The following is a 68,746-nucleotide window of genomic DNA, read 5'->3' as shown; positions in this document are numbered from 1 at the left end:
GAATTTTAAAATTTATCTAATAATTGGACGTGAATGACTATGATTATTTTGTTTGCTAACAACACTAAGAAATTTAGTATATATGCATATAATCGTTTTTACAACTTAAAATTTTAAGAATTATTTAAAGAGTAATAAATAATTATACGCGGAATAATGATATTATTTCGTCAGATGATAACACTAGGAAATTAAATTAAATATATATGAAGTAGTCATTTTTCATAATAAGATATTAGAAATTATTTAATAATAAAGTAATTGGATGAAAAGGACTATGATTATTATGTTTAATGACCATTACTCTAAGAAGTTAAATATATATTCATGTAGTCGTTTATTTAATTTAGAATTTCAAAATTCATCTAATAATTGGATGTGAATGACTATGATTATTTCGTTTGATAGTAACACTAAGAAAATAATATATATGCATCTAGTCATTTTATATTCTAAAATTTTAAAAATTATTTAATAATAAAGCAATTGGATGTGAATGACTATAATTAAATTGTCGATGATAACACTAAGAAATAAAGTATATATGCATGTAACTCAACACCAAAATATATATATATATATATATATATATATATATATATATATATGTATAGGGGAGCATTAGGGTGCTTTTCCATCCTTAGTGTCTATTTCCTTCTTAATATCATCCATTGGATTAGATTAATGGACTGTCCAGATTATATTTCTGCAATTAATCCCGTGTTGCATTATTGGTTACATTTTGTGCATTATGAGGGTATAATAGTAATCATATAATGGTTGGAACACGTTTCAAAACGGAAGTTCCGATAATTAAGCGGGATTTTCATGGACCTTCTGTCTCCCTACACTCTCTCTCATTCCATCCCATCAAACCACGATCAAACAAATTCTCTTCTTTTTCAAAACATACTCAAACCCTAGCCGCCGCTGAAAAAGTTGAGACCAAGGCGTGACATCCGTTCTCGACGAGAAAAGCGACGTCGGTCGACGATTCGGAGTCTCCAATTTCGAGTTTCAGTTCGCGCGCACCGCCAGTCGATGATTCTGCTTTGATTTTCGAATACGGTGCGCTTCTAAAGTCACGATTTTTAGTTCGATTTAGTTCGATTTTGGGGGAAAAAGATGAAATTGTTAGCATTAGATTTATGGTTATGCTAATTTTGAAGTATATTGTTGGTTTCTGAGTTGTATTTGGTTTGAAGTCGTCCTGAATTCGTCGAATTTTTCTGTATACCTAAGAGTTTGGGTTTAGTGTTTCTGGTGGTTCCTATTGATGAATTAGCTGCGATGTTGGTGTAAAATCTAAAGTGGTTTCTATTTATGTTGTGTCTCTCAGTTTCGGGATGTCGAAAAGAGGACGCCCCTTCAAAAACCAGCCTATGCAGACCGAAGGTGAGAATGTTGTTCCTTTTTAAAAAGCTGAAAGTATCTTGTACCTTAGTTCGATGCATTATTTATTGGTTTTGGTACATTGTTGTTCTTTGTTTTTGCATTTGATCTCTATTCCATCTCTGTTTAATTGTTGGGTGAAGTGTTGTCCATGTCTGACACATTATTCTATTCATTTGCTGCATTATTTCGTTGGCGTTCAACATTATTGCTTATTTGTTTGGAATTGAGCATTATTGCTTAGTGGTTTATAAGGATTAGTAAATTGCTTGCGGTCATTATTGGTTAAATATTGGTTAAATCTTATGCATTATGTAAGCGTTGTTGTACATTATTGTTCATTTTTTTGGTTTGGAGGTGTGTTATTCCAATTAGCACACATGTTTGTGTTTTATTTTATGCATTATTTGATTTTTGCAGGTCATTATTGATGTATGTGGTAATGTATTAGTTGTACATTTATTGGATTATTAGGTTGAAATTATGCATTATTATATGCACTGTCAACATCATTATATAATCAGTTATGTACATTATACAGTTATTGTTATACATTACTGAAATTCACTGTTGTATTTTTTCTGGCCAGCATCCAAGCATCCACGGTTGGCTATTGACGAGGCAGTGGATGATGTTCTTCGCAGCATCACTTACGAAGTCCAAGGATCCAAAAATGGCGGCAAAGGTGAGAAAATGTAATGCGCATGTCGTGACAATGCCTTGGAGGAACAACAGCGGCACCGTGGACACAGGGTCTATGCGATGAGGCAAATGGAGACCTACTTAGGAGAGCGGGAAAAGAATTTGGAGTGCGGACTAAGTGCAAAAGGGACAAAGAGCCTTGAAATGTTGCGAATGAAGTTTGCAACGGCTCTGATTACTTCTCCATATAACTCAAAAACTGGAACAAACCAAACTCTAGCCACCAAGCATTGGATGGTTAAGCCGGCAAAGTTCAGCTTCGAAAGGTGGGTCGAGAATTATGGGATCGAGTGATATTCTGATGGCTGATTGGAAAGGATTTTTATTTTGATATGAACTATAAGTTTTTTTTTTTTTGATAACTCATGCTGGAAGGGGGAATAGCGGATTTGTGGCGTGGAATGTTTTGGAACAGTATACATTGTGCTGAAAAATGTTGCAAGATGTTAGATATTTTGTTACTACTGTGTTCTGCACCACACTTGTAATGACTCCAAAAAACTTAATAATGTCACTTTACTGCTTGATGATGTAAAATATTAAGGAAATAATGTAGAACAAAAGTAGTAAACTTTATAATATTTTACAACAAACTCAATATATAATCGATGTAAGTAAACAAATAATGAAAGTAATATGTTTAATAATGCACGTTCATGGGATGATAATGGATGATACTATTTGAGTAATGTACTACTTCTATAATAATAATGTATGATACCATTTCAGTAATGCATGATTATTAGTTTTAATTTAAATAGCGTTTCCACAAAAATAGTGTTTTCTACTAAGGGTGAAAAATAACTAAGTACTACAAATTAATAATGAAACATTTAAATATTAATAATGCACAAATACCAATTAAATGAGCAATCATTACCAAAAACAAGTTGACAGTGTTAAGACATCGAAAACAATAATAAGCCTAATCCCAAAACAAAAGCAATAATGTTGTGAGATTCAAAATACATCAACATTTCCTCTTTCTCTTACGCAGCTCTTTCTCCTTTTCCATCTCTTTAAGCATTGGACAATTTCGAGAGTCGTGATGGCCCAAAATCTAGTGATTTGAGAGTCGTGATTCCGAGAGTCGTGATTTGCGCGTATCAAAACCAACAGCACGGGCATACACATCATAGAACGCGAAACCAAAATCTAGTGATTTGAACTTCTGCCCAACCACAGGCTTCAAATCTGAATAACAATCAGGAACAACAACCACTGTATACAATAACAAAAAACAAGTCTCAGCTACACATACGCATTACGAAATATAAAACGTGCATTATATGTTTTAAAATTTAAATTACACAGTACTAAGTCTACATTAATTTTATCTACTAAAATAACACCCTGGCCGCCCGGATTTCTAAACCCTAGCCGAGACCATAACTAAACTCTTGCACCTAGTACACGATTGTGGTAGTAGCACCAATCAAAACTGATACAATTAGGAAACGATCACATTAAGCCCTATAGACTACATACAAGCCACAAGGATTGTGTCTCTCCTTGGGAATAAAGGAAACATGGAAAGAATATTCATAGACTTTTCTAAAAAGATTACCTTCTTCCATTGTTGAAGAATAATCTTCTTCCATTGGAGAAGAACAACCTTCTTGCATTGTAGAAGAAATTACAGTGACGCTCCGACAAAATATAATTATCAACGACTTCTCAAAATTATGCAAAAATCGTCAGATTATGGCTTGGACTTCTCAAAATTCGTCAGATTAATTACAGGGAAATTAATCGGTGAAGAAGAGAGATATATTTGAGTAAAATAACGGCAATATTTTGAGAAGGAGTAAATCTTGGACTTTCCATAACAGACGTGCATGTGAATCTCCTAAACACCCTTTTCTAATTTTTTAATGATTAAAAATTATTAAATTAGGCTCTAATTTCAGCCCTAAGATCTGGAAAATAAATGGTAGAGATTAAGAAGGAAAAAGTATTAAAGATGGAAAAAGTATTTGAATACATCCCTATATATATATATATATATATATATATATATATAGGGTTTTGATCTATGAAGACCAGATTTAAATACAGAAATGCAGAACACAGTCATACGTAAGACATTTTTAGGTCATAGTTAGTTTATTTTTAGGTCATGCTAACAAAGCATGACCTAAAATGATCTTAACATGACATAAATCCAAATCTTATAATATGACCTAAAACTACTTAATTATGACCTTCCGTGTTTTGGGTTAATTATTGACCATTAGATCATCTAATCCTAGGGCCAAGATTTGGGCTGCATTTCTTTATTTAAACATATACTTGTTTTGATCATCTCCATATATATATATATATATATATATATATATATATATATATATAGGAGAATGCTAAAATGACAACGGTATTTTGGGTGACAGTGTGCCACCAATCTGAGCCGTTAGATTTTGGTAGAGATGCGATTTTAATATGCCACTTGGCAGTTTTCAATTATTTTTAAAAATGAATTAAAAAATGCAAAAGGCTATAACTGGAAATCTCAATTCCAGCCGTTCCTCTCTAAACGTAAAACACGGTCTTTCCCCTTTCTCTCTTTCTTCTATTTTTTGATATTAATCTATCAAATCTTTAGCAAAGAACCGCAATCGGTATTTTCAGTCTCTGCAAATCTTTTAATCTCCAGCGCTATTTTCAATTTGTTCTCTATAATTCTTCCTTCAATCTACAGTCAGTAGTCAATCCATGAAGAATGATGTTCCCGATGACATCCATTTCACTGATTTTGTAGACGGTAAGAAGCAATTCTGATCGTGTAATCGTGTAATTGTGTTGTTACAGTTTGTTGGTTTTCGATATGTGATTCAATTTTATGTAATCGTGTAGTTGTAAATTTTGATATGTTAAATCAATTTCACGAATTTGATATGTGAACTACTGAATTTGTATCTTTCTAGTTAAATTCATAAATGAAGTTTTTGAATTTGTGATTAAATCTCACGGAGTTCATATTTGTATCTTCCTAGTTGAATTCATAAATGAGTTGTTCTATTACACCATAAAGAATTCGTAAGTCAGATTACTTAGTTAAATATGTTATGTTGCTTACGTATTGGCTGAAATTGCATATGTTAGTTGTTAAAATATCTCAGGTTGTTATCTCAAATTAATAATTGAACCAATTCTATCACTTTAAATATTGTGTGTGCTAGCATTGAAGTGCTTGTTGTGCTTTTATTTAACACTGATTTGCATATGTTAGTTGTTAAAATATCTCTGGTTGTTGTCTCAAATTAATAATCGACGACCAATTCTATCACTTTAAATACTGTGTGTGCTAGCATGAAAGTGCTTGCTGTTCTTTTATTTAACACTGATTTTGAATCTCATGTTTGCTTGATTTAGTACCTTGTATTGTTTTCCTCTTTTATAGAAATTATTTATGTTGTATCATATGTAGTTATGTTTGCTTGATTTAGTACCGTGTACTGCTTTCCTCTTTTATAGAAATTGTTTATTCTGTACCATATGCAGTTACTTGTGTGCCTGAATGCCCTAACAAAGTAAAATCATTCATTGGCAAGAAATTCAACGGCTTGGACGACTGAATTGCTTTCTACGACACTTATGCTCGTGAAGCTGGTTTCGACACAAGGAAACGTGGAACCAAATATTCTATACTTTATTTTTATTGCTGGCCACTGAATCGGCAGTTGCATATCATTGTGATAGATTGATTATTACATTAGTTTTCTGCTTTCTTATTCGACTTCGGTTGTAGAATATCAACGTGTTTGGTTAGATGTTTAATATTGCTTGATTCCTAGTTTAAAATTGCTTATTAGTGGCATGTATTCCGGATTCGTCAATAATGTTCAAAATGATTGATCAATTTAATGTAATCGTGGAATTGTGAATTTTGATATGTGAAATCAATTTCATGAATTTGATATATGAAGTATCGAATTTGTATCTTCCTAATTGAATTCGTAAATGAAGTTTATGAATTTGTGACTAAATCTCAGGGAGTTCATATTTGATGTGTTATAATAATTTAGAGCATGAACTGTTGTATTATACCATACAGAATTCGTAAGTCAGATTGCTTAGTTAAATATGTTATGTTGCTTACTAATGGGGCTGAAATTGCATGGCAATGTTTGTTGTTGAAACCATCGAAGAATTTTCAGCCGTAATGCAAGATTTTGGGAAAAGAATAAAGAGCAACTCCCCGTTTTCGCTTGTTACTGAGAAAAGGAAAAGAATTGAAGATTTCTATTTCATTGGAAGATCGAATGTAGTTGAAGTTCAGGCCACTGGATGTGGTGAGGACCAAAGGTTCGTGCAGCGACTATGACAACCGTCTTGTGTAGCAAAAAGATAAGTCTATTATGCTGCAAAGCAAACCAAAGCGTAGTTGTGTGAAATGTCGTGAATTATGTCACCACAACTCTAAGAATTGTGGCAAACAAAAAGAAAAAAAATAGTCAATAATTACCTGGAACTACGTATATCAGTTTGCTTAGTTACTTTATTTTTATTGCTGACCACTGAATCCACAATTGTATATCATTGTGATAGATTGCTTTCTTAATTTAGTTTTTTGTTTTCTTATTTGAATTCAGTTGTAGAATATTATCGTGCTTGGTTACATGTTTATTATTGCTTAATTAGTAGTTTAAAATTACTTATTAGTGGTCTGTATTCCGAATTTGTCAATAATATTCTAACCAAAATGATTAATCGCATATTGCATGACATTTTATACTGTATTAATTTTTACTAATGTTCTTTTACATACTATCAATACAATTCGACTACCCATTAATCTGGTTTAATACGGCTTTGCTTTATCTCGCTTTATGATTAACACAGAAAATTTGTGCGACAGATTACTTGTATTAGAAGGTGTTAGATATTTCTTATATCATATTGCTTGGTTACATTTATTTTGGTGCTTGCTTCTTCTTTTCTAATTGCTTAACATATATAACATGTCAATTTGTAATTAATTCTATTCGACTAGTGTTTGATGTACTTTATAATCTACATTGAATTCGTGTTATACAATGCTTGGTTTATAAGTTTATTTTGCTTGTCTGCGTTGTAGCATTTGCTTGGTTTGCAAATCATTAATACTTTATTTTGTTTGCCTATATTAAAGTGTTCTAGCATATTATTCTATGCATGTTATTATGCAAAAGGCACAACCAAAAAAGAAATTCTAAAGCCAACAATGACTGCACCAAAACAAACCAATATCCCTAATAAATTCAAAACATAACAGTTATTGTCATTTTTCCAAAACAAAATCATTCACCATTCAAGGTTTGGGGTACTCTGCCGCCATCTTTTCAACATCAGCGGGTCCCTTCTTTCGCGCCTCTTCAAGGTGGCTTGTTGTTGTCCTCGTCATGTAATCCACGAACTTGTTTTCATTACTATAAACCATAGCTGTGAGGAATTTTTCAAGGAGCAACTGGAATGATTTGGATGTCTTGTTAGTAAGGTCGCACTTCCAATCATTAACTTTAGTCCCATATACGTCTCCATATGTCGCATAGTGAACACTCCACAATCGTTGGTAATGCCTTTTGTTTTCCACTTGAATTCAAGGTGTTCAAGTATAGCTTTTCTCAGCATCCGTCCATAGCTCACACACTTGTTGTGCTCCAAAAACTGTATAAAAAAGGTTAACTCAACATGCAAATTGCAATATGCATTTTCATCCTTATTTTTTTGCATGGTGCATACCAGTTTTTCAACCACAATGTCATATTTAGTTACAAGAAGCCTCCACTCTGTGTACTGTCAAGCAAGCACACCTCACCAGATTTACAAATTGTACTGAATCTATTGCCAACCAAGCAAAAATCATAATAGAACAAAGCAATTACTAAGGCTCAATCAAGCGTCATAAGTTTGTTGGAGCAATTACTACGGCTCAATCAAGCAAACAATATATTAGAACAAAGCAATTGCTACAACTCTATCATGCAAACAATATAATAGCACCCAGCTTGATCAAGCAATTACACGGCTCGATCAAGCAATTACAAAGCAATTACTAAGGCTAACCAAGCAAACAATATATCAGAGCCAAGCAATTATTAAGGCTCAACCAAGCAAAAAACATAATAGAACAAAGCAATTACTAAGGCTCAACCAAGCAAAAATCATAATAGAACAAAGCAATTACTAAGGCTCAATCAAGCATCATAAGTTTGTTGGAGCAATTACTACAGCTCGATCAAGCAAACAATATATTAGAACCAAGCAATTACTAAGGCTCAATCAAGCGTCATAAGTTTGTTGGAGCAATTACTACAGCTCGATCAAGCAAACAATATATTAGAACCAAGCAATTACTACAGCTCTATCAAGCAAACAATATAATAGCACCCAGCTTGATCAAGCAATTACAAAGCAATTTCTAAGGCTCAACCAAGCAAACAATATAATAGAGCCAAGAATTACTACGGCTCGATCAAGCATAATTAGTTTGTAGGAACCGTACCCAACATCATCCTGACTTTCAAAACAAGAGACATATATCCGATAAGAAACCATACCAGATGAGATTCGCAACACAAGAATCTGACCCAATACGAATAAGTTCTAAATGTAGCAATCCTTTTTATCAAGCAATTACAAAGACATAACAAGCAAAAACCAAGTAATACAAATGCAATCCAGAAAGTGATACATCAATTATAGATTCTAGAATAAACAACCACAAACAAAGCAAATACTAGGTATGAATAAGCAATTTTGAATACATTAATATGAAAAACAACAACAATTTGCTCTGGCAAGTAGCAATTAACCTATAGAAGCAACAACCAATCAACAGAATCAATAAACAAACAGAATTTTCGAGGCATGGTGATGAATTCGAACATTTGGATTGCTTAAGCAGTCCGAAAATAAGGAATATAACAACAATCAACACTCAATAAAACCTAAATAATCACTAAGCAATAAGACTAAGCAATAATCAATAGGAAATCGAACTAAAGGATCATTCGCAGGCAGCAATGTCGGACGACGAATTTCACGCGACGGAAAAAAAACAACGCAGAGCTTCACCGCGATGGAAGTCAAACTAGTGATGGATATCCCATCGTGCTCATTCAGCGCAGCCAACAAAAAGTGCCGCAGTTGAGTGAAACAATCATCAACCTAGGGTTTATTGTTATTTAGGAATGAAATCGGTAGGTGATTAATGATGTGGAGAGAGAAAGGTCGATTGAGGAGAGAGAATGGCCGATTCAGTTTTCAAGTTAGTGGAGAGAGTTATTGCGGAGTGGATACCGGGATTTTCCATTCCCGTATCATTTTTAATTTCAGCTAAAAGACAGAATTACCCTTGTAAGCAACAATTTGTGAATAACCAAGCAATCCGTACTCTATTCCTGCAATTCAATCTCATCCGTCTATATAAGACATTGGATGGTTATAAATGGTGTTATATATATATATATTATAGAGTCTCATTATCCACAAATCCACTCTTAAAGACCGAACCACCGAACCCTACCAAATTAGGGCTTTTAGATCTAGTTTTTTATGGATAAGATACAGAAATTTATAAATTATTTTCGCCTTCATCACGTGCCTATTTTAATTCATCCGAAGGTAAATAAGTCATACTAACATGTTACGAAGATTTAACTTCGTTCCAGAATATATTACTTCATTCTACTAGGTTTTTACTTCATTCTAGTAGGTTTTTACTTCATTCCAGTACGTAAATGTGGTTTCGCCGTCGCGTGCCGTTCTTTCTCTCTACAATATCTATCACCACCGCCATGGCGCTAATATTGGTTTAATAAACACATGGAATAATGTAATAAATTATTGGAATGAATTACGTGTAGAAGCATTTGAAGTCCTACTGGAATGAAGTAAAAATCTTATCCAATGAAGTAATAACGTTCCTAAATGAAGTAATAAACTCACTTGAATAAATTTCATTTTTAAATGTTAATCAAGCAAAAACCCACGTCAATGAATTTGAATGAAACATATGTTGAATCATTTCAAAACCTACTGGAAGCAAGTAAAAACATATTGTAGTTTCAAGGTATTAGGTACAGAATGAAGTAATAAACCTATACAATAAAGTAAAATGAGCTAGTAATGAAGCAGAAAAATTTTTCGCAGCAGCACATCTCATCAAAAAAACTAGATCTAATGGCCCAGATTTGGTCTCTAGTTCGGTCTTTAAAATTGGTTCGACATTGATCACAACTCTATATATATATATATACACACACACACACACACACGCATGTAGTCGTTTTTATTATTTAGAATTTTTAGAATTATTTAATAATAGAATAATTGGATGTGAAATACTATTATTATTTCGTTGGATGAAAATACTAAGAAAATAAGTATATAATACGTAGTGATTTTTATAATTTGAAATTTTAAAATTTACTATTTAATAATGAAATAATTGAATGTGAATGACTGTGATTATTTCATTTGATGATATTATTGAGAAATTATGTATATACAAATATTTATAGTCCTTTATATAACTTGGAATGTTAACTGAATTAAATTGATTTATGATTATAGTATAGAAATTAGAATTTTAATTGAATTTAAGTTCAAATGACCACTTAGATATTTTTAATTAATACTAGTAGTATATAGTTGAGAATTAAATTGTTATTTCAATTGATTTGAACAATGGAAAATTCTTATTGATTTTAGATTCAATTGATCTTAGATAATTTGAGATTTAATTAGTCACTGGTTCAACTAATAATTGGAAATAACAGTTGAACAATTAAAGTATTAATTTTAAACTCTAAGTATCTAATAATAATAATAATAATAATAATAATAATAATAATAATAATAATAATAATTACTATTTTCATCGCAAGTAACACTGATTTTCTTCTTCAACGGTTTATCAGTTTCACAGTTCATACTGTAATACTCCATGTTACCAACTTATTTTACAATACTATCATAGATTGTCGAATAAAATAGCACTACTACTCCCTCCGTCCCAAAAAAGTTGAGTCGTATTCCTTTTTAGTTCGTCTCTACAAAATTGAGTCATTTCCTTTTTTATCAAAAGACAAAACATTTAATCACTCTTTTTTTATTCCATTATTTACTTTACTCTCTCTTATCTTTACTACTTTTTTCATTTCTTCTATTTATTTAATATAAATTCTTAACCTCCGTACCCAAAAGTTTTGTATCAATTTTTGTGGGACGGAGGGAGTTATAATATTTTAGTGTTATGTAGAGATTTATAATTCAATTAAAAACCTAATAATTAAATGAGTACTCCATATAAAATGTATAGATAAAAAAAGGAACTCAAAATTTGAAAATTAAAATGGGTTATCGTCTCCAACTGCATATCCCCGCTTTCTAGCGCATTCATTTTCCCGGGAAATCTGCAACTCACCGCTACCGTTCCTTCAACTACACCATCTTCCATTAACTGTCGGCCACCACCATGATTATCAATCATCTTATTTTCTTTTCTTTCATCAAAGTTTATTTGTTTTTTAAGATTCAGTGCTTGGATTTCACATTCACAAACTAAACAAAAATTCAAATTCCATTATTATTGATTAGGCATTAGGGCCGTCTATTCAATCGTGAGGGGATAAACAGCTGTGTTTGATTTTTAATTCTTTAATTTTGCACTGGACATTTTTTGCTTTTCTATCCAAGAAAAATGGAGGAGAGAATAGAGTGACCAGAGAAGAAGGATCGAGGAGGGGGAAACCTCATCGGAGATTAAAATAGAGAGTGGGCAGTGTAGGGAATCGAGCTCGATCTGGAATAAGTTTTCAACATTTGGTAAAGCCGAAAGAAGAGAGGAGGCAAGACAAATAATTTTTTTTTTGGTTCAACAAGACAATTTATTCTTAGTAAGTTAGCAGTTTATGTCAGTAAAGTAATCTCGATTACTGGAGTAATAGTTAATAAGGGTAGAGTTGTCATACAAAATTACAAACCGTAAGGTGAATCGATTTTAATCAAACCGGTCTGACTTTTTTTATAGAAAAACTGAACTAGGCCGACCATAATGGATAATGGGTTATTTAGCATCACTCTATAATCAATACTTAAAAGAATGGAATCTTTGGCAGAAATGAGGTGTTGGTATTGGTCAGAATTCACATACAAAAGCATCACTTTCCCTTTCCATTTCCCCCTTTCGCTTCAACCCACCTGTCGGCTGTCTCTGAGTCTCACTCTCTCATCCCAAAATGACCAATTCCACGACTCCACGAAGAATCCCTAGCTTCTCCGGACCAGACGACACCGTTTGGGACTGCGTCATCCCCTACGCGCTCCACCGCCACGCGCTCTCCCTCGTCTGCAAGCGCTGGTACCAGATCGACGCCATCACCCGCAAGCACGTCACCATCGCCCTCTGCTACACCGCCACTCCCGCCCAGCTCTCCCGCCGCTTCCCTCACCTCGAATCCCTCAAAATCAAGGGCAAGCCCCGCGCCGCCATGTTCAACCTCATCGGCGAGGACTGGGGCGGCTACGCTGCCCCCTGGGTCCACGAGGTCGCCAGATCTTTCTCCACCATGAAGGCGCTTCACTTCCGCCGCATGATTGTCTCCGATTCCGATCTCAAACTGCTCGCCTCCTCACCCGCCGCCGCTGGCCTCGAGGTTTTGAAGCTCGATAGGTGCTCCGGTTTCAGTACCGACGGCCTCTTACACATTGCCCGCGCCTGCAGGTTTAAATCACCGATTTCTTCTTTCTTTTTTTCGGTTTTTTTTATCAGTAATTGCTGGAGCTCAATTATTTCAATGTTGATTGATGTAATTTGTGGTCAATTTTTTTGCTAGATATGTTACTGAATCACGGGTAAGGATTTTTCATGTTTTTTCTCAGATCTTATCATGATTGAATCTGCAATACTCTTTCTGTATGTTACACTTTGTGCATCCCAAACTTAGAGGTGTGCTTTTCAATAGAAATCTGAGAACTTTTTGTAAAGAAGAGAGCATGATAACTCACTGAGCTTGATGGGGACGACATCAGTATACTGTCTTATTACACTTTCTGAAAAAAAAGTGGGACTTAGCTTTTTATCTCCTTAGTTTAATGTTGATTGATAGTAATTTGGGGTCAATTTTTCTATTCATTCCATATTCATATATGCTACAGTTTCTTAACACACTAGTTTCTTGAACTCGTAATCACGATTGAGATTGTTGAGATAATGAGGCTTATATTTGAGATCACGGAATTGCTATTTTCATATGTTAAACTTTGTGTGATCCCAAACTTAATGGTGTGCTTTTTAAATAGGAATCTGAGAACTTTATACATGGAAGAGAGCATGATAACTGAGCTTGATGGGGAGTGGCTGCATCAGCTTGCTTCAAACAATACTGTTCTTGAAAACCTAAACTTTTTCATGACTGATCTCAAGAGAGTTAGATCTGAAGACATTGACTTGCTAGCGAGGAAATGCCCATCTTTGACCTCTGTGAAAATCAGTGATTGTGATATTTCGAAGCTAGTTGAGTTTTTCAGAAATGCTCGTTCACTGGAAGACTTTGCTGGCGGCTCTGTAACTGAGCCTCCAGCTCAGAATGGTGAAGTTGATTCTTCGGAGCAATTGGAAAGGTATAGTTCAATTTCGTTCCCCCCAAAATTGTGTCGTTTGGGGCTTACTTATTTGGGAAGAGCAGAGCTTCCGATTGTGTATCCTATTGCTGCGAAGCTTAAAAAGTTGGATCTCCTTTATGCCATGCTCGACACTGAAGGCCACTGTCAGATATTGCAACTATGTCCAAATTTGGAAGTTCTTGAGGTAAACTTTTTGAGCTATCTATGTTAACAATTGGAAAGGTATAGTTCAATTTGGATTATTTATAAATTTATAATTTAAATTTCGTTTGATTTATATGCAACAGGCAAGAAATGTTCTTGGAGATAGGGGCTTGGAAGTTCTTGCTCGACACTGCAAAAACATGAAAAGGCTTAGAATAGAGCGGGGAGCTGATGAGCAAGATATGGAAGATGTTGAAGGTGTGGTCTCACAGAGAGGACTAATCGCTTTGGCTCAAGGATGCCTTGAACTGGAATACTTAGCGGTATATGTGTCCGATATTACAAATGCAGCATTGGAATGCCTGGGTACACACTCAAAAAATCTATGTGACTTCCGGCTGGTCTTACTCGAGAGAGAAGAACACATAACGGATTTACCTCTTGACGATGGAGTTCGATCTCTATTAATAGGTTGCGACAAACTCATAAGGTTTGCTTTGTATCTCCGCAAAGGGGGATTGACAGATGTAGGCCTCAGTTATATAGGGCAGTATAGTCCTAAAGTGACATGGATGCTTCTCGGTTATGTTGGGGAGTCTGATGAAGGTCTTTTGGAGTTCTCTAAAGGTTGCCCAAGCCTCCAAAAGCTTGAGATGAGAGGCTGTTGTTTCAGTGAACGCGCACTAGCTACAGCTGCTCTTCAGTTGTCTGCTCTTAGATACTTATGGGTGCAAGGGTACAATGCATCTAGTGATGGTCGAGATCTCTTAGCAATGGCAAGGCCATACTGGAATATCGAGTTGATACCAGCCACACGACACATTGTTCACGATGCAGAGAGACAACGGCTAGTAATTGTCGAGGACCCTGCTCATATTCTTGCTTATTATTCCCTTGCAGGTCAGAGAACTGACTTCCCGAGTACTGTCACTCCTCTCGACCCTAGAGCTTCCCGCGATCCGTAGATCTGTCACACAATGAGGCAATCGCACTAGCCTCTGCTCTTCCTAATCTTTATTAGCTCATCAAATACATACTTTAAAAGTGTTATATAGTTAGGAGTTGATGATTACTTTCCACGTTTCATTTTGTTGTGATAAATTTGGTTTTGATTTATGATCACATGCAGAATTCTGGTCGAGTTTGTGAGAATGTTAAGACTTAAGAGTGAGTTCTGAAACTCTCGCCAATTTTTTGTTTTATATACTCCATCAGTCCATGAAATAATGTTATTGACATTTTATATTTTACAAAACTCATAAAAATTAGAGTTTGATTTGCCTATTTTTTTTCTGTCAAGTTTTGATTTTTATGAATTTTATAAAATTAAATTTAAAATTTTCATATATTAGAATAAAACTATATATATAAAATAAAATAAACAACACTAGATAGTATTGGAGAGTGATTAATTACTAACTAATTAGTAATTCCAAACTAAGATTAAATCTTAACCATTAGATTAGAAGATCTAGTAGTTGAAATAATATCACATGGATTATATTTTTAATTAAGAAGATTAATAAATAAAATTAGAGGGTATTAATGTCAATTTTCTCTCATTAAAATCATCTTAAAACTTTAAATTTACGTAACTCTTTCGATTTAAATTATTTTTTCGCAAAAAATATATCAAATTAAAGATAATTTTATAAGGATTCCAACGAGATTTCAATTGCATATATTCCGACGACGTTCAGATGATGAAATTTGATATTTTTTATTTTAGTTTTCGTAAATGTTGATAACCAGATTTTTATCAACAAATACATCAAAAAATCTTAATAAATATGTGTTGATATTTTCTTGTACTAGTGTTGATATTCTTATGTCATATTATTGATATTTGTATTACACTATGTTGATATAAAAAACATTCACGAAAATTATCATATGATAACATAATGACGATATTACCCCTTTGTTGATATTTTGTCTACTATTTATTGAGATTCGTAAGATTTAATCTCATCCACCCATTTTAAAATCTAAGGGTGAAGATTTGGTCTTGATTTTGGATTAGGGTGCTATAAGAGCATCCACAATGGATGCCCGATCGCACGCCCGATCGGCCGAGATCGGGCTCGGGCGTGGTCGAGCATCCATTGCAGCCCTCGGTCACGCCCGAGCGCGATCGAAAGTTCAGTCGCGACCGATCCCGAGCCCGATCGATCGGGCGTGAGCTCGGGCGCCCATTGCAGAGGCGCGCCCGAGCCCGATCTAAAAAAAAATTATAAAAAAATCAATTTTTAATTATAAAAACCAATTTTTAATTCTAAAAATCGATTTTTAAATTAAAAAATCATTTTTTAACTTGAAATAAAAAAAACTATAATTTCACAACAATCCGTACTAAAAGACGGATCCGTGAATTAGTGAGCAAGTTTTGCATTTCTTGAGTAAACCTTTTATAGATAGGTTTTCAACTCTAACTTTCATTGTGACTTTGATGTGGGACAAATAGTAGTTTTATAGATAGGTTTTCAACTCCAAATTTCTTTGTGATTTCGATGTGGGACAATTAGTTTTACACTTAAAAGAGAGTTTTTTTTTTTGCTTTATGTAAAAATTTGTTTGATTTGATTACATAATCTAGGTTAGCCTAATGGTAAATGTATCTTGTTAAATTATAGAGTTTGTGTGTTCAAGCCCAAAACTCAACATATTTTTTTTATTATACTTTTCTCATTTTATTTGATTAATGTAAGTGTTTTATTTAAATTTATTGTGTTCTATAATAGTGTATTAATTTTTGCTATTTTTTATTTGATTAAAATTAAATATGAAATTTACAAATTCTTTTTTTATAATTAAGTAATGCATATTGTCATTTAATTTAGTATTTAATTTTTTTTATTTATAATATGTGAAAATATAAAAAAAATAATATTAAACTTGAAATGAGAAATGGATAAGAGATAGAGCATCCACTAGGGCTCCACCATTGTAGAAAGATAGGGCATGCTGATGTGGCAACCACTAGGGCTCTCACTAGGACTTTCACTAGGGCATTCATTGTGGATGCTCTAAACATTAGAATATGACCCATGTAGTACTATATCATTCTTATCGCTTAATATATACTCCTTCCATTCCCAAAGAATATAAACAATAGATTTATGTACGAGTTTTAATAAACAAGGGAAAAGTAAGAAAGAGAAAGAGAAAAGTTAATGGAAATAATATTAGTGGAAAGTGAAATCCACATTATTGTAATGATATAAGTTGTTAATGGTAATGGTATACGTTGTAAATAAAATGATGTGTAGGGGTAATATGTTGTTTGAATCTTCCAAAATTAAAAGTTCATACTTTTCAGGTACGAAAAAAAAGGAAATAGTTCATACTCTTTGGGGACGGAGAGAGAATATTTACTTAGATGGTAGAAATCATCCTATTAATTATGAAGACTTGGGTCTACGCATATCGATGTTTGATCAATTGCTAATTCATTTCTTAATTGCTAACTACAACTAATGTAAGAGTAAGACAATAGGATTTTAGAGATCTATTGGTCTATAAATTAACATGTGTAATTTTGCTTTTTATTTTTTAATTTTAAAAAGATAATAAGAATTATCAAATTTGGGATTTAGAAACACACTATTAATACAATGTACTCCCTCCGTCTCAACTAAGTTGAGATAAAAATTTTAGGCACGGAGATTAAGAAATTGGGTTGAAGAGTAGGAGAGAGAAATAAAGTAAGAAAAATAAAGAGAGAGTAAAGTAGATAATGAAATAAAGTAAGAGTGATTGAATGTTTTGATTTTTGTTAAAAAAGGAAATGACTCAACTTAGTTGGGACATTCCAAAGGAATACGACTCAACTTAGTTGGGACGGAGGAATATTAAATATATCAACGCAAAACATGACAATGTCAATATGAAATTAATTTCATATTGACATTGTATAAGTATTATATTTACATATTATGATAGCTATGTTGATTTTATCTGGTTGTTGAGAATTACGAAAATTCATGAATTTTTTTTCAAATCTTGACATCGAAACATATGCGATTGGGATCTCGTTGGAATCCTTATAAAATTATCTTTAATTTGATATATGTTATGCAGAAAAATAATTTGAATCAAGATAGTTATATGCATTTAATGTTTTGAGATATTTTTTAAAAGTTAGTTATAACTACTCCCTCCGTCCGCGAATAGGAGTCTCATTTCATTCCGACACAGGTTTTAATAAATGTTAAGAAAAGTGGGTGTAAGAAAGTTAGTAGGATATGAGTATCACTTGTATATATTAGTTTTAAATGATATGTGAGTGGAATGAATTGGTGAAATGTGAGGCCTCTTTACCATTTATGGTAATTATGAACTGGAACTCCTATTCAAGGACGGACCAAAATAGAAAAACAAGACTCTTATTCGCGGACGGAAGGAGTAATTTGTTGTTAATTGCCTTTTTTACTATATTGATACTCGTGGCTAGAATGATCTTGTATCTTGACTTAATGATCCAATGTCTGTAATTTAGTTATAGTTAGTAAGTTAAGGGTGAGTTAACAATATAACGCACCTGTACAAAGGTATGTATTATATGATAATCAAAATAGCACTCAAAATGACCAAACACTATTACTCCCTTCGTCCGTCACATTCTAAGTAACACAATTTTTTTAATATTATAAATGACACATTTCTAAATATAGAAACATCAGTTTATCTACTTTTTTTTTCTCTCTTTTATTTTATTTTCTCTGCTTACTCACAAAACAAATACGTACATATGCTGAATTAGAAATTTTCTATTTAGAGTGAAAGGAGGAAGTATTTTTTAAATTTATCAACACGAAAGCCACACACATTGTGACACCTTCCTCTTCTACAAACCCACACTGAAAACCTTGAAAATGGAACCCATGAAGATGTTCTCCTTTATAAAGACAGGAGAGCCTGACTGATGCATCAGTTAAGAATAGACCGACCGCATTAGAGCAGGAATAGCTGCATGATTAAGGTCTGTCCCAAGGACTCCATGCGTGCAAAATCACACGTGGAAGGATGAATCAATCATTACTTGCCACGTCACTCATCTATTTCATAAATTAAAAAAATTCAAAACTGAATTTAGTAATTCAATTCTTATCGCTGAAAATGTCTCTCTAATAATATTCGCATGCACATTATCACAACACCTCACACATAAATGTCTCTCTAATATTAAACGCTTGCAGTTAAATTTCTATCCCAGCAGGTGGTGGGGTTTGAACCCGTGACCTCAAGGTCACCACAGCTCCGCGCTGCCAACTGTGCTACAACCCGTTGGTTCATATCCGTGCACTTTAAATCTTAGCTCAAACACCAACAATTTTTACCACAAAATTTGAATCAGACATTTATTATTCATGATTCACCATTCACTACTTTTTAAATTCGGCATTATTTATTAATCTTCAATTTCATATATTTATCTAAATTGTCATGTTTTAAAATTAAAATAAATGAATTTCAAAAACTATATTATACTATATAATTTGAAATACAACAGAAAGATACTAATTCATGAGAGACAATCTTGAACTTTTATATTGTAAAAAACAATTCATTACGAATAATTGCGTACGGTAAATTTCATGTTTAGCTTTAATGATACCTCACTAAATTATTATTCTCAGCCTAAAAAGTACTAGTACTACTGTAACAACTTTCCTTTAATTATTTTCTTTGGAGGAAATAAAGGTAATAGAGAAAAGACAAGACAATCGATTAATTAATTTCGTCCCTTCTTTTTCGCAGGAAAGTAGACGAGAGAGAAATAAATAGCTTTATTCAATCGTAGATCTAGTTGATTTTAAGTTGGCAAAAGTGGTGCTTTTTAACATCCTCAATCGAAACAAATCAATCTAAGTGCAAGTTTAATGAAGTAACATCAGTTCCAGGCTGGCATGAGGTATGATAGAACCATTGGAAAGCTACCACCGCGAACTTTTCATTGATATATTTGAATTTTACATATTGCCTCAACATGTTCTATGTCTTAGATTGGTCTATTTCGGATGTAAGGAACAAAATTACTTTTCAAAATTACCAACCCAATTGAGAGAGAGAAAAGAAATGACTATTTTGGCAGATTAACACGTGGATTAAAGGGTGGTGTCAGAAATTTTTTTAACTTTCTTTTTCTCAAGGTCAGGTTAGTGAGGGCTTGAGGAATGCTTGAGAATGATCGACAAGGTTGTAGAACACACGTTAAGTTGATTAATCCGAGTAAGTTGATTCGATTTAGTAGTTGTGGCTTGTTGTATTGTTTTCTTGAGGCTCGATTTGAATTATCGCCTTGTGTACTGAGGTGTTTGTTGTTTGCTTGACTGTCTAGTAGTACCCATCTTTAGTGGTCTTGTTGTTCTTGCGTTTTGTTGTGTGTTGTCGGTTGTTGGGTTTTGTTTGAGGTTTTTGTCTTGTTTTGTTGGTCTTGGAGGACTTGCCATTTTGTGGCTAGTGTATTTTATTTTAATATAAAAAGGATTACTATTAAAGCTATTACTAAGACATGAAATATGGTTATTGATTCTCATTTTTAAGAGATACTAAAAATGTATTTTGAGCTGGAAAAAGGAGTAGTAAACTTCAAAACATATGTAAACAATCAAAAGTGATGAACATAATATTATACCTAGAGATAGTTATCCATTATTTCTTCATAAGTAATGGAGTAATAGCATACAACTTAAGCATGTGTAGATATATATATAATTCAAGAGTCTTGAAAGCCTAGTCACTTTTGAGTAGAGCATTTCAATACACGACCTAATTTAAAGTATGCACTATATATATAAGGAGTCTGTGTAGGGATATCCATGGCTATAACCGTGGTCGAAAAGCATCAAGTCCCCTTGGTTGTTGTCGTCATGAAAACATTGAGAATCTCCGGTGAGATGAATAGAGATGTCGTGGATGCTCGGCCTCCGTTTGTCTTTGTCTCCGTTGAGCTGCCTCATATAGTACTTCTGAGCATGGCTAGCCACTTGTGTTGGAGTTTTCGACACCACGAAGTTTCGTGATATATTTTTCCAGTCACCTTTTCCATGCTTTTCAAGCCCTAATAGGAAACGCCTGCAAAATTAGTGGAAAAAGAAGAAAACAAAATTAAATTGATCATACGTTAAAATTTATGTCACTAAATACATTAACTTCCAATTATTCTAATTTTTCATAGTATTATCAAATTTCAATGAATTAATGTCATCGTGACAAAATGGAGTAACATACTAAGGTCATCATCATTAGTTAACATTGTAGACTTCCAACTATATTAATAATTCAGTAAATCAGTTATTTAAGCTATGTAAATAATTCAACTCAAATTAACAAAAATGTGAAAGTCAAAACAATTAATAGTTTTAAGTTGATGTGGTAAATGAGAATTAGGTAAAAAAGAAAGTTCATGTATTTAGACGCAAATATATGTACCTGTGCTCGGGCTCGGTCCAAGGGAGGCCTTTCTTGCGGTGGGAAGGCGGGGATCTGTTTGGAGAGATATTGAAAGACAAGTATGCAGGAATGGGAACTAAACCGGCTTCGATATCACTCACATCCGAAACCAATTGTGTGTACTGATCTATTACATCGTACACGGATTTGGTCGGAATCATGGCCGCAATCTTGAACCATCTCTCGGGGCTCTCCTCCTCGAATAACGCAAGCGCGCTCTCGAATGTCTTGTTTTCCTCGTTTGTCCACCTTGACTTCATTGACATCATATTCTTCACAATGAGATGTTGTAGTAATTAATATAAATATCTATGCTAAATACATGAGAATCTTTTAATGGGAATCAAGAATCCCAACTTTTACAAGAGGAGAATCTTTAAAAGGAACAGAATCTTTGAAAAAACATGCATATAGATTAGGGAGAGATATTTCAGCAAAATTTGTATTCTTGTTCTCTTCCAAACTAGTTGTTAGTTTAGGGAGATAGAGAGAAACATAGATAGGTGGTTTTGGAGTTGCAAGGGAAATATATACCACTCTTTGTGTAAGCAAGCCATCAACAATCACAAGCTAGCTATATGGAGATATGCCATTCTACTTTTTTCTTTATGCCATTTCCATTAAAAGTAGAAATTAAATCAATAAAAAGGGGGAGATCAAGTTGGCCAAAAAAAGATACCGGAATATCTTATTCAAGTTGAGAATATAAAAGTGTAACCTAAATCACATTCAGCTGGATTCCATTTCCAAAAATAAAGTACTTACCCATGATATTTCAATTCATATAATTTATTTTAGTAGAAATCCTAAATTTGACATCACCTTCATAATTACTAGTATAATTTACATACACCCTCCGTCCCATTAAAATATGCCGAATTTTTTTTTTGTCCGTCGTAGTCCATATCCATTTATGACAACTTTTTCTACTTTGTTTTTACTTTATCATTTATGGATCTCATTATTCACCACATTATTTCAACTACTTTTTCTCCGTCCTCTTATTTTATCAGTCACGCATTAAAGCATCTGCGGTCCTCAATTAGCATATTTCTATGGGATGGAGTGAGTATATATTATGATTAACTAGACAAAGATTCGTTTGCCTTCAAAAAATGTAAGGGCGTAACTCAATTGGCATTATACTAACTATTCGAAACTACTATTTGTATACCAATTATATGGGACTAGAGCAAGATTCTACTATTACTAAGAGGGGTGAATATTCTTTTTCCGAAACGTTTTTTTTTTTTGCCACTGTTAATATCAGTTATGAAGCTATAGGGAAGACGGATGTAAAATAATTTTGGAGCAAGTATATAAATTCTGTGAATTGAATTATAGTATTTCAATGATTAACATGTATGTCAACATAATCATCATAATTATTATTACGCGGAGATTTTCATGGGAATTGTGTTATTTCGTTTGTCGACTTTTTTTTTTTTAATTTCTTGTTGATTCTATTTTGCATGGTTACAGACTTACAGCGTTAGGTTGTTGATTTGGTTATCAAAGAGATGAGTGGTGGTACTATAATTTGCTATTAATTATCTCATATTTTCGGCTAAATTCTATAAATAGGTCATTCTGAAAAAATGCTTCCATCAATAGGTGGTTTTTTTTTTTTTTTCTGTAAATGGGTGTTGCGCATTCTAAGAATGCGTGTTTATATACGCATTCGGCGGTCAAACTACAAGTTAGAATATTCAAACTAAAAACGCATTCTTAGAATGTGTATCTCACTTGAATAAAATCGCTCAGAACAGAACAGATCGCATTCTGTCAGATTTTCCCATCAAGGGTTCAGCCATAAAAGTGAGATTAATTTACCACAAATTAGATCTAAGTACATGACTGCAGAAGAGATTGAGAGCATTCTTAAGATGCAGCTTGCTGCTACCCAAGGGAGTGATCCGTATGTGGACGATTATTACCATCAAGCAAGTCTTGCTAAGAAATCTGCTGAAACAAGGTCAAGGTTTCGTTTTTTCCCATCTCACCAGAAAGAACAATCTTCTCGTTCCCGTAACAGTTCGGAACAGCAGCCACATCTCCATGTTGATGCTCTTGGAAGGGTTTGCTTCTCTTCAATTCGCAGGCCTCGTCCACTTCTTGAAGTTGACCCTCCTCCCTCTGCTTGTGGGGATGGTAATGCTGAACAGAATTTATCTGGGCGATTTTATTCAAGTGAGATACGCATTCTAAGAATGCGTTTTTAGTTTGAATTTTCTGACTCGTTGTTTGACCGCCGAAATCACCAAAGTTACGCATTCTAAGAATGCGTGTATAAATAAGCATTCTTAGAATGCGCAACACCCATTTACAGGAAAAAAAAAAAAAACCACCTATTGATGGAAGCATTTTCCCAGAATGGCCTATTTATAAAATTTAGCCTTTTCTTCTTTATGTCTATGAATAATTATCTTTTATTTTTTTATTTTTTTTAATAAATAGAAGGCACATTCCACTAACTCATTTCCTCGCATTTTATTACAACTCGTAACTCACTCGGGTGATGTGCGATCTATTGTATTTCTTTTAATATGAAGTATAATAGTAGTAGTATCAAATTTACGTCTGATACATAAATTTTCTTAAAATAACTATTTACTTCAATGAAAGTAAAAAGCGCCTGTAGCTCAGTGGATAGAGCGTCTGTTTCCTAAGCAGAAAGTCGTAGGTTCGACCCCTACCTGGCGCGATACTGTATTGTTTTAACTATGCATTTTTTGTCGACAGAAAATGTTAACACAACGATGTTACACATCATTTTTCTTCATCGCAAGCAAATTCTTGGTCGAAGCAGTTTGTAGATGCGATCTCAACAGCGCCTTCAATTCTATTGATACAAGACTTGTACAGATATCCCAAGTAGTCCATTATCTGCTCCTCGGAGACGCCTTCGAGTGGTTTGACCTCGAATTTCCACTCGACCAGAGTCGAGCCATAACCATAGTCTGTGAGGTTGAGTGAGTTTGAAGATCCATCAAGGCCTACATTGCTTGCTTCCAACTCATACGTGTAAGTGTGGGACTCGGAGTCCATGGCAACGAGCCTTTCCTTGATCCATGACCTGTCCTCGTCTTTCTGTGGGAACATGAACCCCGAGACTAGCCTTGTGTAGCCTGCAACGCCTTCCTGCCCGGATAGATCAGTGCACGTTTCCACCATCGGCATCCATTCCTGTAGTTTGCTGCTTGAGGAAACCATGTCCCACACCTTGTCTATTGGTGCATCAACAATTCCTCCTATTGATCTATGCCATTTCATCACCTCTTTTGCCTTTTCCATAGAATTTCTTGAAAGAAAACTATAGTTTCAAGCCAAGAAACCTGGCTTTCTTGGAAGTATCTATTAGGGCAGCTTGGTTTTGTAGTAATGATGCAAGGCACATCGTGTTTCCTTGTTCGTGAATACACGATTATATCTGAGATTGCAAGACGGTTCCTAGCACAAGAAATGCTTTGGAAACTACAAAGACAAAGTTCAAACTGGCATTTACAATGAATTTATGCATTATTTTCTTCTCCCTTTCTACTGAAAACAAACAAAGAAAACAGTTTGGCAGCAAAAAAAAAAAGATGCTGGTATTTGATAATTGGAATCAAGATATATTTGCATCTTCAATTTTCATCAACACATAGTTTTATGTAGAAAATTCGGAAGAACAGTAAAGCGCTAGTGACATCAAATGCAGTAGCTCGATTCGTTTCACTTGAGATTCGTTATCTCTGGAATTATAAAGCTGGTAAGCTAAAACTCAGCTGAGCAAAAGAACCAGCTAGTGGAGTACTATTCTACAACAATCACATTTCAAGGTAAAACATAATACTGTTTTCCATCACAAATTGTACACACTTCTTTTCTTATCTTCTCTCTCACCAGTGCTGTCCTGCCTGCAAAAATGAATGTAAACCAGTAAAGAAATTTGTAAGAGGTATATATATACATATATAGTGTGTGTGAGAGAGGGAGAGAGCAGGACCAGGCCATCCATGTTACCTTGAAAGCTTTAAGCATCCGGCTTATCTGTGCTGCTGTTGCTGGTATCACCATGCTTTTTACCTTGCAGATCAATTAAACATATCATTATTTGCAACTCACCATACTTGTTAGCATCATTCGCTGGTAGAAATTACCAGTGTCTTCTGCTCCTGGGCTTGTTAAAGCAGCGTCAAGGTCCATAGTTTGACGGTGATGAGAAGAGGACATAGAAGCTTGATCACCTTGCAGATCAATAAAACCTATCATTATATGCAACTCACCACTTCCCATAATTGTTCGCATCTTTAAAGCATAAGGTAGTAGAAATTACCAGTGTCTTCTGTTGCCAGGTTTCGTAAAGCTTGGTTAAGGTCCAGAGTTTGATCGAGAGAAGAAGAAGCTTGATCTCCATCAGGGCTTTCCTCAGTAGTTATTGGAACCGTAAAAGATTCACCTTGTGCCTGGCTACTGGATGGTTGATTCGCCACGGGAGCAAGTGTCAGTGAACTAGGTCCAGTAGTCATTTGGACAGGAACAACAGCATCCTGAGAACATGATGGGTTAGATATGCTGCCACTCCCACCAACGTCTGCATCGACATTGATCGTTGAAATAGGATTTGATGCTGCTGCAGAAGCTATTTCAGATTCATCATAGACAAGTATTAGAGAAATTATAATGAGAAACTTACCAAAGTATTTTATGCTGTCCCATATAAACAAAGTTATTGCAGAGACTTACTAGTACTCATCTGACGACGTCGCGCTAGGACTAGATTAATGGTCCGAGTAGAAGCCCTACGACCAGGAGAAAGTCTTGCACTTGCCCTTCTCCTCTTGATAGCAGCCCATTTCTGACAAGTTAATTGTATTTTAGTTAATTAACTGTGCAAAAAGATGTTATGAATACATAAATCCGTATGAGACAAGGGCAGCAACCTAATATAAAAATAATTGCAAATGTTCATTATTACCAACAATCATAGCACAAATCCTAAGCATAGTTGATAAGAAACAATATAAAGAAGTTGACAATTTACCAAGCAAGTAAGAACAAATATAACAATAGAATGACAAGATGAAATATGCTTTCCCAAAGCGGATGAATTGTATGCATCATCCATTTTTCATTGTGTGCCTATATACTTAAACAAATAGTGCCTACAAAAGCGTTAATGGTACCCACCCGAGATAGCTCATGTGCCGTTCTTTCATGTTTGAAATTTACACCTGAAATGAGATCCCAGTTTTCACCATATTTTCGCACTGAATTGGTGAGTCTCAAATCATCTACTGCAGTCCAAACCACCCTTGTTTTTCTTGGAGAGGGAGCATCAGCACTTGATGTCTCACTTGCAGATAATTCGTCGTTTGGTAAGGGAACAGTAATGGTAACAAGTTTCTCCTCTATAGTATCAGGAAGGGAACTATCAGAATGCCTCTTCCACTTTGCTACTTTCATTGTCAATGGAGCTTCTACAGTCGACGAGTTTGGCTCATGAATTATTGGATGTTCAGAAGTAGCTAAAACCTGCATTGAACCATCATTATGTTACAGTTGATCAAATTTGGTGACAAATATTGATGAGTACTAACATTTGTATCTACAAAATATCAAATAAATACTCAATATTTTCAACTCAAGAATATGGAAACCAAGAATTGAGATATAGTTAAGGAATCTAACATTGACACATGCTGCAGCCTCTGCTTTAGACTTAGGGCTAGCCTCTGGATCAGACTCAATTTCATGCTCTAAATCACTGTCATCGTCCTACATTCAAAAACAAGAAATCAAAAACAAGGCAGCAATCATAGTCAATTTAAATAGGGGAATTACAACTCACCAAAGGGTTTGAATCATCCAATTGATCGATTAGGTCGTGGCCATAGGCGAGATGGCGCCAAAGCATTTGATATTCCCTTGCGTTGGAAATTCCAGTCCTAGTGTTCTTCACCATTTCATGCCAGTCAATTTTCGGTGAAGCTGATTTATCTACTTCTTGTAGCAATTGAAGCACCGTCTGCTTCGAGTATCTATCAAACGACGAAGCAAAGAGATTTAGCGTCCATTTTTGGTAATCAAGAAAAGGGAATTGAAATGTCTCTCACCTTTCTAAGAGATTAGCGGTGTTTTCTTCTACTGCTTTCTCCGGCTCACTGCTTTCTTCAATCGTATTCCCTTTCTCCGCCTCGCTGCTTTCCTCTGTCGTAGACCCTTTCTCTGCCTCGTTGCTTTCTTCCGTCGTAGACCCTTTCTCCGGCTCATCGTCAGCCATTGCTATTAAACCAGAGAGAGAGAGATGATTTTTGAAAAGTTTGAGCGAATCTTGAAAATAAAAGTTTCAAGAAGATGATTTATATCTGAGATTGAAAAATTAGCGCAACTAAAAGAGACTGAATAACTGAATTTGTCGCATCTCTCTCTCTCTCTTTTTCAAACAGAAAATAACTGAATTTGGCGCCCCTGCTAACATACGCCGCAGAGGTGCACACGCATTAAACCTCACTTCAACAAAACAGAGACCCACACATGGCGAAAATGCCTTCTCTCCTCCTCCTCATCGCCTCCATCCTCCTCCACTCCGCCGCCGCCACCACCGTAGGCGTCACTTACAACCCCTCCCTCCCCAACCTCCCCCCGCCGGAGCGCGTGGTCTCCACGCTCCAATCCCTCTGCATCTCCGCCGTCCGGCTCCTCGATCCGTCGCCTGCCGCCGTCCGCGCCTTCGCCTACACCAACATCACACTCCTCCTCACCGCCCCCAACCACCTCATCCCCTCCTTCGCCGCCAACCGCTCCGCCGCGGCTCTCTGGCTCCACTCGCACGTCCTCCCCTACTACCCTCGCACACACATCTCCACGATCTCCGCCGGCGCCGACGTCATCACCACCACCTCCCCCGCCGTCGATCCAACCGTCGATCCCTCCGCCGTCCTCCTCCCTGCCATCCGCAACCTCCGCCTCGCCCTATTTGACCTCGGCATCCGCACAATCTCCGTCTCCACCACCTTCTCCTTCATCGACATCATGACGACGTCGTTTCCCCCCTCCGCAGCCGAATTCCAGGAACCGATCGGATCGCTCGTCGTTCGCCCCTTGCTCGAGTTCCTCGACGAAACCAACTCATCCTTCCTCATCAACCTCTACCCTTACAACATCTTCAGCATCAACTCCGAAATTCCGCTCGGATTCGTTCTATTTCAGGAGAATCCGTTCAATTTCCGCGATGACGTGGTCACCGGAGTGAGATACCGGAACTTGTTCGACATGATGGTCGACGCAATCATCGCGGCCATGGCGGTGTCAGGGCAGGAGAATGTGCCGGTAATCGTGACGGAGACTGGCTGGCCGAGCGAATCTGAGGCGCAGGAAGGAAACTACGCGGAGATGTACTTAGGAGGTCTGCTGAGGCATCTGCGATCTGGATTGGGAACGCCTCTGAGGAAGGAAGGGGCGGCGGAGGCGTATGTGTATGAGCTATTTGATGAGAAGAGTACCTTCAACAATACGAATGGTACAACCAGTGATGCAGCGATGGGCGGCCGCACCCTGGGAGTGGGAGGGAAACAATGGGGGATCATGTACCCTAACATGACCATGAAGTACAGGATCCATTTCTCCGATTCGTCACGGAATCTTGGCCCTAGCTTGGTTCGCCTGATTTTTCTGGTTTGCATTCTGCTCATTTTACTCAATTGGAAAATAGCTCTTGAGATTTTCGATATCCTATTCAAAAATTGAGATGATTCCTGTTTGTGATTGGAGCTCTGTATCATTTCATGTTTTTTTTTTTTTTTGTGAATTTTTTACTGTTGTTGGCTCTCATTGAGATTTCATTTACCAGTTTTTTTTGAGATTCTGATCACTGCCATTTTTTTTTAGAGTTTCTATATGCATTCAACACTAAATTGGAGTACTTTGTTGAAGTAATTTGGCGGGAACTAAGTTTTTATATCCAAAAATGGGGAATCAATCCTTTATGATATAACTGTTATTGTGAAATCACCTTATGCATAGATATTTAGGTAAATGTTTTAATACTCCCTTCGTCCCATAAAAATAGGTCATTTAGGGTTAGCAGCATGTAATTGATAAAATAAAAGAGAAGGAAAAAAGTAATTGATATTATATAATAAATGGTGGGACCCATAAATAATAAAGTAAAAGAGAAGAAGAAGGAGAAAAATATTGTAATAAATGGATATACAAGTATAGGACGGAGGAGGGAGTATTATTTTCGAATACCATAGGATTTTATACCACAAAACACAAGTGACACCATTTCAATCAGGTGCCACATTGCTCTTGTATATTCTTTTATCTTTATAAAAAATCTTGTCAATAACAAAGTGGTGCAGAATGGATAACATTGCTTGTGTTTTAGATACAATCCAAACAGAGACGTGATTAAAGGTAAATGTCAACTAACTCATAATGAGAAAGGGCATATCATTTTGAACCCCAATGAAAAATGTATGTATAACCACAACTTTAATTTCTTTTCACTAATTGATTGATGTAAAAAGAATTATAATAACATATAGTGTCTGAGTTGAGGAAAGAATAGAGTGATTAAAAAAAAGGATCTGATTTAGTAACCGAGATTGAATGCAATAAAAACTCCTACACAGCTAATGAGGTGTTTGGAGCCTTCACCCACCCGCGCCTTCCTGGCCAAAATTTCATACGCCCGAAGCACAGCATCGGTAATCAACGGTATCACCTTTTCATATCAAAACATAGACGGTTATGGCTCAAAGACTCAACGTGTTCCTTCATTTAGTACGCTTCTTGGCTTCACTGTACAGGATAACGCCCAATACTGTCAACGAATATCCAAGCATTCCAGTCACAGAGACGGGGTTCTTGAAAATTAATATGGAGACTACAACTGCCACTGCCCCTTTAGCATTTCCGAGGACCTGAAGGAACCCACAAGACATTATAGTTTAATGTGGAACTAACTGCTGTTCTCCACAACCCATCATACATAATATGATCAGGCTAACATTTCAAATTTACATCAAATGACCCTCAGAGTGTATATAGATGCGGAAAAAATGTTGCTGGCAGGATGTGCACGCATTTAACACAATCACAGTAAGTGCAAGGACGGATGTACTTAATTTTCATTGCATTCAACATATACACACATTTCACATTAGCCTTTTGGAAATAGGAGGCTAAAGGTTAGCTTGGATTTTACAGATATGCAATATTTGAAAACAAAGATCAGCCGATAAAAAAACAGAGGCTCAAAGCAACAAGTGTGAAAAAAATTCAATAGAAAATCAATACATATAACCCAACAAGAGTACTTTTACTGGTAAAGAAGTACCTGAAGAGTGAGGGCACTGGTGTGCTTCGTGACCAGGAAATTGGTCAAATTCACAAAATATGCAAGTGCAGAATTGAACAGCAATAACCATATGATTTTGATATCCTCTCTTGCTAGGGCCAATGTGATACCAACAACATTTTCTTCCATGAGGAGTGTTACAGGAAGTAGAAATACTACAGCTATAGGAGCCATGTAGAGGAGCAGATTCATTGAATTCAGTTTTTCCCTTCAAACAGAATGACGACTTTCAGAATCCAGATGTAATAATATAGCACATTGTCAACTTAGCCCTATGCATGAATATAGAATTATTACCCTTCAGAAGAAAGCAAAATACCCTGAACCACTGACTTGAGAGCCCTCGCAGCTGTTGCACCAATACACATGATAAACCCGAATAAATGGAAACTAGGTTCACCCTACACCAATTAAAGAGGTAGATAATCAGAACAAAATGTGTCACTGGCGCATAGTAAAACGAAAAAAAACTTTGGAGTACTGTGCTGAGGAAATAAGAATCAACATGACTCTTTAATATCAGGCAATCCTTATTTCAACGACCTCACTCGCAGAAAATGGTATCATGGAAACATCATCATCATAATGGCCCCAGAAAAATGATCTATCTGATCCAGACAAAGCAGCCTCCACCAGCAGAGAATATACGGCTTTAAATACACAAATTACTTACGTACTACCTAAATTGATCAACATCAGTTTGATGAGAACACAAAAGAAGCTCTTTTTCCCCTAATAAAAAACATGTCCTAAACTAGCAGAACAATTGTTCGGCAGGTTCATTGCAACACATAACAGGAGATCATTCTTTTGCTCATATTTTCACCATAGAAACCTCATCCAATGAACCTAAGTAGTCAAAACCAAGCTCAAGTACTACATTGAGAAAAGGAATCCGTACAAATAGAAATTAAAATGCCAAAACACAAATCAAATTCACCAAACCAAATTTGAATCAAAGGAAAGAGGCATACCCCACTGGCGATGACAACTCCAGTAACAACAGGAACCAACGTTAAATAAGTCAACCACGCTTCCCTCTTGAGCGTCATCAAGTAGGCGAACACCGCAGTGAAAAAAGGCGTGGTGGCGCCAATCGCCTGATTGAAGCTCACCGGCAAGTACTTGAGCGAGATGTTGCCGCTGACAACCGAAGCGCAGAAAATCAAGCTGAGCGCCGAGATCTTCATGAACTGAACCCTAGATCTTATCGTCTGCATCGGCACCATCTTCATCCACGCGATCGCGATGTAGCTGAGCAACGAGCACGCCGTCATGTGGCACATCGTCAGGAAAATCGGGTACTTGAATCCATAATTGCTCAGCAAATACTTGTTCAGCAGCAAAACCCCAATGTTCGACGAGTACCACGAGGCCACCAGCCCGATCGTGAACAGCCGCCCCTGGGATTTCACCGCCACCATCTTCAACCAAATTCAATTCACAAAACCTCGAAAATTATACAATCCCCAGATCCTATCGAATATCGAAGAATTTCTACGGCGATTTTACTGAGAATCCTGCACGGATCTACTAGGACGGACTAAATTGAAGAGATCTGAGTAGCATTGGTGGTTGAATCGTCGAATTCAACGGCTCAGATTCAGCAGAAAATCGTCAACATAAAAATAAAAATCAAAACTAACTCATAAAATCTTACATGAATGTTGAATTGCATAGACCTTACATGAATGTTGAATCGGTGAAATTATATATACACTGTGGAGGAGAAGGAGCAGAAGAAAAGGAGAGAAATATCGCGTGTTGTGTGTGTGTTTTCACTTTTTGGAGGTGTGAGAGACGACCGACGAAGAACTTGGTTTGCAGAGGGTTTATTAATTAGGAATAATTATTAAAATTAATCAATGAAATAGCATAGTTTTTTTTTTTTTTTTTATAAGTTCATATTTTTATTTGCATTTAGAATATAAAAATTAAAATTTCGATTGGGAAATTAATTTATTATGGAATTGGATGTGGACTTCACAACCTGCCTAACTGCCGTTAGGCCACGACTTTTGCACATTTATAATGTTTCTATTTTATCATCGGCTATATTTGGTGGATAATATAATTTGTACTGTCACCAATTTAAATATCGACTGTGTCATGTGACATTCTAAATAAATAACCAAGAACATATACTACAGTACTATATTTTCGGACATCTTCCAAAATACTAGTATAGATATTTACTTTCGTGAGACAAATGAAGTGTTATTGTTAAATAAATGTAAAATCAATAATTACCTAATTTGTGCTTTGATGTTTTTTTCTTTTGTGCTAAGGGCATCCATAATGGGACGCCTTAAGCGACATCTTATGCACCGTCACATCAGCATTTTACCCTCCTCCTATTCCATCTGCAATGGGGCGGACTATAGCCCGCCCTAAGCGACGTCCTAAGCATTTTATCTATTATTTGAATATTTAAATACTTCAAAATTTGGAAAACTAACTTCACTTCATTAAAATTCAAACATTACAATACGAAATAAAAAAACTACAATTTCTCAACGGCGACGGTTGCGGTTCCAAACTTCTTCAATCATGTCGGTCATGAGCTGAGTATGGTCTTGTTGGTTGCACATTGAGGTCTGTCGTTGTAGAACCGTACCGAAGCTAGTCGGTAATCCTCGAGTGACAAGCGAGGTCGTCGTGCTGGAGCTAGCCCCGGCTTCATCATCCACCCAATTGGTGACATGTCCACGTTCTTGTTCGACTATCATGTTATGCATGATGATGCACGCATACATGACGTCGGCGATGACTTCCTTGTACCAGAAACGCGTCGGACCTTTCACGATTGCCCACCGCGATTGGAGCACCCCAAAAGCCCGCTCCACATCCTTCCGCGCGGACTCCTGCTTTTCTGCAAACAAGACTCTCCTCTCACCAATTGGGCAGCTGATCGTCTTCAAAAAAACATGCCACCTTGGGTATATGCCATCGGCCAAGTAGTACCCCATATGATGTGTGCGGCCGTTGGCAGTGAACTGAATGGCCGGACCGCGACCCCTGCACTGATCGGCGAATAGGGTGGACGAGTTGAGGACGTTGATGTCGTTGTTCGACCCGACTACACCAAAGTAGGCATGCCAGATCCAGAGGCGGTGGTCAGCGACGGCTTCTAGGATCATCGTCGGGTGGCTGCCCTTGTAGCCGCTAGTAATTGGCCTCTCCAGGCCGTCGGACAATTCTTCCACTGCCAGTGCATACAGTCGATGCTCCCTAGCATCCTAGGGAAGCCGTGCACCGTCTCGTGCATCCGCATCAGGCTCTGGCAATCATCAGCAGTCGGGCGTCGCAAATATGTGTTGCCAAAAGCCTCCACAACTAACTTACAAAAAGTCTTGAGACATTCGCGGCCAGTTGTCTCCCTGACGTGGAGGTACTCGTCGAACATATCCGATGTTGTGCCGTAGGCCAATTGGCGGATCACAACCGTGCACTTCTGCAACGGCGTAATTCCGGGTCTGCCGATCCCGTCTTCCCGATACTGGAAGTACTCATCACGTCCCTCCAACGTGTGTACAGTGCGGAGAAAAAGATCTCGGCTCATTCTAAAACGTCGGTGAAAAACATTCGGGCCCCACCTTGGATTCTTGGCAAAATAATCTGCGAACAGACGTTCGTGCGCTACGTCGTGCTCGCGGGGGACAAACGTCCGACGTCGTATCGGGCGAGGGACCCGCGCCTCAGCCGCCGCCGCCTGCCCCCGCTGCATTTGTGCCAAGCATTCCGCCTTGGCTTCATTAACGACATCGAACAAGGCTCGAGTCAAGGCCTGTCTGCAGCCATCGATGTACTCAAATCGTAGTCGTCGGGATTCATTTTTGAGACGATGAGAGAGAATAATTGAAGAGAAATTGAAGAGATGTGAAATTGGAGTGTGTGAAATGGTAGAGAATAGTAGTGTTTAAATAAGAAAAAAATTCTGAAAAAATTTTTAAAAAAATGAAACGCGTTCCCATCGTCCGAGTCGTCCACAGTGGCGGACGATGCGACGGACGATGGGTATCCTTCGCGCATAATGTATGGGGCGCGGACGATGGTTAACCCATCGTCCGCGATGCTGCAGTGGCGGACGATGCGACGGACGATGCATCGTCCGCCCATTGCGGATGCCCTAACATAATACATGTGGTACAAGTTTAAGTTTTTAACAATACAAGCATAACCATAGCATTTTTAAGGGGATAAGGTATATTAAAATATGTAATATTTTTAAAAAGGGAAATATATCATTTAAAAAAGAAACAAATTTCAAAGAAAAAAAACATAGGAAAGATAAATTAATTTTTCATTAAAAAATATTACGAGATGTATTCCAAAACATAAAGGTAATATTTCTCAAATATCTTTCCTTGGCAAATGATTTTTCATGAAAATACAAATATCTTTCCTCTTCGATTTCCGGCAGCATATCAACGACGCCGCCCCTCTTTGTGCTTCAGACCTCACCCCACCCGCCGTCCTTCGTTTTTGTTTTCCTCCATTTTCACTTTCTCTTCTCTTTCCCTCCTCCCTCAGCTTTAAATTAGGGATCTAGGGTTTTTGAACCTCGCCGCCACCAACCATTCTGGTATGGTCCTCGACGTGGCGGAGTTTTGGCGGCGGAGAGAGGTTTCGTTACCTTCGACAGCCATTTTCAGACTTTAACTTTGTGGATGTGGGTTTGAAGATAGAATTGCATTTTGATTTTGGAATTTTTGAGTGGGAATTGTTTTTTTTTATTTTAGGCTGGAAATGGACCACCAAGTGGAAGATTGGGAAAGAGTATGATGTTGGAGAATGCAGATTTATGGGTGTTCTTCGACTTTGTTTGGATTTGTAGATTTGGGATTCTTTAATTTTTTAATTTATTGGAATTTTAATTGTGTTTGATGATATTGGTAGATGAATGATTTTTTATTTATAGAATTTGGATTAATAAAATGAATTCGAAAAATTAAGGGAGAATTGGATGAAGTTGATCTATTGATGAATCTAGTAAAATAATTGAAGGGCCATAGGATATATGACCCTTACACTGTATGATTTGACAAAGCTTTGTAAGTCAATGTAGAGTGGGTGAGCAGGATGACAGTTATTAGACAAAATTGTCCTTCAAGCTATTTGGGCAATTTTGTCCAAAAAATGGCAAAATATGCAAGGTTTGTGATTTTATATTTTGTCAAACCCCTATGGTGGGATTTTTTTTTGTTAGGGGTCAACGGTGCAACAAACCGAAAAGTTATGACCGTTTTATGCAGTTCACTCTAAAAAAAAGTAAATATGATAGTTATTAAACTTGACCTCTCCTTTTGAAAATGCTCTAAGTGAAGATCCGATGTTTGAAGATAGAGAATGAAAAATTGGAAATATATAAAATTATCCCCAAAAAGAAATATAGAAAATAGAATGGATCTGGAAAATTAAACAATTAAATATATCTACAATGTTATAATTAGAGATGAACAAAAATATCCAAAATCCTAAAAATCGATATGTGAATCAAATTAAAATCTAAATTTATCTTTGGATTTTTCAAAAAAATCTGATGTTTTGATTGGATCGTATTGGGTATTTCAAATTCAAAGTAATCCAAAGAATTTTTATACATATATTAATAAAATATATTAGTACAATAATAAACCTAATAAATATGAAACCTTTGTGTTGAACAATTATGAAGATAGTTGACAGTATGACATTTTACAATTTGGTATGAGATTTCAAAATTTTGGAACTTTGGTATTGGATATAAAATTTGTAAGTAGTTTCGAATTTTTCAAATCGGATTGGATTTCATAGTTAGAATTTTAGATTTTCAAATAATTCGGTTCCGATTAATTTTACATAAAATTTGATATTTTCGGATTGGATTGCAATATACAATATGCTTATTAAAAACTTGAGCATTTAATTTAAAACACAATCTAAATATAAAAAAATAACTATAAACTAACATGAATTAGAGAATTAATTAATAATCATTAAACTACTTCAAAACATAAAGGATTTATTAGTAATTAAAAACCGTAAGTGGTACAAATGGAACAAAGGATTTCAAGTGCACGACAAAATGCCATTTTTGTAAGAAATGATACGATGTACCATGATTTATTGTCACTTTTCATGTTATATTATGTACCACTTCGTTTTTTTCCTATTCGATGATTTGATTAGCCATTAAAATGAACTAGTTTGGTTTTCAAATGTGAATATTGAAAGTTTGATCTAGATTTGACAATTTACCTGAATTTATATGTGCACCAACGTAAGTTATTATAAGTGTAAAAATAGAGTTAACTAGGGTGGGTAGGTACGGTATATGTAACACCCTTTACTCGGTTAGTTTTAACCAAGTAAGTGGTGTCACATTCTGGTACGATCGATGAAGCCTATTTAACCTGCAAAATTTTTTTTTTTTTTTTCCTACACACACCCAACATACAACATTATTATATAAGTAACTAAACATGTCAAAACAACCATTTTCTACTCTACATGACAAAAGTAACATTAGCCGGTTTGATACTTATTTACAACCCTTTTAGCAAAAGAAGGCTACGTAACCTTACACCTCCAAACCAACTATATACAATCAAAAGTTAGCCTAAGCATGCCACGTGAAAACTCCAACTGTACCAGCAAAAAGGGGGTAGTGACTCGACACGTGCAGCTGCCAACAAGCGAGTCCACTCGCTACTATACTCTGCAAGAGGGAGAAGAAAAGGGGGGGGGGTGAGCTTCAACAAGCTCGTAGTGTAAACGCATTCCAGAAATCAATCTCGAAAGACTTCAATCGATATCACTTACACAAAAATCAAATTATCACTTGGAATGCTACTCAATACTTATTCATTTTTCATGTTCATAAACCCCTATAGTTTACCAACAATTTATATAATATCTCCCGAACTATTTAGATCAACTATGCCACAAACACCATATATTAGTCACATGATACTTTCAATAACAACCAATTACCACCTGTAATTCAAAACCATATGGCACAAACATAGCATATCATCATTTCAGCGGTCAAATTCTTTCATCAATCCACAACATATGCTTTAAGAAAAACTATTTAGATATCCAATGCATAAAACATCATTTCTCAATCAAATATCACATTCATATCACATTCAGCTCCCAAATTATGCTTAGCGATGGACACGGGTACACAGACACTATAAGCAACCCGATGAGGGCCTCTGTCATATCCACATCTGGGTGAGATACTATCAGATGTTGTACATCTTTCGTATAGCCTATTATAAGGCATCTGGGTGAGATACTATCAGATGCTATATATCTTTCGTATAGCCTATCATAAGGCATCAAACATGTGTGCAGTACTGCTGTCCTATGGCATGCCAATTATACCCTGTGATTCACTCAAGCAATGGGGCATAACAACTAGTCCAGATAGCTTTCACATTATTCAACACGTATAGCTATTTAAATCACTTTGCATATCATATATCACACCAATTCACAATTTCAAAACATAATTCTCACATCTTACCTTTCCATGTCTCGTTTATGTCATTGAGTTATACCATCCACACAATCATATATAATCTCTATTGCACAAGCAGATAAAACATATGAAAACGTAGCAATATGTCTCGAAGTTAAAGAGATTAAACTCTAGAACACGCGTACACTACCTGTACACGCCAACAAAACTCTTCTACTTGTTTACTTAACCCTGCATCGGCCCCTTTCCCCTATCACTTGAGCTCGCACTCGGTTCACCTAATTTTCAAACAATCATATATACAATTTATAAATAACACAAGTAAAATCAAATAATCACCTTTACCTATTTCACTTTCTATACTATTTCATTCAACTCACATCATTTTAAGTACATCCCAAATTCATAATCATCTCGCACCAATAGGTTACTCAAATAAAATTAACAAAAATCACTTTCCCTACTATCAGTTACTGTTTACGGCAGAGAGCACTAACTTTGAAAAATCATTCCGCTCGACTCATAAGTCCAAAATCAATGAAACCAATTGCAAAAGAAACATATAACAGTCAGGTTTATGAGGATTAATTTTGAGCTTGAAATTCCTTTTCGTTTAGGATATATGAATACTTTTTAAGAACCCGCCAGAAACAGGGCAGTCCTTTTAGAAAATTCATAATAAATCCATATGAACTCGGTTTAGGCTGAATTTTGGTGACAACGTAGAAGACATCTAAGAGTAACTTCTGGTAAAATATGAGCCGAAAATAAATTCTTTTGATCGGTCAAATAAGCCTAGAAACCTACTGTTTAATCAGTGTACTTATTGGCTATCAAAAACATTACTCTAAAAGTTCATTTCCTGATTCTAAAATAAAAGTATAGTTTCAAATGCATCAACACAAAATCAATATCAAGCATCAAAATAACAAAACCCCCAAATTTAAGAACCCTAATTTTGACTCCCTCAACAAGAATCACATCAAATTAACATCACTACTATGCTTAGAAACAAGATTAAGGAGGTTATGGAGAAGTCTAACCTCTAATTTTAACTAATTTGCAAAGCTAAGTGGAGGTGGTTTTCAACTTGAGCTCCAAAATTAAGAGGAAATAGGAGGAATTGAAAGCTTGGATTGGTGGAGGGTACTACATGCTTCACGGAGGAGTGATTGGAACTATCACGGTGGCTGATCGGAGAAGCAGAGAGGCTGTCGAATTTTTACAGAGAGGGGAGAAGTTTACGTTGAGAGAGATAGCTGAGAAGGATGAATTTCATCTATTTTCTAATTCTTAATTCTTAATTCTTTTCCTTTTTCTAATATTTTTTTTTTCCTAATTTCCTAAACAAGGCACGTATAACCCTATTACTCATCAATCCTTCCATTCTTTTTATTTCTTCTTTTTCTTTATCTCCATCTTTTTTTTCTAAAATTATAAAAATCCTATATTTATCTCTTCTATTCTAACCCCAACACATACATATAAAACTATTAACTATAAAATTTCTAATTTTCTATTTCTTCTAATGCTGGGATATTACAGTATACCTTACCGAAACCACTATACCGTATACCTTACCGTGAATACAGTATGCGAAAAAATCATACCTTTACATTACCAAAGTTTTCGGTATACCTTATTTTCGGTATGACGAATTTCCATACCAATACCATACCTTGTTTTTGGTATACCGTACCGAAGTTCATTATACCTTACTTTTGCGGTATACCCGACTTTCAACATCAATTAAAATAAAATAAAATAGAGTTTTTAGAATATTATTTATATTTTATAATTTTAAAAATAAATTAAATATAATTTATTCATAATTATATTTATATTTCACAATAGATTTTATAATTTAAAAATATATAAAATATATTTTATATATAATTGTGTTTATATTTTTTTGGTATATACCCTAGTTTACGGTATATACCTTAATTTACGGTATATACCGAATTTCGGTATGCAGCGGTATACCGCGGTATTTAAAAATTCATACCGCTACCTTACCGGAATCTTTCGGTAAGGTATCATACCGTACCGAAAGTCACGGTATACCGAAAATTTGGTATATTCGGTATTTTTTCGATACGATAAGGCCGATATTTCGGTATTTCGGTATTTTTACCCAGCCCTAGAGTTAACTACGTAAATAGTATGTGATTTTTGAGTCATATAGGGTATATTTGGAAATTTTAACTAAATAGCACCAAAAATGTGAATTTTTTTCCCATTTCCTCTTTCCTTTTTCTTCTTACTTTTTATTTCCTCTTTTTTCTCTTTTCTTCCTTTTCTTCTTTTTTTAGTATTTTATACACACACCTAATTGACATTCATAATATAAATTAAGGACAAAATACCTAATTAAATCAATTGTTTAAACTATATAACTGAATATTTTTAATTTAATTGTTTATATCATTTTAGGACTAAAACACCTATTTAAAAATATTCATTCATTTTATATTGTTATAAATATAATTCACAATTTTAAATTTTATTAAGAATGTATTGTAGTTATTAAGAAGATAAATAATAATAATAATTATTATTATTATAATTTAATATTATATGAATCATATTTTAAATAAAATATTATAATTATTTATTAATTATGAGTTATTAGTATCATAATAATAAAATATAATAAAGAATATAACTATAATTAAGTATTAGTCATAAATTGAATTACATTAAAAAATAATTTAAATATTAATTTATAACATCATAATAATAATTTTAGCAATAATTAATTATACTAATAGTATAGAAGGAAAAAAATAGAGAAGATATGTATATCATTTTAGGTACTCTTTTCGTGTAGGTCCAAAAAGGCCCTCTATGGCAAAAATGTGAAAATGTGATTTTTATGGGGTATTTTGGGTAAAAATTAGTACTAGGGAGTACTAAAAATGTATTTCAAGTACTAAAAATGATATAAAACAAAGATCATGTACTATTTTTTTGTGAAAGTGGAAGATCGAATACTATTTATATAGTTTACTCTTAAATATAAACTGAAAAGGTCCTTTTGCCATGTTTAATGAAAGAATTTGTTATTTAGAAAAGATTTGATGTATTTAACCTTAGATTAGTTAGTATGTACTAGTAAGATTCCATTGATCATTATATTGAAAAGATGATGTCTAAGATAAGTGATACTTTGACAACATGTGGTAATCAAATATAAAGGGTAATTTGATCGTTTAATACGCAAGTCAATTTAAAGGTATTTCTTTTTTTCATGCTATGTTCACAATCATGATTTCCATTGTGTTGAAGAAAATTTATTGGTATGCAAAAGAATAGCAGGTGACTCATCTATAAGGAGACGAGAGGAGTTCTAATGACATTTTTAGAGATCGTTATCAACAACGTTGTTATATGCATCAATGCAACAGAAAGACTGTCTTTGGCTTCACCATTGATGTTGTCTAAGCTTTGAAGAGGCTGGGTGAGGACTGGGCACGGGGGTCCCAGTCCCGAACCCGTCGGCTGCCGGCGAACTGCTCGAGCTGCTCACGCGGCGAGAGCGGGTCGTGGCTCGGCAAGATGGTGCGATGGCTAGGAAAAGATGGTGCGATGACTAGGCAAGATGGCTCGGCACGATGGCACGATGTGTCGGATGCTCTACGATTTTGAAGGCTAGGCCTAAGCTTTTATCTAGTTCTACTACTACTACTACAATTTTAGGGGTAATTTCGTTAGAGTTAGTAGATCCATATTTGATAACGATGGAATAATACCCTAATGAATGTGTGATTTTGTTTTTATCCCTGAAACTCCAAACTACAATTTTAAAATTAACATAATCGCATATGTTTATTTAGTTAAGCAATTGAATTTTTTTTAGATTCATATACGAGTATAAAGATAATTACAATTATTTTTGTGGTCTAGAATTAATTATTCTACGTGTATATATGTTACTAGTTCCAATGCGGCAAGTTGCATCGACCACTAAATTCATATGCATCTTCCACGTCAGAAAAGTAAATGAATGCTTTCTTCTTCCAATTGGATCGCCGTACCACACCGTAAAGTGAGTATGTAGCTCGCCTCACCGGATAATTAATATGGAGCTCCACATTTTATCCGCCAAGCCTCCATCCCTATACTTCATCCCTACTCCTCTCCACCGCCACGTCACCACCGTTGCCGTCAATTGCCGCCGACTGCCTCAAAATTCCGGCGAGCCACGTCATCCTAGGAGGCGAGATGTGCTCATTGCTCCATTTCTCGCCGCCGGAGCTTACGCCTTCCGTTATTCGGTGGCTAGGGCTGATGAGAAGCCGGCGTCGGAAGGAGAACCGGCAGCTCCGAAGAGTGAGCTTGATTCTGCTCCGGCGGAGAAGGAGGAGATGCTTAACTCGAGGATATATGATGCGACCGTGATTGGTGAGCCCATGGCGCTGGGGAAGGACAGGAAGAAGGTGTGGGAGAAGATCATGGATGCGCGGATTGTGTATTTGGGGGAGGCGGAGCAGGTTCCGGTTTCGGATGATAGAGAGCTGGAGCTTGAGATTATGAAGACTTTGCGGAAGAGATGCAACGAAGCTGGGCGGTTTTTGTCTTTGGCTTTGGAAGCTTTCCCCTGCAATTTGCAGGGGCAGCTGGATCAGTACATGAATAATAGGTTTGATTTCTATTCTCTGAGAAACAGATTGTTTAAGAATAATTTGCCTCGCTGAATCAATTGCTGTGTGATTGAAGAATGATGAAATTGTGGATTGGAAATGCTGCTGCTGTTGTAAATATTACTAGTAGATGTGGATCTGATAAGATTGTTTGGTTGTAGTACTAATTTGTAGCTGCACAATGTCTTCATTGTGCAGACTTTTTTTGACATGAATATCTCGTGTTCAACATGATGATTTGCCTACTTCTTTGAGGTGATTAAGTTTCTGTGTTTCTGATGCAATTACGCTAATCAAGAAGTATTGGGGGATATGAATATGATGAGCTCAATATGTAGTAGTACTCCGTAATTGTGTTGATGTGCCCTACACTTATCTACTGCCTAACTTCTCTATGCGGTGATAGAACTTGATATACTCCAATATGTTGAGTTGTGACCTTTGCACGTGCAATTCTTGTTGTAATGTTATTAAGCTTTGGTAGGATTGATGGAGAGACCCTAAAATCTTTTGTCACACATTGGCCGCCACAGTGTTGGCAGGAGTATGAGCCTCTGTTGACTTACTGCCGTGAAAATGGGGTTCAACTTATTGCATGTGGCCTGCCGCTAGAGGTACTAACTACTCTTCCAAATGTTTAGCTGGTGTTTTTAATTGTCTTCTGGTATTAGGTAAAACTGCTGAACCAAGCATAAATACCTGGGACTTCTAGTAGTAGTACATTGTAAGAGAAAATCGGGAATCAATAAATTAAATTAAAGAATGAACAACTCAAAGCATGAGTGTTTGTGGAACAAATTTTTTAAAACATAGTATGAAAGATTATATTGACTCTAAAACTGCTTTCTGGCAGATTAAAACCATATTCTGAGGCAAAACATAATCTAGATTAGTAGAGTAGGATCTTTCAGGGAAAGAAGAGAACTTCTGCTGGAGATTTAGTCAGCAAGTTCATGTGCTGTGCATGTAAAAAATTCATTCTCTGGCATCTTTTAATCAGTAGAGCTTTATAAGTATTGTGATGTTAATCTTCTAGTTTTTTACTCATCTAAGTGAATAGCATTTGTCCTCTAATCTGTTGGATAGGTGCTACGAACAGTTCAAGCTGAGGGTGTTCGTGGGCTCTCAGAAGGCGATCGTGAAAAATATGCCCCTCCAGCTGGCTCAGGCTTCATCTCCGGATTTCCTTCTATTTCTAGAAGATCATCCAAGGATACTAGTTTTTTCAACCTGTCTGGCCCTTTCGGCCCAATGTCATATCTTTCCATACAAGCAAGGGCAGTTGAGGACTATACAATGTCTCAAATCATTTTACAATCCGTGGGTGGTATTGGATCCTCTGGCATGCTTATAGTGGTGACAGGTGCTAGCCATGTCGCATACGGGTCACGAGGAACGGGCTTACCAGCAAGAATTTCAAAGAATATTCCAAAGAAAAATCAAGCAGTCATATTACTTGATCCTGAAAGGCAACACATACGAAGGGAAGGTGAAGTCCCTGTTGCAGATTTCTTATGGTATTCTGCAGCTAGACCTTGCAGTAGAAATTGCTTTGATCGTGCTGAAATTGCTCGAGTCATGAATGCAGCAGGCAGAAATAGAGATGCCTTACCCCAGGTTAGTTCTTAAGAGAGTTGTTTTCAATTTTTACTAATGTTTCTTGTAAGATTTAAGCGTTTTTTGAAACGTTTAGGGCTTGATCTTCAAATTCTAGAATCCCTATCATCAGATGGTTTTCCTTTGGCCCTTTAGTTGTTCATTGTTTTACTTTTGTGTAGATAATAGATGTAAAAATACAAATAGCACGATTTTCATGTGCGTCTGTCCCAATAAGAGATCTGGTGACATATACATTATTGAATCCAGTGCATGTCTCCTTAGATTTATGGATGGGCAGTTGTAATCCAGGTGATGGTTGTTATTCCTATGACCCTACCTTATGTATTTCTAAGCCAAACTTTAACACGCAAAAGAAAACAAAAAGGATACCTTTTAATTATTACTATCACCTATTTTTCGGGTGTCTATATTTTCTCATCTCTTCTTTCCCCTCCCACCTAAATAGGGCTATGTAGAACTTTCAAGACACCCCGTCGTTACTAATCTTTGGTCAACGTCAGCCTTTGTTGCTCCATAAATGCATATTTGATCATTGGAACATAACTGCACTAAGAAACATCTCTGTGTCTTTGGGATTTCAGGAAAATATTGTACCTTCATGGAACTGACTTGAGATTGAGGATCTATGTTTTGGCAGAAGTATTTAGTCTTCATTATGAGTTTTGTTGTTTTTTTAAACTATATGTCCCACATCTCCATATATTAACAAATAACTACGTGCTTATCAGGACCTTCAGAATGGTTTGGATCTTGGTCTGGTATCACCAGAAGTGCTTCAGAACTTTTTTGATCTGGAGCAATATCCTATTATATCGGAATTGACTAATCGTTTCCAGGTACAAAGACATTAGTTTGTTTTGATATTTAACTCTCTTCTTAAATTACACTAGTCAATGCCTGGGTTTTTAGGGAGAGTATCTGTTGTTTTACTATGGTGTCATAATGCACAGGGTTTCAGAGAGAGATTATTGGCAGATCCAAAATTTCTAAATAGATTAGCCATAGAAGAAGCCATCTCAATCACAACTACCCTCATTGCCCAGTATGAGAGGCGTAAAGAGAATTTCTTTGAAGAGCTTGATTATGTTATTACAGATTCACTGAGGGGAATAGTTGTTGATTTCTTCACAGTCTGGCTTCCAGCGCCTACACTGTCGTTCCTCTCAAATGTTGATGGTATTAGTGAGCCTGGAAACATAGAAGCATTGAAAGATCTTCTAGGATCCATCCCAGATAATGCATTTCAGAAAAATCTCCCTGGAAAGGACTGGAACCTGAATCATAGGATTGCATCAGTGCTTATTGGTGGTTTGAAGCTGGCTGGTGTTGGATTTATTTCTAGCATTGGTGCAGTGGCCTCCTCTAATATACTGTATGCAATACGGAGGCTTCTTAATCCAAAATTTGCAAGTGAGCAACTAAACAAACGATCGCCTATACTGAAAACAGCACTTGTGTATGGATCGTTTCTGGGAACGTCGGCTAATCTGCGTTACCAGGTGAGTGAACATTATCTTTTAAAAAGTTTATTTTTTCCTTGTCAGTTTCTTGAAATCGGATGCTATGTTGTGTTCATGTAAATATTTTCTGCCTAAGCTACAATCTTTCATGTTCGACAATTGAACTTCACACTATTAACTGCCATGGATAGACTGACAATTGCTAAAATATGTGCCTACCAGACACACTACTATTTGTAGTAGCTGATTGCTCCTATCTAACTTGTGCTGATGCATGTATGGTTCTTGATGTTCCATTGAAAATAAAACAAAAAAAAACTAAAAAATACTAACTTGGTAAAACAAGAGTTATGAAGCTTCTCTTCATCCAATGAGCCATAAAGATAATCCGTTCACCTATATTGCTGAGATCAATATTCTATTTTGTCTTGCAGATAATTGCAGGGTTAGTGGAACATAGGATTTCCGAACAGCTATCTGACAATACATTACTCGTAAATATGATTTCTTTTGTAGCTCGAACGATCAACTCATACTGGGGAACCCAGGTTAGACACATGACAATCTTTCGAACTGTTGTTATAACATGATAACAGAAAAATCTTCTCCATTTGTACTTTTTCAAACTATTCTTGATAAAATAACTGTAGATGTTGATCACGCTATGCAAGGATCATTCTCTGTTTATTTTAGGTCGCCGTTTTTAAGGCCTAAAGAACTCTACCGTATTCCTTTTTATGATGGCAATTTCTAAAAGTCACATGTAAGAGTTTGAGCTATACAGAATTGAAATTTATTAAAAATCAGTTCCTATGCAGGCTGAATGCTCTTAGAGATGCATACATATGAATTTAAACATGTCGAGACATTTGCCTGATTCAACATCCTTCCAGAATTTGATTTGAGTCAATTTTTCTTTGGAGTTATATGATGAACAGATCTGAATCCAGTCTTTCTTTATTTTTGCAGCAATGGGTAGATCTGGCACGATATACTGGACTGCAGGCTCGTAAGAGAGAAGTTTCAGATCCCTCAAATTCTGCTGCATTAGAATGCAACATCACAGAAGACACCAACACTGACGAGGCAAGCGAACAATAGATGATGGCCATATCTTGGTATTACTATTTGTTTATCCTCTTTCTGGCTGTCTCTGATTTTTTGCAAAACTATTGTAGTACATAAGGTAAAACTATTGTAACATAACTTATTGAAATAAGCTCTTCTGAAGCATTTCACTTGGTATCTACCAGTTTTGGTGGCTTTAAATAATTTCAGATACACTTGACTCGAAATTTTTGTTGAATACATGGATCAAAGTAGTGAGTTAACTTTGTTCCAGCTCTTCACTCCTACTCTCCAGCCTTAGCTTTATCGAAGCAAGTGCAAGCTCTAAGTTCCTCAGCTGCACCCAAATTGTTGAAACCAGATATCTGAGCTCTGATAGGTAGAATACGAAGAAGAGAAATCATTCCCATTACCTGTTGTTGGGCGAATCTGTTATGAACGAACAGGCCACTGAAGAGGTCGAAACTATCTCTGGACGTACTCTCCTTCTGCATTGGTTTCCATCTATTAGCTTCACTATATAACAAAACAAGGCAAGAACAGTAAGCATGTTTACTACTGTACCACTTGAACTAGCTTCTGAAACCCCTTGGTATCGATGGGTGTTGGCTCGACCTCCATTTCTGCCAATACCCTGTTCCATAAAAGCTTAAACTAAACTCTGTTCCTGATTTGCTTGAATCTCAAAACATGTTATTACCTGCCAACGGTGTGGGTGAGGAATTGACTTCTAGCAGAGAACTCATCATGCTCTTCACAACTCATCTCCATCATCTTGCATCCCTGTGTGCACAAATATAATTCCCATTATCCATGCCTAACGACAAAAATCTCATTGAATTTGTGACCAACCTCAGTTGCAAAAATCTGCAGAAAATCAGAACAGGCAGCCTCGTTCCTTATCCGGACCTTGTCAAACATTAAAGGAAGATCTTTCCACCCATCTTTGCCACTCTCCGGGCCAAACATCGGATGCGTGCACAACACATCCGAATCATGGGGCAATACCTATTGCACAAGTTAGGATTGATTAAGTATTTTGTGTTATCCATACTTAGCAAGCAATAGTTTGAAAATGTAAAAGAAAATGATGTGCAAACTTGGAGCATGAGATCTCTGGGGTGTTCTTTAACCGAGAGAACATCAACGAAGAGCGTTGGTTGTTTCAAGCATTCCAAAGGCAAGGCCTTGATTACTTGAGAGAGAGACAGAATTGATGTGCTGAGCAGTATAACATCGTTGCCCGATTCAAGGAATGCACTTGCATCTCTGGTTTCAGTCAACAAATAATCCCAAATCGTATATTTTAACATTGATTGATCCATATACAAAAACTGTGATGTATATATGTATATATACCTGAAAAATGAGACGCCCAGTTGAGAGCAGAGGTGTGTGTAATCTGATCTGGAGGTTGCGCTAATAATATGGCCTTGCCTTATCATTGTTTTTGCCAAAAACTGAGCAAAAGGGCCGAATCCAATCATCCCTATTCTCTGAGATTTCGTTGAAGCCATGGTGGTTTGTTTTGAGATTCCGTTTGCAAGTCAAAGTCTTTTTGTAACAAACCATGAGAGAAAGTATTAATTTAATTCGCAGTCCAAAGCAATAAATGAATGAATGTGCCATTTCTTTTACCAAATCTGCGTTGAGATTTTGGTTTGTAGTAAAAATTAAATCATGATCCGCTTCTCTTGTCCCGAGTATCAGTCATATCTATGTTACGCCGTTATGATTTACTTCCTCCGTCAGTCATTTATAGTTTCATTTTGACTCGATTTTAAAAATTGTTTAACTTGATAAAGAAAAATGGGAAAATGAGTTAGTAGAAAATGGACCTACTATATTGGTTTTATAATAGAATGTGAGCGTAATGAGTTAGGTGAATGAATGGTACCTAAAATGTAAAAAATCAAATGAGACTTTAAATCACAGACATCCCAAAATAGCAAAATGAGACATTATTTTACGGATGGAGGGAGTATAATGGTTTGTGTTGTTTATATTTAATTGAGGACATTATCAAGCTAGACTTTCCTGGAGCGCATGAGCGCAATTGGACATAATAGCAATCCTAACACCACTAGATACTGATCACCATTATCTAAAATATTAGGATTCATCGATTACGAAAAATTCTCACATTTTGATAAATCAAAATAATGCATAATCAATATTGTATGATCAAAGCTAAATGTAATGATTAAGACATATTAATGATCGAGACCTCGTCTTTTAGTAGATAGCAATAAAGACGTGTCTCACCATTAGATTTAGATCCATTCGGTGTGATACACACCAGTGTTATCTTATTTCATTACTGCACCTTTCACGATAGGCAGTCAAAGTCTATCTAGGTTGTGAAATACGCTCTCTTTTGTTAAGTTCTAATCGTGTTACCTTAAAGTGAACGACGCCCACAACTAGTCAACTTAAACAAAAGACTTTGACTTGTTTTATTTCTTATACATTTAAATACGTAAAACAACTATTAAATGTAAAAACATAACACATTGAGATAAAAATAATTTGTTTTATTCATAGAAAAATAAACGAAGAATTTTTATAATATACAAGCACTCGAAAAATGCTTTACAATATACAAAACTCTAACAATTATTATGTCTACATCATATCTCACGTTCAATTTCCGGGAGCTACACACGTTATTCACAGACATGTTTCGTGCGTGTTTAGAGTATGCATATGGACGGATGTACCTAGACAAGTCTCACATTGTTGTTTGTTTGAGGGGCGAACCTAAAAGACCCTGTCCAATTGCCAAGATCGAAGTCCAAGTGGCGGGTGTGAGGAGTTTACGTTTCATCTCTTGAGCATTTTAACTACTCTCTCCGTCCGCCATTAGGAGTCCCGGTCATATTTGCGCACTCGTTTTGAACAAATGATAATAAATAGTTAAAGTGGAGAAATGATTAAGTAAGAGAGAGAATAATGTTGACAAGAGTCTTCTTATCATTATTCTCTCTCCTACTTTATCATTTCTCCACTTTAACTATTTATTATCATTTTTATAAAACGAGTGCACAAAAATGACCAGAACTCCTAATGGCGGACGGAGGGAGTATTAAAATAATAATTTAGCTTCTTTAATAAATATGCCACGATCATATATTCAAAAAGTATATTAAAATTAAATATTTTGTCATTTATACTATCCGACCAAATATCCTCTATTAATATCTCTAATTACATTGGCCTCTCACTTTTCTTGACAAGGGGTAGTGGATGATCTTGGTGGTGGTACACTGGTACTTGTTGCGCAGTTATACAATTCAATTAAACTACTGAAACTAAAAATCTATTAGCTAGCTATCTCTTTTTCAAATGGTAGTTGCAGATTTGAAATAGTAGATTCTAATGACCTAATAAAGCAACTTCCTTTGGTAAGAAAAAAAATTCGACTATCTTTGTTGGTCAGCGCTTTTTAGAAACATTAATTACACATATCTTTGAACAGCATCATAGAGTTGGATTATTTCCGTTTTTGCTTTTCAATTTTATAAATTTTCTTTTACCACTTTAGCTTTAAGACTTTATTTGATGCATTAATCTTATGGTGTGTTTGAAGTTTCATGCAACGAACATACTAACTTTGCAAAATCTCCTTTTCATGGTCAACGAAATCCATCTGGAGTTGTTTTAGTCTAAATTTTGTCACTTAACATTTAACAACCACTTATATAGGGTGGATTTCATTTTACTATTTGAGTTATTTCATTGTTCAAATGAAAATTGAATAAAATTCGCATTAGCATGCACAATTGTTTGTACACCCTTTGGCCTTTTCAATATCGATTTGCAAAAAATTTACAAAATTCTAAATTTGTGCCAGTTTGATAAATTGGGTTGGAACTAAATCAGCACAAAAATTTGAAATTGGATATTATTATTATTCATTTAGATCAATTCACGTGATTTCCCTCCCCAGAATCGCAATTCGATCGAAACCTAATCCTTGGTGAACATGTTTAATTATTTCCAGATTATTATTAGGCAAATTTTGATAATGGAGTTATATTTCAAAAATTAAAAATAGAAATACAGTGTAAAAGTTTGTTCAACCGATATCCAGCTGTCACTAAAAATTGAAGTTCAATTTGTTTAAGAAAAAATCAAGTCCATTTGGCTAACCATCCACCTATTTCACGAATAGCCTTCACACAATTTGATAAGAAATATGGGCGGCGTCCATAATTCTTGAATTTATGTTTTCAATATAATAAAACTCCAAAATACTTTTGACAGTGAAAACTATTGGTTGAGCAAATTATTGAAATTATTATGAATACCATCGAACTTTTTAAAATTTTGTCATATTTTCCCATTTTTGTCTTTTGAGCCAGCAACTAAAAGCCTCTCATTTGCAAAGGCCTACCTGAATTTTAAAACTTTTAATAAATTTCAAGTAATTTAATATAAACGCTTAACCTGGTAGTATATTTTTTATAACAGTCACATTTTCAAAATTTAAGTATTGAGATTATGTCAACCGATAGATGCTCATGGCATGAATTTTTTTTTTTGAGAAAAAAAAAAATTCATGCATTTTTAAGGACATACAAGTATTAAGTCTCGTATTCTCTTTGAATGCAACTTTACAATATACTAGTACTCCTATTATACAAAAATTTGTTATAGGAACTGTGATTTTTTCTCGCATTTTATACTTGGAATCTGTTGAATGTAAAATAGCAATTCGTTATTTATTTATTCATTCTGCGTGATGTTAAATACTCCGTCCGTCCAAAAAAAAAACGACAAACTTGTAAAGGATATGGATTTTAACGTGCAACTGATAAAATAAGAGAGAGAGATGAAAAAGATAGTGGAATGAGTGTTAGTGGATTACGGGGTTCACATTATAAATTATGTGAAGGATTATTATTGTTGATTTTTGACGATTGTAGATGACAAGAACTCAACTATCACAATCGATTACGTGGAAAACTAGCACGAGATCTTTTATTCAATCACCAAGAAGGAATGCACACAATACAATGATGCTGCGAGAACAAACAAAGAACCAAAACTCACAAATCTCAGTGTGAAAATTGAAAGCAACAGCAATGGAATCACACAAGGATCTCACAGCTCAATCTCACTTTCTCTCCTGTTTCTTGTTCTTCTCTATGCGTATCTCAACTGAAGAGTTTCAGCTCCCTCTTTAAAAGGGCTTCCAAATCAACGGTCCAGAGCTTCCGTTTTAATCCTCTTGATCATGGCCGTCTATTTGAGATAGTTACAACTGACTACTACTTGGTTGTTGGGCCTTTGATTCAGCCCACTTCAACTGCTCTCAAACTTGATCATTTCAATGTACATATCTCAACAATCTCCACCTTGGACATGAAAATGATCCAAGTGCTGTCTTCCACCAACCTAACTCCACCTTAATGAGCAACCACACTTACCAGCTTCAAGCAGTGCTTGAATTTTGAAACTGGAAGCGGCTTGGTGAGGGCATCTGCTGCATTGTCCTCAGTCCCCACCTTCTCAACTTTGATCTCACCTCTTTCAATAATGTCCCTGATGAAATGCAATCTGACATCGATGTGCTTCGTTCTTTCGTGATGTACTTGATGCTTTGCCAAGCAGATCGCGCTATTGCTATCGCATAGGATAGTCACTGATACTTGATCTAAACCAAGATCTCCCATCACTCCTTTCAACCATACACCTTCTTTGATAGCCTCAGTTAACGCAATGTATTCCGCCTCTGTAGTTGATAGAGCCACCACCGATTGTAATGTGGATTTCCAGCTCACTGCACTTCCAAACAAGTTGAATACATAGCCCGTTTGAGACTTTCTAGTGTCAACGCTAGACGCATAGTCCGAGTCACAGTAGCCTATCAAGGATTTCTCATCAATATGTTCTGACTTCTTGTATAGGATTCCCAGATTTTTGGATCCCTTCAAATACTTCAAAACCCATTTAAGAACTGTCCAATGTTCTCTACCGTGATTCTTCATAAATCTGCTGGTTACACTCACTGCATGAGCTAGATCAACTCTTGTACATATCATACTGTACATAATGCTCCCAATAATGTTGGAGTATGGTATAGAACTCATTTCTTCCTCCTCTTCTGCTGACTTTGGTGACTGCTCAGTAGATAATTTGAAATGCTGGGCTAATGGTATAGACTTCTCCTTAGAATCTTGCACTTTGAACTTGCTCAGAATCTTTGATATATAATCTGACTGACTTAGCCAGAGTTCTCCCTTGCTTCTTTCTCTTGAGATGTCCATCCCAAGTATCCTCCTTGCTTCACCCAGATTTTTCATCTCAAAATTCTGCCCCAGCTCTCTCTTAATATGCTCAACCTCTTGTAAATCCTCAGCTGCAACTAACATATCGTCTACATAAAGAACTAGGTATGCTGATTTCTTGCCATCTTTGTTCCTGATGTACAAGCAATTATCATAAGCAGACTTCTCAAAACCAATATCAGCCATGTGAGAATCAAACTTCAAGTACCACTGACGACTACTCTGTTTCAAGCCATATATGCTCTTTTTCAAGAGGCACACTTTGTTCTCTTCTCCTTTCACTTCAAACCCCTCCGGCTGCTCCATAAATATGGTTTCTTCTAGCTCTCCATGAAGAAAAGCTGTCTTTACATCCAATTGATGGAGCTCCCAGTTTAGTTGAGTGACTACAGCAAGCAGCACTCTGATTGTGCTGTGTTTTACTACGGGAGAAAAGACCTCGTTGTAGTCAATCCCTTCTTGTTGAGTGTATCCCTTTGCAACAAGTCGAGCCTTGAATCTCACTTCATCATTTTGAGAAGCTTCAATTTTTTTCTTAAAAATCCACTTACAGCCTACTGCCTTTTGAAGATCAGATCTATCTACCAATATCCAAGTCCCATTTCTGAGTAATGAATCAATTTCCTCTTCCATAGCTTTCATCCATCTTTCTTTCTCCATACTTCTCATAGCTTCTCCAAAGTTTGCTGGCTCGTTGAAGATGATGTTTTCTGCCACACATAGAGCAAAAGACAACATATCATAATCACTATATTTCTGGGGCAGCTTGATCTCCCTCCTTGGTCTATCTCTGGCCAATTTATATGAGCCTGCAGAGGCTCCACTAGCAATAGGTGGGACACTTCTTGATGAGCTAGCTGATCCACCAACTACTGGCTCTGATGCTTCTTTATTCAGCAGCTCCACCTCCAGATCAGATCCATCCTCTTTTCTTGCTTGTTCTGAAGGGAGATAGGGCATCTTTGATTCATCAAATATCACATCTCTGCTGATCATAAGCTTCTGAGTAGACTCATTCCATAGTCTGTATCCCTTAACACCATCCTGATACCCCAAGAGAATGCACTTAATTGCCCTTGTCTCTAGTTTCCCTGCCTTCACATGAGCATAAGCTCTACATCCGAATGGTTTGAGTCTACTGAAATCTGGCCTTTCCCCATACCATTTTTCATCTGGGATTTGAAAATCAATTGCAGAGGAGGGGCATTTGTTGATCACTTTAGCTGCAGTCATCACTGCTTCACCCCAGAAACTCTTTGGTGCACCAGAAGCTAGAAGCATGCACCTAACTCTTTCTAAGATAGTCCTGTTCATTCTCTCTGCTACTCCGTTCTGTTGGGGGTTCCTAGCAACAGTTTTATGCCTTTTGATCCCCCTTTCCTTGCAAAAATTATCAAATTCAGCTGAGAGATATTCCAAGCCATTATCAGTTCTGAAACATTTCAGCGATGACCCTTTCTGCTTCTCCACCAACACATGCCACTCTTTGAAACATTTGAAGGCCTCTGATTTTTCTCTAAGTATATATACCCACAACTTCCTTGAAAAATCGTCTATAATAGTCATGAAGTACTTTCCTCCTCCCATGGAGTGGGGCTGAGCTGGGCCCCATAAATCACTATGAGCATAGTCCAATGGGGCCTTTGATGTGTGTTTCCCCTTTGGAAATGGCAGCTTCTTTCCTTTTCCCATGATGCAATCTTCACATTTCTGTTGAGAATCTATATTGTTGCATTGGATGAGACCATTCTTACTCAGTATTCTCATCCCCTTTTGACCAACATGGCCTAGTCTCTTATGCCACACATTAGCATCTACTTGAGAAACAACACAAGCTGCTCCTAAAATAACAGTAGCAGCCAAGTAGTATAGGCTGTTCCTCTTAACTGCAGTCATTATAACCTCAGATCCCTTACAAATTTGAAGACTGCCTTCTGCAGATCTAAACTGACATCCTTTTGATTGAAGAACCCCCAAGGAGATCAAATTCCTTTTAATTTCTTGAATTAGTCTCACTTCTGTGAGTACTATCAAGGAGCCATCCTCAAGTCTGAGCCTAATCTTCCCCATTCCTTGAATTGTGCAACTCTGATTGTTGCCAAGCAATACCGAGCCTTGAGCACTGTGAAACTCCTCAAACCATTCTCTGTGAGAACAGACATGAAAGCTGCAGCCCGAGTCAATTATCCATTTCTCCCCCACATCTGATTCCACAATATTCAAAACTCTCATCGGCTCGACCTCTTCTACAACATCAGTTGATGCTTGCGCTTGGGCTTCTTCATTTTGTTTCTTTTTCCAAGAAAAACAGTTCTTCTTCAAGTGACCGGGCTTCTTGCAATAATGACAAGATCTAGTTTCCTTTTGCACCTCCTTTTCCTTGGATTTCTGGTGCTGAAACTTGTTCTTGCCTTTACCCTTGAATTTCTTGACAGTTAGAACATCTCCTGCCCCTTCTTGCACACTCCCATTCCTCTGAAGATCCTTCGTCTTGAGGGCTGACTGGACTTCAGTGAGAGTGATGGCTTTCTCCCTTCCATAGAGCATAGCATCCCTCAATTGCTCAAAAGATTTCGGCAATGCATTAAGAAGAGCAATGGCCTTATATTCCTCATTCATCTTAGCGTCAACATTCTCAAGATCATCAATCAATTTATTAAACTGATCTAACTGCTCGCTAATTGAACGATCATCAACGAATCTGAAAAAGTAAAGTCTCTGTTGGAGGTATAACCTGTTTGCGAGCGATTTAGTCATATAAAGGTCATCAAGCTTCTTCCACATCGCTGAGGCCGTCTCCTCCCTCGCTACTTCTCTCAGAACCTTATCATCCAGATTCAAAATGATTGCGCTGTGAGCTTTCTTCATAATCTCGGTCTGCTTGGCCGTCGGCTTCTCCCCCGGCTCAATTGGATCGAGTGCCTCCGACAGGCCTTGATGAGTGAGAAGCGCCTTCATCTTTATCTTCCATAACCCGAAATCATTCCTCCCGTTGAATTTCTCCGCCTCGTACCTCGCCATCGCCATCTACGACTGTCGGCTTCCCACAGACGGCGCCAATTGTTGATTTTTGACGATTGTAGATGACAAGAACTCAACTATCACAATCGATTACGTGGAAAACTAGCACGAGATCTTTTATTCAATCACCAAGAAGGAATGCACACAATACAATGATGCTGCGAGAACAAACAAAGAACCAAAACTCACAAATCCCAGTGTGAAAATTGAAAGCAACAGCAATGGAATCACACAAGGATCTCACAGCTCAATCTCACTTTCTCTCCTGTTTCTTGTTCTTCTCTATGCGTATCTCAACTGAAGAGTTTCAGCTCCCTCTTTAAAAGGGCTTCCAAATCAACGGTCCAGATCTTCCGTTTTAATCCTCTTGATCATGGCCGTCTATTTGAGATAGTTACAACTGACTACTACTTGGCTGTTGGGCCTTTGATCCAGCCCACTTCAACTGCTCTCAAACTTGATCATTTCAATGTACATATCTCAACAATTATTTATTGAAAAACTTTCTATATTTAGACTATGTCTAATTTTGGAGCACAACTCAAAATGGTAAATTCTAGGGACAAAGGGAGTATGTGTTTATGTGTAAGACAACTAATATATGTACCGAGATATGATCCGTTGCTAATTTTCTTAAGTTGCTAACTCATCAATGCAGTATATTAAAAATGTCAACACGATAATATTGAAATATTAACATAAACTTAGTTGATATTTTATACATCGTGTTGACATTGATATTTATATAAAAATGTTAATACAAATTTGTGTAGATATTTTAATGTGATTGTATTGACATTTTTAATATAGTTTGTTAATGAGTTAGCAAGTTAGCAATTTAAGAAAATTTAGCACTATAACGCAACAGCCCTGTGTGTACATCTGTGTATATTAGTCAGTATTTCAGCATAACTAATTATTTACACTTACTTCATCCCTCTTTGTACTTCATTATTAATATTATGAGTTCTACTTTCTCCTATTTTTGATAAATATATAAACTTTTATTTATTATACTATTTGTGTTCGGATCTTGAAGCCTATTGATGGTACACTTAGGGTGTTTAAAGATAATTACACTTAGTTTTATGATGCAACAAAAGATTATTGATCTCACTCCACATAGTGTATTTAACTTGGAGGAAACAAAGAAGTTGATTAGAAAGTATTAATTTTGCGTATCAGCTCTAAATTTTCTAGAATACACAAATATTTGCAATTAACTTGTCGTTTTGTTTTGGTTTAGACTAATCCAATAATTTCATCACTACCTTAGCCTCATCCAACTTTTTTTTTCCAAACTTAGATAAACTAACTTATCATCGTTTGGCTTGGTAGTTTAAGACATCAAAATACAAGTTTTCCAACATAAAACGATATCTCATTTCGTATTTCAATATACTAATATACACACTTCAACCATATACATATGTTATTCTAAAAATATCAATTTGTATGTGCATGTGTTTTGTGTTTAACAACATCAATTTTTGGGTGGGAAAAATGAAGATGAGAAATGTATCAAAAAATAGTCATCCTCTAATAAACTCCTAACTCAAGATCACAAGACTTGTAAAATGAAAATTTCTTGATTGTGATCATGATCAACCAGTGGGTGCAACAACTTCACAAAGTTAATCTACACTAATCTGACTATCTTAACCTAATCTGCCAACCTCAAATCCACCCTATTCTTGTGTATACTATATAAAAGCAATTCCCACTCTCTCACACTCCAAATGCTCAATCATACCTTCTTTAATTTTCAGCTAAATACAAACACTAATTAAGTGAAATAAGATGGGAGGACTCAGCATCTCACTCTGTTCTTGTTTCATCTTATTGCTCCTCTCCACAGCAAATGCCAAAGTCCACTACCACGATTTCATCGTACGTTTCTAACCGCCCTAACTAACTAACTCGTAGTATATCATTTGCTCATTCATGAGGTTTACTATATGTCTTGTGAAACAGGTGCAAGCAACCCCAGTGAAGAGGCTGTGCAAGACTCAAAACGCGATCACGGTTAATGGAATGTTCCCGGGGCCCACACTGGAAGTGAACAATGGCGATACTCTAGTGGTTAACGTCGTCAACAGAGCCCAGTACAATGTAACCATTCACTGGTAATGTATAAACCATTATGTCTATCTCAAAATCAGTAATCTGAAATGGAGCGATTAATTGTTTCGTATTTATCATAGGCACGGTGTGAGGCAGATTAGGACTGGATGGGCTGATGGACCGGAATTTGTGACTCAATGCCCTATAAGGCCGGGAGGGAGTTACACTTACCGGTTCACCATCCAAGGACAAGAAGGTACTCTTTGGTGGCACGCGCACAGTTCCTGGCTCAGAGCTACCGTCTATGGAGCTTTGATCATTCGCCCGAAACAAGGAGACTCGTATCCCTTCCAAAAGCCAAAGCGCGAAACTGTCCTCCTTCTTGGTAAGTAAAGTAACCACACCTCTGAATACTTATAAAATTGTGACTCATGTCAATGTTAATATATCAGGTGAATGGTGGAATGCTGATCCAATCGCGGTTATTAGACAAGCCATGAGAACAGGAGCCGCTCCCAACGTTTCCGATGCTTACACAATCAATGGCCAGCCTGGAGACCTCTACAATTGCTCTAGTGAAGGTTGGTTTATGGAAAATGACAGAATTTGAAATAACTAATTGCTTATTATGACACATTTGACTATCCATCTGATGCAGATACAGTGATAGTGCCTGTGGACTCTGGCGAGACGAATCTCGTCAGAGTTGTGAACGCCGCGCTGAACCAGCAACTCTTCTTGAAAATCGCCAATCACAAGCTGACGGTGGTTGCAGCTGACGCCTCTTACGTTAAGCCCTTCACCACCTCAGTGCTCATGCTCGGGCCAGGCCAGACCACCGACGTCCTAATCACCGCTGATCAGCCGCCTGCGAGATACTACATCGCAGCAGAAGCCTACGCTAGTGCACAAGGCGCACCATTCGATAACACCACAACTACAGCCATCCTCGAATACAAATCTGCCCCCTGCCCGGCTAAAGGCGCCAATGCCAAGCCAGTCATGCCAAGAATGCCAGCTTTCAACGACACTGCTACCGCCACTGCCTTCACAACCAGCTTCAGAAGCCCGAGACGAGTTGAAGTGCCCACTAAGATCGATCACAACCTCTTCTTCACCGTTGGACTAGGCCTCAACAACTGCCCCCCCGGCGCCAGTAGAAGTACCTGCCAGGGTCCGAATGGCACTCGTTTTACCGCCAGCATGAACAACGTATCTTTCGTGCTGCCATCCACCTTGTCCTTGCTTCAAGCGCATCAACAGCGCGTGCCTGGTGTCTTCACCACAGACTTTCCAGCAAGCCCTCCCGTAAGATTTGATTATACCGGGAACGTCAGCCGCTCACTCTGGCAGCCTGTTCTGGGGACTAAACTCTACAAGTTACGATATGGAGAAACAGTGCAGTTAGTTCTACAGGGAACAAGCATCTTCACCGCCGAAAACCACCCAATCCATCTCCATGGCTACGACTTCTACATACTTGCTGAAGGATTCGGAAATTTCAATCCAAGTAGAGATTCAGGCAAATTCAATCTCATAGACCCTCCACTACGGAACACAGCAAGTGTCCCGGTCGGTGGATGGACAGTAATCAGATTCTTGGCAGACAATCCAGGTTGGTTTTGATTGAGACTCATTCATAGTATATAAAATTTCCAATGCTCTAACAAAAACTTGAACTTCAAACAGGGGTATGGCTAATGCACTGTCACTTGGATGTTCACATTGGGTGGGGTCTAGCAACGGCTTTCCTAGTAGAGAACGGTGTTGGCGAACTGGAGACACTCGAAGCGCCTCCACCCGATCTTCCAGCTTGCTAGCTAACCTTGATCATTTCTTTCTGTCCTGCAAGAAGGGCAGCCAATATTTTTCAACCACACACCATATGAGTTTTATTGTTGTTTGTTTTTACCCAACATTTGGGGCTACATTCTACTTTTTCCTTTCCATTTAATTACTTTACTTACATATATACATCACCCTCAAGTTCTTAGATAACATATAGTTATACTGTTTTTCATTGCCATTAAATATACCTTCTTAATTATATTTTGTTACAAGCTTTCTTAGTAGCTCTTCTGTACAATCTTAATGGAACAAAAACTTGCACGTCGTGGAACCAAGTTATGCGATTTGAATCCTTGTACGTTGATAACGGACAATATTTTTTTTTCAATAGTTTTTTAATCGATACTGCAATTGAATTAATTCTGAATTGGCTTGATATCACCTCGGAAGGTCACAAATTGGAATTTTAATGAATAATTATATGGAGTAGTACAGAAAGAAATTATTTGAGTGGAAAAATAAAGTTGTATTACTAAATGGAAAAGAAGAGCTTAACAAAGAAAAGGTGGTTCCATACATCTTGAACTCCCGGCAAGCACCAATGTATGCAATCAGCGTACGGAATTGGATTGGCGCGTTGCTGGGGCGTTAAGGGGCGTCGAAACGCTTTGTAGATGGAAGTGTGCGCGTCCTTGCGTTGGCTGGTGAGCTGGGTGATGTTAAGGAACGTGACTGGAACTTCGGATTTGCTTAATTCTTCATTAATTATGGGATACAAGCTTGGTGATGCTCCCACGTAGCTTGGATCCTCGATCATCGTTGTCTCGTTGTAGCAGTTGCCTTTTCGATCTCCGCCCCATTTAAAGCTCCTTTATCAACAAAGTGGCTAACATCAAAAACCTATAAAATGAGGCATGATAGGTTCAAAGCAACATTATATTAATTACCTTTGATGAGTAACTGACAAGCCTGCGAAAAATAGTCTTGTTTTGTTAGAATCAATATTCTCGTTTATCCATTCTATCAACTTCTTCAGCGCAAGACGATAACCATCCTCCATTGATAACTTTACCGTCTCCCTCTTTTCGTCGAACGACCCTTTCCTTGATAAGCGAAACGACCCGCGTGATAGGGAAGATGTGCTGACTTGATACATAATAGTAGTACTGACTTATTTTGATTTAATTGAAATTAAATAATGACTTACAATAATACATTGATGCCTTCGACCCACCAAATGTAAGTGTTGAAGAGGATTATGTCAGCTCCCTTCCAATATTGGCCATGCTTGTCAATAGATTCATTTCGGATAATTCTGAAATCCACCTTGTGCATTTTGGGGTCATCTGCGTTTGATTCTACTAAAAATGGAGTCCAATAGTACTCTATTGTTGCATTATAATCCTGATTAATGTATATATTATCATGCCATATAATGTCACAATATTCATTTATGTGCAAAATGGAACTACTATACTTTTAAGAAAGTAGTACTAGGGATATAATCAGTTGATAACTATCTTAAATTGATAACTGACAACTATGTCAATAACCTTTATACATGTCAATACGATGACATTTGTATGTCAACTAAATGTTGTTGACATACGTATACCTTCTGATGAGATGTAAGCATCTTTGTGCTGACATTTAAAACGTAGGTTGTTGAAATAGTTGTCAGTTATCAATTTAAGATAGTTGTCAATCTAACAGTACCCTGTATTAATATGTATAAATAAATAAATGGAAAGAGACCTTGGCTGTGAAAATGGATAGGGAATGAATGACTTCCAAGGATTGAGCATGTTGTGGTATGGCTTGGTGAAGAAGACAAACCAATGAGGTAAATTGACCTCTCAATAGAGAATCTCCCACCATAATCATTCTCTTCCCTCTAAGCTCTTCCAACATCATTGTTGCGTTAAAACTGCAACAAATATTCTTCATTATTATTATATTATCTTCCTCTTATAATACATTGTATAAAATCATTAATATCCATTTATGTCCATCTATATTGTGTATGAAACGTTCGCACTGATTTTGTTACTATGCATAGATAAAAGAGAATGGTAAACATTTATCGTATCCCACCATGGAGTTGTGATATATGTAAAACTCAATCTTATTGTCCACAGAACCATACCCGGATGTCATTTTTAGACAATGCAGAGGTCATTCGTAGTCCATTTTTAGGTCATGATAGTAAACATGACCTAAAATGATCTAAAAATGACATCCGTATTTTCAAATCCAGATTTTATAAAATGACCTAAAACAAACTAATAATGTTATACAATGACCTAAAACAAACTAACAATGATGGGTTCGACGACACTAAAAATTAGTTCGACATTGATTATAAACCTCCCCCAGCATGACCTACTATTAACTCCCCCGTTCTATAACTATTTATTACTACTACAAAAATAAATAAATAAAAATTGGCAATTTATAAAAAATCCCACTTATAATTTAACACTTAAAATTAGAAATTTTTAAAAGTCATAGTATGTATCACTAAAAAATTAATACATCTTTCACCAAAAAAAAAAAAATTAATACATCAATTATTATTAAACTTTAAAAGTGAAATGAAATGGAGTAATAGACCAAAAATGGACCTAGGGATAGAACAGGCGTTAGGTTGCCATCTCCAGTAGCGGTAGTCCTTATCCGGGCGGCCGTGGCGGAGACACGTCAGCTGTTGGTCCATGTACGGGCAGTCCGATTCCTCGTACGACGGCTGATTGAAATCCCGGACCCACCTCCCGCCATATATATCACACTTGTGCTTCATCTCTAACACCAACAAATGACTAAAAATTAGCCAAAACAATGTGTGTTCGATAATTAGAAAAAATGAAGAGATTCTTTTACCATCATGTGGAAGGGGGCGGTGGTGATCGTATAATCGAGAGACGTAACACAAGGCGGAGAGGTAAATCACAACGGCAGAGAAAATAAGGCCGAATAACGCAAAATGAGAAAGGATGGTGGACGAAGACGACGACGACGAAGGTGGCGGCCAAGGCTTCATCACAATGTTTGCTCCTACTTTCTACGTCTTTTTTTTCATTTTTTTGGATAGTCTTCTATTATGATGCAGAAACGTTATTTATATAAATGTTAGGCTTTGATCATTGGAAATGAAATATTGTTTCCTTGTTCAGGTGATACTCCTAATAAAGATATCAAAAACTGATTTTTATAAAATAAGTAACAATATATCCAATTGCACTATAAAAGTTTATTACGAAAAATAAAATGTTAAATTATAGTATCATACCGTACAAAAGTAAATTATTAAGAAATTATATACGTACCTCGCTTTCGAATAAGTAACCTAAATGATTATTTTTTTACGTGACATATATGAATTGAATTTGAAAATAATTATTACAGCCCCTGATTGATGATTGCATTGGTAAAAAAAAAATTACTATTTAATTAAAGGACTAGGCGAAAAAATAGTGGGTTTAAGTAATCAACTACGTACGTGGGTTTTGTACTGGGCCGAATTGACTAATTCAGATATTAACTCATAAATGGATTAAGGCCTCCGTAATTTTGGGCCTTTGCTTTTTTTTGCTGGGCCATGCAGGAATAGAATAATCAATAATTGCTGCGGCAGAGGACAACGGCTGTGCCTTAGTTTTTGTTTTAATAGGTCCTTATATTTCATAATATTTTTATCAGGTCCTTGTACAATTTTTCGTTTTAGTAGGTTCTTATACTTTTATCATAACTTTCATTAGGTCCTTGTACAATCTTTTATTTTAGGAACTTTTTTACATTTATCTTGGATAATAATCTAAATTTAATTAAACTTAATGAACTTTTTAATATTCCATTATTTAACTTAGCATAGTCTATAAAGATAATATCATCTTGTTATCCAATAATCTCAATAAGTTGTAGAGAATAATAAAAAGATTAACCGTGATGATTGAAGATTAAAATCGAAGTAATTTTTTTAGAATAACTATCCGAATTTTCAATTGATTATTTATATTTATATTGAAAGATACGTTTTCCTAAATATTTATAATCATAAGATAAGTTAAATAATAAAATTAAAAGGTTCATTAAGTTTAATTAAATATAAATTATTATCTAAGATAAAAGTAAAAGAATCTCTTAAAATAAAAAATTGTATAAGGACCTAATAAAAGTTATAATCAAAGTATAAGGACCTACTAAAACAAAAAATTGTTATGGGAATGTGATGAAATTTATGAGAAAGGTATAAGGACTTATTAAAACGAAAAAATTGTACGAGGACCTAATGAACAGTTTGATTAAAGTATAAGGACCTAAGAATGTGTTTTGCATATTATTAATTCATTATTTAAGACAGTACGTGGATGGTTATGCTTTTTGTTAATTATCATATTATTAATTTATTATTTAAGACATACTAATAAATTAGGATGGTTTTGCTTTTTGTCGCGATTTTAATATCAATATATTATAATAATTTTATCCAAGGTGTACCATCTACGGTAGCTTCCTAACGCAATGATATTTTTAGAAAATTAAAGAAACTAAGCTTAGTTTTGCGTCAAGATATAAATACCGTATTATTATTTTAGTTTATTTTACTGGTATTATTATTTAAAGAAAGAAGGTGAAGGGTAGTAGGGTACAATTTGGATGGATATGCTCTTGCTGGCAGTCTTAATATTAATCTATTGTAATTTTCGAACTAAACTCTAATCTTGGAACGTTGTGCGGAATTACTCAAGGTCAACCATCTACCCAACGCATGGATATTTAATTTTTAGAAAATAAAATAAATACTACATGTACTTATTAAGAAATGTAATGTGAATTTTCGATACAAACTTTATATACAGATGAAAATAGTATATTCAATTTGAAAGCTAGGATAAATTAGTAGTAATAGTATTTTTTTTTAATTTATACAAAGTGAAAGTATGAGCAATGAATAGAGGATATATTCGGCTTTCTAAGCAAATTCAGATTTTGATTTTGTTTAGATTTTGTTTAACTTATACATAGTATTATAGTAAAGTAGTAGTATAATTTAAACAACAGGATACAATCTCTAGTACCTTACTTCTATCTTCTCATATGAGCTAACGGAGATTTTTTTTGTTTAAAAAAAATCAATATAATTTGCCTCGGATGCCAAGAATTAATGACTATACAAATTGTGATGGTTGAAACTTGAAAGCATCCATGAATCATGGATAGAAAAGCTTAGCAAAAAGAAGCTCATTCCAAGTATCTTGAAGGCCAGGCAAACACCAATGCGTGCAATCCGCGTAGCTGACCGGATTGGCGAGCTGCTCCGGTGTCAACGGGTTCCATTGCTTCTTGTAAATGGATGTGTGTGCATCCTTTCTGTAGCTCGACATCTGCGTGATGTTGAGGAACGTGATCGGATACCTCGACTTCCTAAACACTTCCCCTATCACATTCATCACACTCTTCCTACTGTCTGATCCCCAGTAGTTTGGATCATCTATCATTTCACTCTGATTGTAGCAGTTTCCCTTCTCGCTCCCTCCCCAGTCGATCGCCCTGTCATGTCATGTAGTAATATTAATTATTCGTATTAATTACAAAAAAAAAAAAAGAGTAATTAATTGAACATGATCGTGTCATTGTTATGAGTCTGACTAACTTTGCGTGGGTAGGCGACATGCTGGTGAAGAACACTCGGGTGTTGTTAGGATCCATGTTTCTCTTGGCCCATCGCAGCATCGTTTTCATGGCCATCCGGTAGGCATCCTCTGTTGGCACCTCTGCTATGTCTCTGTCTTCGCTGCCCAAGGTTGCTTGTCTGTTCGCAAAAGTAAAGTAAATCACTCCTCCAACATATATATTTATATTTGTTGTTTACGGATTGATGATTAGTTTGGCGACATACAGTATCTTGAACTTGAGGCCAGTCATCCACCAGAGATAGGTGTTGAACACCATTATATCGACTCCTTTCCAGTGCTTCCCGTGCTTGTTGATGGACCCCTTCCGCACCAGCCTGTCGCTTATTCTGTGCACGATTGCATCATCCGAGTTTGACTCTAGGAGAAACGGTGCCCAGTAGAATTCAATTGTCGCGTTGTAATCCTGTAAACGCAATTCATTTTTTTCTTTTCCCAACACAAATGTACTAGTATAATATAAATGTTACTAGTATCTACCTTGGCCGAGAATATCGTCAGCGAACCGTTGGTGGTCATAGATTTCCGGTCTTCGGGTATGATCTTGTGGACGAGGCAGACCATCGAGACGAACTGGCCCCGGTTCAGAGAGTCCCCCACGAACATCATTCTCTTGCCTCGAAGAGTTTCCAGCATTAATGTCGCGTTGAAACTGTCGCGTTTAGTTTCATAGAAAATGAAACTCTATTCCCATAATAATTTTGAATAGGAGAAAAAGCACAGGACGCTTCACTTTTTGAAGCGCTGGTTTAAAAAAAAAAGAAACAACCTTGGGAGAGAGCAGGCGTGAGGCTGCCATCGCCAATGCTGGTAGTCGGTGTCAGGCCGGCCGTGCTCCTGACACGTCAGCTGGGGCTGGATGTACGGACAGTCAGCCTCCTCGTATAACGGGTGGCGGTCGTCCCACACCCACCGCCCGCTGAATATGTCGCAGCCGCTCTCGCCCTCTCCCAGGGCGAAAGCCAGCTTTTCAACCTTCTTCTCTTAACACCACAAAAAAAACACAAATAAGTTAGCCTTTAAGCCACACTCAACTCAACTCGACTCGACTCGAATCAAATCAACTCACTTGATTTTGTTGGCGACGACAAGCTCGGGTAAGGGCGGTAGTCCTCGAATTGGCCGCCGAAGATGCAGTTGAAGTCCTCGCCGTAGAGGATCGTGACGAACAAAATGAAAGCGAGAAGGGTGAAAAGGTACGGCGACAGCCGCCCCTTGCGGAGGAGGGCGGCGGAGGAAGACGGTGGCGCCTTCATTTTTTGTGTTTATAATACGTGACAAGTGAGTGTGGTTTTAATAAATACAAGTGAGCAATAGTTGCAATTTCTGATTCCAACAGTTTCTTTGCTGGATTAGTAAAATTGCTTTTGGTTATGATTAGCTAATGTGAAGTGAAACACAAGGAATATTAATATTTAGTTTAGTTTTAGTTTTGCATCAAGATTCAATTATGGTAGTATTATTTTATTTATGGTAGAAGGTGGAGGGTTCATTTGGATGCATTAGAGAGTTTGATACTGACTGATTAAATTAATTTGGATTTTGGTGGAAATTCTTGGGATTAATTATTTAATTTTCAAAATCTTGTATGGTTGTGCGGCAATGATTTTCCAAGGTCAACCATCTACCTAATGCATGGATTTTTATTTTTTCTATTTTTCGGAAATTAAAACACATTGGGTTGGAATTTTATTCATATTTTTGGTTGTAATATTAATATTAAAACACATTTGATGAAAATACTAGCTAGATATGCACAATTTGAGTGCAATGAGCAAGAATAATATTATTATTAAATTAAATGTATTTCTTCAGAGAAATATAACTCTGATCATTCTCATGTACTTTTTGAGTAATTTATATGGACTAATATAACTCTATATGTGTGTGAAAATCAAATGATTAATAGCAATGATGGAAGGACAGAAGGGAAAACCTTACAACTTTGCTTGGCTTCAAAGACAAGTGTTTTATTGGAAAGACGATAAATCATTTTCTTCACTTTTGGGTCATGTAATTGAATAAGTAGGTGTTTGGAAAAACAAGATAGATAAAATTATATAAAGTGTGACGACATGATGAAAGGATTTTTGGTATTGGTAAGGATTTGGTGGGGTGTAACTGTGCTTTTGGTGAAACTTCAACTTCAGTAGTTGGGAATAGCCCCAAATTTCGTGATTTGTTTAGAAATCAATTGAGATTGGAAATCATTGTAAATTAATGAATAATTGAGTCCCCATTTCAATCTGATAAACTTTACCGATCCTCGTCAAATAAATGTTTTTAGCCTTCAAAATACATAAATCAAGAAGTGGAAAATTTACTTTGTTTGCTCTATTTATTACTCCATCCGTCCGCAAATAGGAATCTCATTTATGAAGAAATATAGATCTCTCTTGTATATACTCCTTCCGATCAATAAGAATATATAAATTTTTGATTAAGCACGAGTTTTTATGTATAATTGGTTAAGTAAAAGATAGATGGAAAGAAAAAGTAATTATTAAAGTATTGTTAGTGGATGGTCTCACCTCAATAAAGAGAAATTAGAAAGGGCATATTCTTGTGGAACAACTAAAAAGGATAGAGTATTACTAGTTTTAAATGAAATGTAAGTAGATTGGGCTAGTGGAATGTGGGGCCTATTTACCATTTGTAAGAGCATCCTTAACCCTGTCCCGGATTTGGGCCGCAAGTCCCCTCCACGTCATCATTCCCTCAAATTAGGGGTTCCAGGCCACAACTCCATTAACACCGCAGGCCACAACTCGGACCACAACTCAGGCCACAACTATTCATTTCACAACATATTTTAATCGTAAAATATAATCCGTTGACCAATTAAAACCGGGAAAATTCATTGTTCAGTCAGAAAATAGGAAAAGAAAATTACAAATCCTAGAAAAAAAAAATTACCAATACTAGAAAAAGAAAATTACCAAACCTAGAAAAAAGACAATTACAAATCCT

General features: G+C 36.3%; 11 protein-coding genes, 1 long non-coding RNA gene and 1 other non-coding gene across 15 annotated transcripts; 5 read left to right on the top strand and 8 right to left on the bottom strand.

The window, feature by feature from the left end:
• The first annotated feature begins 12,176 nt into the window (after window positions 1-12,176).
• Window positions 12,177-15,028, top strand: LOC125223490 (coronatine-insensitive protein 1-like). Its single transcript, XM_048126665.2, has 3 exons — window positions 12,177-12,802; window positions 13,381-13,888; window positions 13,992-15,028. The coding sequence occupies exons 1-3, from the start codon at window positions 12,318-12,320 to the stop codon at window positions 14,811-14,813; spliced, it is 1,815 nt and encodes a 604-aa protein (XP_047982622.1). The 5' UTR covers window positions 12,177-12,317; the 3' UTR covers window positions 14,814-15,028.
• A 5,440-nt stretch (window positions 15,029-20,468) lies between these two features.
• Window positions 20,469-21,946, bottom strand: LOC125223494 (transcription factor DIVARICATA-like). The gene is made up of 3 exons (XM_048126673.2): window positions 21,838-21,946; window positions 21,283-21,575; window positions 20,469-20,925 (listed from the first exon to the last, which is right to left on the bottom strand). Exons 2-3 carry the CDS (start codon window positions 21,570-21,572, stop codon window positions 20,637-20,639), a joined length of 579 nt encoding a protein of 192 aa, XP_047982630.1. The 5' UTR covers window positions 21,573-21,575; window positions 21,838-21,946; the 3' UTR covers window positions 20,469-20,636.
• A 1,988-nt stretch (window positions 21,947-23,934) lies between these two features.
• On the top strand, window positions 23,935-24,007 carry TRNAR-CCU (transfer RNA arginine (anticodon CCU)). The gene has a single exon. It is a non-coding gene; the product is annotated as a tRNA-Arg (tRNA).
• Window positions 24,008-24,072: 65 nt separating this feature from the next.
• On the bottom strand, window positions 24,073-24,597 carry LOC125221172 (lachrymatory-factor synthase-like). Its single transcript, XM_048123296.2, has one exon. It carries the CDS (start codon window positions 24,595-24,597, stop codon window positions 24,073-24,075), a length of 525 nt encoding a protein of 174 aa, XP_047979253.2.
• A 306-nt stretch (window positions 24,598-24,903) lies between these two features.
• LOC125223491 (uncharacterized) lies at window positions 24,904-27,656 on the bottom strand. Its single transcript, XM_048126666.2, has 9 exons — window positions 27,402-27,656; window positions 27,137-27,326; window positions 26,977-27,063; window positions 26,476-26,820; window positions 26,032-26,143; window positions 25,622-25,927; window positions 25,446-25,532; window positions 25,309-25,371; window positions 24,904-25,202 (listed from the first exon to the last, which is right to left on the bottom strand). Exons 1-8 carry the CDS (start codon window positions 27,566-27,568, stop codon window positions 25,319-25,321), a joined length of 1,347 nt encoding a protein of 448 aa, XP_047982623.2. The 5' UTR covers window positions 27,569-27,656; the 3' UTR covers window positions 24,904-25,202; window positions 25,309-25,318.
• Window positions 27,657-27,808: 152 nt separating this feature from the next.
• LOC125223492 (Glycosyl hydrolase superfamily protein) lies at window positions 27,809-29,147 on the top strand. Its single transcript, XM_048126670.2, has one exon. The coding sequence runs from the start codon at window positions 27,823-27,825 to the stop codon at window positions 29,032-29,034; it is 1,212 nt and encodes a 403-aa protein (XP_047982627.2). The 5' UTR covers window positions 27,809-27,822; the 3' UTR covers window positions 29,035-29,147.
• Window positions 29,148-29,773: 626 nt separating this feature from the next.
• Window positions 29,774-32,479, bottom strand: LOC125223493 (putative sugar phosphate/phosphate translocator At3g11320). 2 transcript variants are annotated; one of them, XM_048126672.2, is made up of 5 exons: window positions 32,313-32,479; window positions 31,627-32,210; window positions 30,950-31,053; window positions 30,632-30,860; window positions 29,774-30,215 (listed from the first exon to the last, which is right to left on the bottom strand). In XM_048126672.2, exons 2-5 carry the CDS (start codon window positions 32,074-32,076, stop codon window positions 30,069-30,071), a joined length of 930 nt encoding a protein of 309 aa, XP_047982629.2. In that variant the 5' UTR covers window positions 32,077-32,210; window positions 32,313-32,479; the 3' UTR covers window positions 29,774-30,068. The 2 variants fall into 2 exon arrangements, with proteins under 2 accessions (XP_047982629.2, XP_047982628.2); XM_048126671.2 differs by having other exon boundaries at window positions 31,627-32,479.
• Window positions 32,480-37,077: 4,598 nt separating this feature from the next.
• LOC148933321 (uncharacterized) lies at window positions 37,078-39,390 on the bottom strand. Its single transcript, XR_016130331.1, has 3 exons — window positions 39,167-39,390; window positions 38,314-38,401; window positions 37,078-37,352 (listed from the first exon to the last, which is right to left on the bottom strand). It is a non-coding gene; the product is annotated as an uncharacterized LOC148933321 (long non-coding RNA).
• A 2,694-nt stretch (window positions 39,391-42,084) lies between these two features.
• LOC125220192 (protein RETICULATA-RELATED 6, chloroplastic-like) lies at window positions 42,085-47,121 on the top strand. Of its 2 annotated transcripts, XM_048122347.2 has the most exons (7): window positions 42,086-42,768; window positions 43,254-43,383; window positions 43,856-44,386; window positions 45,118-45,225; window positions 45,340-45,888; window positions 46,284-46,397; window positions 46,819-47,121. In XM_048122347.2, exons 1-7 carry the CDS (start codon window positions 42,209-42,211, stop codon window positions 46,948-46,950), a joined length of 2,124 nt encoding a protein of 707 aa, XP_047978304.2. In that variant the 5' UTR covers window positions 42,086-42,208; the 3' UTR covers window positions 46,951-47,121. The 2 variants fall into 2 exon arrangements, with proteins under 2 accessions (XP_047978305.2, XP_047978304.2); XM_048122348.2 differs by lacking the exon at window positions 46,284-46,397 and having other exon boundaries at window positions 42,085-42,768.
• Window positions 47,022-48,499, bottom strand: LOC125220194 (arogenate dehydrogenase 1, chloroplastic-like). The gene is made up of 7 exons (XM_048122350.2): window positions 48,277-48,499; window positions 48,018-48,186; window positions 47,770-47,925; window positions 47,618-47,700; window positions 47,482-47,551; window positions 47,331-47,405; window positions 47,022-47,254 (listed from the first exon to the last, which is right to left on the bottom strand). The coding sequence occupies exons 1-7, from the start codon at window positions 48,432-48,434 to the stop codon at window positions 47,177-47,179; spliced, it is 789 nt and encodes a 262-aa protein (XP_047978307.1). The 5' UTR covers window positions 48,435-48,499; the 3' UTR covers window positions 47,022-47,176.
• A 9,484-nt stretch (window positions 48,500-57,983) lies between these two features.
• LOC125220193 (laccase-12-like) lies at window positions 57,984-60,344 on the top strand. Its single transcript, XM_048122349.2, has 6 exons — window positions 57,984-58,121; window positions 58,206-58,357; window positions 58,436-58,680; window positions 58,748-58,876; window positions 58,954-59,910; window positions 59,985-60,344. The coding sequence occupies exons 1-6, from the start codon at window positions 58,032-58,034 to the stop codon at window positions 60,113-60,115; spliced, it is 1,704 nt and encodes a 567-aa protein (XP_047978306.1). The 5' UTR covers window positions 57,984-58,031; the 3' UTR covers window positions 60,116-60,344.
• Window positions 60,345-60,615: 271 nt separating this feature from the next.
• LOC125221174 (protein trichome birefringence-like 33) lies at window positions 60,616-62,883 on the bottom strand. Its single transcript, XM_048123297.2, has 5 exons — window positions 62,708-62,883; window positions 61,839-62,010; window positions 61,291-61,487; window positions 61,031-61,186; window positions 60,616-60,952 (listed from the first exon to the last, which is right to left on the bottom strand). Exons 1-5 carry the CDS (start codon window positions 62,881-62,883, stop codon window positions 60,616-60,618), a joined length of 1,038 nt encoding a protein of 345 aa, XP_047979254.2.
• Window positions 62,884-65,110: 2,227 nt separating this feature from the next.
• LOC125219450 (protein trichome birefringence-like 33) lies at window positions 65,111-67,158 on the bottom strand. Its single transcript, XM_048121424.2, has 6 exons — window positions 66,846-67,158; window positions 66,546-66,759; window positions 66,257-66,428; window positions 65,983-66,182; window positions 65,737-65,895; window positions 65,111-65,633 (listed from the first exon to the last, which is right to left on the bottom strand). The coding sequence occupies exons 1-6, from the start codon at window positions 67,030-67,032 to the stop codon at window positions 65,294-65,296; spliced, it is 1,272 nt and encodes a 423-aa protein (XP_047977381.1). The 5' UTR covers window positions 67,033-67,158; the 3' UTR covers window positions 65,111-65,293.
• Between the last annotated feature and the right edge of the window lie 1,588 nt (window positions 67,159-68,746).

The sequence above is a fragment of the Salvia hispanica genome, chromosome 1, assembly GCF_029641045.1.
Source record: "Salvia hispanica isolate PSC_SH4W2 chromosome 1, Shi_PSC_v1, whole genome shotgun sequence".
NCBI classification, from domain to species: domain Eukaryota; kingdom Viridiplantae; phylum Streptophyta; class Magnoliopsida; order Lamiales; family Lamiaceae; genus Salvia; species Salvia hispanica.
This window is presented reverse-complemented; position numbering and strand designations above follow the sequence as displayed.

Coding starts and splice junctions, on each gene's coding strand:
- LOC125223490 (XM_048126665.2), top strand. CDS start 12,318: ATGACCAATTCCACGACTCCACGAAGAATCCCTAGCTTCTCCGGACCA. Junction 12,803..13,380: donor CACATTGCCCGCGCCTGCAG/GTTTAAATCACC, acceptor CTTTTTAAATAG/GAATCTGAGAACTTTATACA. Junction 13,889..13,991: donor CAAATTTGGAAGTTCTTGAG/GTAAACTTTTTG, acceptor TATATGCAACAG/GCAAGAAATGTTCTTGGAGA.
- LOC125223494 (XM_048126673.2), bottom strand. CDS start 21,572: ATGATGTCAATGAAGTCAAGGTGGACAAACGAGGAAAACAAGACATTC. Junction 20,926..21,282: donor TGGACCGAGCCCGAGCACAG/GTACATATATTT, acceptor CTAATTTTGCAG/GCGTTTCCTATTAGGGCTTG.
- LOC125221172 (XM_048123296.2), bottom strand. CDS start 24,597: ATGGAAAAGGCAAAAGAGGTGATGAAATGGCATAGATCAATAGGAGGA.
- LOC125223491 (XM_048126666.2), bottom strand. CDS start 27,568: ATGGCTGACGATGAGCCGGAGAAAGGGTCTACGACGGAAGAAAGCAAC. Junction 25,928..26,031: donor ACGTCGTCAGATGAGTACTA/GTAAGTCTCTGC, acceptor AATCTGAAATAG/CTTCTGCAGCAGCATCAAAT. Junction 25,372..25,445: donor CCCAGGAGCAGAAGACACTG/GTAATTTCTACC, acceptor TTGATCTGCAAG/GTAAAAAGCATGGTGATACC.
- LOC125223492 (XM_048126670.2), top strand. CDS start 27,823: ATGGCGAAAATGCCTTCTCTCCTCCTCCTCATCGCCTCCATCCTCCTC.
- LOC125223493 (XM_048126671.2), bottom strand. CDS start 32,076: ATGGTGGCGGTGAAATCCCAGGGGCGGCTGTTCACGATCGGGCTGGTG. Junction 31,054..31,626: donor GAGTTGTCATCGCCAGTGGG/GTATGCCTCTTT, acceptor TAATTGGTGTAG/GGTGAACCTAGTTTCCATTT. Junction 30,861..30,949: donor ATTTTGCTTTCTTCTGAAGG/GTAATAATTCTA, acceptor TTCTGTTTGAAG/GGAAAAACTGAATTCAATGA.
- LOC125220192 (XM_048122347.2), top strand. CDS start 42,209: ATGGAGCTCCACATTTTATCCGCCAAGCCTCCATCCCTATACTTCATC. Junction 43,384..43,855: donor CATGTGGCCTGCCGCTAGAG/GTACTAACTACT, acceptor TCTGTTGGATAG/GTGCTACGAACAGTTCAAGC. Junction 45,889..46,283: donor CGGCTAATCTGCGTTACCAG/GTGAGTGAACAT, acceptor TTTGTCTTGCAG/ATAATTGCAGGGTTAGTGGA.
- LOC125220194 (XM_048122350.2), bottom strand. CDS start 48,434: ATGGCTTCAACGAAATCTCAGAGAATAGGGATGATTGGATTCGGCCCT. Junction 47,701..47,769: donor TGCAGATTTTTGCAACTGAG/GTTGGTCACAAA, acceptor TTGTGCACACAG/GGATGCAAGATGATGGAGAT. Junction 47,552..47,617: donor CTCACCCACACCGTTGGCAG/GTAATAACATGT, acceptor TTTATGGAACAG/GGTATTGGCAGAAATGGAGG.
- LOC125220193 (XM_048122349.2), top strand. CDS start 58,032: ATGGGAGGACTCAGCATCTCACTCTGTTCTTGTTTCATCTTATTGCTC. Junction 58,681..58,747: donor CGAAACTGTCCTCCTTCTTG/GTAAGTAAAGTA, acceptor TTAATATATCAG/GTGAATGGTGGAATGCTGAT. Junction 59,911..59,984: donor ATTCTTGGCAGACAATCCAG/GTTGGTTTTGAT, acceptor AACTTCAAACAG/GGGTATGGCTAATGCACTGT.
- LOC125221174 (XM_048123297.2), bottom strand. CDS start 62,883: ATGAAGCACAAGTGTGATATATATGGCGGGAGGTGGGTCCGGGATTTC. Junction 61,187..61,290: donor GAAGGCATCAATGTATTATT/GTAAGTCATTAT, acceptor TCGCTTATCAAG/GAAAGGGTCGTTCGACGAAA. Junction 60,953..61,030: donor TTGTCAGTTACTCATCAAAG/GTAATTAATATA, acceptor TTGTTGATAAAG/GAGCTTTAAATGGGGCGGAG.
- LOC125219450 (XM_048121424.2), bottom strand. CDS start 67,032: ATGAAGGCGCCACCGTCTTCCTCCGCCGCCCTCCTCCGCAAGGGGCGG. Junction 66,429..66,545: donor CACGCCTGCTCTCTCCCAAG/GTTGTTTCTTTT, acceptor TAAACGCGACAG/TTTCAACGCGACATTAATGC. Junction 65,896..65,982: donor GGCCTCAAGTTCAAGATACT/GTATGTCGCCAA, acceptor TTTTGCGAACAG/ACAAGCAACCTTGGGCAGCG.